The sequence below is a fragment of the Populus alba genome, chromosome 7 (genome assembly GCF_005239225.2).
Source record: "Populus alba chromosome 7, ASM523922v2, whole genome shotgun sequence".
Classification (NCBI taxonomy): Eukaryota; Viridiplantae; Streptophyta; class Magnoliopsida; order Malpighiales; family Salicaceae; genus Populus; species Populus alba.
The window spans coordinates 14,422,076-14,493,195 of record NC_133290.1 but is presented as its reverse complement, the minus strand read 5'-3'; the positions used below and the strand labels follow the sequence as shown (position 1 = coordinate 14,493,195).

Here is a 71,120-nt window from a genome sequence, read left to right as displayed (position 1 = left end):
CACAACCTTGCATCCGTTTTCATCCAACTGGCCAAGGCTTATTATGTTGCTCTTCAACATTGGGATGTAGTAGACATTAGTAAGTATTCGATGTTCACCTGTGAAGTCTTCAAGCAAAACCGAACCTCTTCCTTGGATTTTTACAGTCGAGCCATCCCCAAATTTGACTGACCCTGTAATAGTCGTGTCAATTTCAGCAAATTTTTCAATACATCCGGTCATGTGGTTACTTGCGCCGGTATCTAAATACCACGCCTTCTCTCGGGTGCCTTTAATCTTTGGCACCACCTTGTCTTCGTGCAGTAACACATGCTCGTTCTGTATTGAGTGGCTGATAACACAAGTTTCGGCCATCAGTAGTGCCGGTTCATCATCGGTTTGTGTTGTAACAAAATTAGCCCTCTCTCTTCGGTTTGGCTTGGAACAATCTTTTGCAAAGTGTCCAAATTCATTACAATTGAAACACTTAACCTTGGATTTGTTGAAGTTTCGTGGCTTTCGGTCTTCGTTAGTGCGTTCACCATTTCCTCGACCTCCACCATATCCACGCCCACTACCATGTCCTCTCCAGTGACGTCCTCCTCTTTTGTTGTTGCTGAAACTTTCATATTTCTTTGCCTTTGGGGTTCTTGCTTCCCTTTCGGTTTGGGTGAATAGCAGCTGCTCTCCTGTACTCTCTGTATGAGATCGCCCCTTCAATCCCTCTTCAAATGTTCTCAAACGCCCAATAGCTTCTGAAACCGACATTGTGTCTACATCTCCAAACTGCTCAATTGTCCCAATGATTTGAAGAAATCGATCTGGAACCGAACTGAACAGCTTTTCAACAACTTCGCTTTCTTCAAGTTTCGCGCCAAGCGATCGGATCTCACCAACCAAGGCAGTCAACTTCATCGAATACTCATTTATGGTTTCTGAATCTTGCATATGCACCTTGTACAATTGTCGTTTCAGTACTTGTACACGTGCCTTCTTGACACGATCTTCGCCAATTCGCATCTCCCTGAGTGCGTCCCAAGCCTCCTTTGCCGTCTTCTTCTCCGCGATTGCCATCATCACGTCATCTGGCACGGCTTGAGAGATGGCTACCATAGCGCCTTGATCTTTGTCGTCGTCTGTGTCTGCACCTTCGATCACTGACCATACTCCTAGCGAACGCAAGATTATCTTCATCTTGACAGCCCATATGCCGTAGTTCGTTTCGCTTAACATTGGATAATGGATCGGGATTGAGGCTCCTCTTCGCCAATTTGCATTGACGACTGCAAGCGTCTTAGATTGATCTCCTTCAACACCGGCCATTGCTTTGACAACCTTGGCTCTGATACCAAATGAAGGTTATTCTTTCTTACGGCCAGTCACACAATTTGGGAAACTCACACAAAATTCAGAGACAAAACAATCAAAGAACAGAGGCCTTTTTGTGATGCTTAACTTACTGCATCATTTTCTGATTTTCTTATTATATATAGAAGCAAATACGAAAGGTTACGTCCTCTAAGTAACCTTGAAATCATAACTGCTATATGAAAAGTTACGTCCACTAAATAACCTCTAAATCATAACTTCTATATGAACGGTTACGTCTACTCTTAAACTCTGCTGGAATTAAAACAAAACAAACTGAAATAAAACAACAAGATTAATTCTATCATCTTAGGCTTCTCTTTTGACTGATACAATAATACAGGTGAAATCCTTGTTCTTTCATAAGCTTGGACTTTCTTGAACAAAATCCAGCCCTCTCACCCTACATTAACCTCGTAATTTTCTTGTTGAAACCCTTCAGAAATTTCATATATGTGTCTGGTTTAAGTTCAATATTTTCATGTCAAACTATATGCATTTCTCATTCATTCTTTCCTCTGCAGCCTTCACAAAACTGACAATTATGCAATCGATGATGTTAGATGCTCGTTTCTTACTCTTGGTTTCATATATTCTTCATTTTTACTACCTTTCTAAAGGCCATGACGTTATATACTGTGATAATTCAATGAATTACACTTCTGGGAGTGCCTATCAGCAGAACCTAAATCTTACCCTCACTTCATTAGCTGCAAATGCTTCTTTAACTGGCCACTATATCTCTACTGTGGGGCAGAACCCCAATCTGGTTTATTGACTCATAAATTGTCCAGGTTTTATATCCAACGAAGTTAGCAAAACCTCTGCAAATTCTGTCACTACAAAGATCATCCAACTGTGTGCAAACCAGATGCCTGCTTCTGTATGCAACGAGAATTGTTCGCTACAGTACTCGGACTCGCAATTTTTTTCAACTGCTGACAGTGCTATAAGGCTTTATTTTTTCAGCTTGCGGAATGCAGATGACCCGTTTCTTTTCAGGAGTCAATTAGGAAGTTTGCTTGGGAACATCTCAAACAACGCTGCAGCTGACACTTCAAGATTAGCAGACGGAAGGACTAGTTACACAAGTTCTATTGATATATATGGTATGGCTCAGTGCACCAGAAACTTAACAGGAGATGAATGTTTACGCGGTCTTTGAAGTATTATCGGTTATATTGTGCAGCTTTCGAGTAAAAGTGTAGCTTCTTGGGTATATGCTCTCAGCTGCAGTATTCGCTACGAGATATGTTCATTCTTTTTCATTGTCAATGCTGTCACCTCCTCCTTCTCATCCCCAGCAGTTCAACTCAATTCAACTGCAACTGCAACTGCAAGAAAATACTCAACTAGTAATGATGGTAATATTTTGGCCTTGATCCTACATGAATTTCTGTATTGATGAATTCGTAAGAACTTCATATTAGATACCGGCCTTTCCACGACTGTGTTTTGGGCTATTTGGGGTGACTAATCTTAGTCACTAGTTGATGGGCTAACAAGATGGTTACTTGGTTAGACTTAGTCACCAGTTGATGAGCTGACAGGGTGAATAAACTTGATTGTTCCACTCTCTCTTGAGAAAAACAAGACTCCTGTCGGAATAGGAGACTCTTCAATATTTAAGTTTGTAAATGTAAAATAAGAAATGATGTACAAGAAATGAAAGGAGAATGAATAGTGTAAGGAGCTTATTTTATAGAGATTGATGTGTATGAGAATGAAGTAATAATAAGGAATAATTGTTTTTCCTTGTAGGCTTGTTGGTTGTTGTGCCTTTGCTATGCCATTAGATGTCTCCATGCAACCTAAAATCTCTGATTTTGGGCTGGCCAGGCTTTTCTCGGGAAGTCAAACTCAAGGCAATACCAAGCGAATTGCTGGGCTTAGTAAGTGTTGAGCTTCTGAGTTCTGTTACATTTGATACAGTTTCTATGTATAAAATGTGACTTAACAGTTATATACATTGGCACATAATGGAAGACTTGCATTCTATTTCTTGCTTTATTGACATGAAAGTGGTTACAGGGCACCGGAGTATGCTAAAAAGGGGCACTTTTCAACTAAATCCGATGTTTACAGCTTTGGTATTCTGGTTTTGGAGATTGTCACGGGTCAAAAGATCTCTAGTTTCCGTAATTCAATAAATCTTCAAAGCTGTGTAAGTATGCTGGTAAATAGTTTTGTCGTGTAAGAAAAATGTAGCTGCCATTATTGGGCAAAACTTGAGTGTTATAATTTGTTCCAGGCATGGCGACACTGGACTAATGGAAAAGCTTTGGAGTTGGCGGATCCTACATTAGGTGGGCAAAGGCCAGAAAATGAAATTTTGAAGTGCATCCACATAGGGTTGTTGTGTGTTCAAGAAGCAGGTTGCTGACAGACCTAAAATGTCACAGATTGTCATGATGCTCAATGGTAACACCATGACCTCTCCCACGCCATCACGACCAGGTTTTTACATGCCAAGGGAAAATTCTGGATCAGCTTCAGGAACAGAAGATTCTGGTTCAACTCAGTTGCCAGTGTCATCACAACAATCTATAAATTGGGTTTCGATCACTGAATTATATCGTCTGTAGTGATGTGAGATTTTTATATGGAGACATTGCTAGTTCAGGAAATGGGTTCGCATGACTGGCACAGAAGTTATGTTTGTTCTTAGTTAACAGCTGAAAATAGAGAATCCATGCTCTTGTGAGGTGAAATTTATATGGTAAATAGTTTTGTTTGGTTGTACAGATGACTGAAAGTTTAAGCAAGTTGTAGAGAATTTTCAAGCTTCAGAACCGGGAGAAACATATGAAACAATCAAGAAAATGCTGCAGATACAACAAGTCTGTAGACATTAAATCTTCAGATTTTCATAAGCAGGGATGCTTGGTGAAAAGTCTGTAGACATTAAATCTTTCAAGTCTGTTGATTTTGGATTCCTTGTATGTTTTCCTCTTTTTTCAATTGCCTTCGATTTGAAAAATCACTCTCTGGAATTGACCAGACAGATGGACTTGGCCGCATTGAAACTGCCGCATCTGAAACATTTTACCGAGATGGATTTCGATATTGCGAGCTGATAAATTCTTTTGTCACAAATAACTCCACACTTAGCCAACTATATGATGGGCTGTGTTTCCAAAAAGTCCCTTAGAAGAACTGTCCACCTGCTTCACATTTATATGGTCAACATATTATCACCAGTTGTAAGTGTGAGAGCGGTCAATCCTCAACTCATCATGATCTAGATCAAACTAGTCCACTCGGATTCAATAAACGTGTGTGTGTGTGTGTGTGTGTGTATTAACAGCTAAGTTACCTTAGTAAATCAATCAAACAGTCATTGCATAATATTAGATTTAATAAATTCTTGATTTTAGAGATTATTTTTTATTTAATTATATTATAATAAAGTGAATGAGAGCTTTTTTGCATTAAATAAATTTTTTTAAACAAAGAACATGAAAGACATGTTGAACTGAGATAACAAGAGTAAACCTTGGACAATAGAAGGTGAAATTGTATTTATTTTTTAAAATTTTAAGTGAAATAAAAAAAATTATTAATAACAAATGATGGAATTGTATATTTTAAAATTGAGGGATAAAAAATGCATTCAAAAGATAATAACCTAGATGATATGGTTTAATCTGTCAAACTCCTTATTCATATTCTAAACTCAACTAGGTTTAAAAAATTTATTGTCATAAATCTCTATTTAGGTATAGTTATATATAAAGGAAAAGGTTAAAAAATTAAATGCAAGGCATGCCGATCTATGACCTAGAAGCACTCATAAATCTTTAAAAGAAAGAGTCTAGGCATGTAGGCCTTCCAACCCAAACTCGCATACGTAAGTCTATTTTCACTTTAAAAGGTTGTCCGCTCTTTTTTAAAAAAAAATAATAAGTAGAAGAAGTTTTGTTTTCCAACTCATATTCCAACCACCACTATATATGATGGCTGGAAATCAGGGAAGTTATTCTAAAAATACCTATTTTCAATCTATTTTAATTAAAAAAGACTCCATATAAACACTTTTAGAACATTTAGATATCAATTTACCAACTTAATAAACCATCCTTTATTTTAAAGGCTTAGTGTCTTTATAATAATGGAACATATGGCAAGCTTCCTCATTTCACCCTGTCTGCAGGGGCAGGCAAAATATTGTTTGCCATTTAAAGATGAAAGTACGTAGACTTGAGGAAAACACCTAACAAAGAAACTAAGTTTATTCCTGATATAAAAGAAAAAAGGAGCGCCACTTCGATGAAGCTGATTTCAGACATCAAATTAAGCACTCAAAGATGAACCTGATGGGATTTCATTTTTAAAAGAATTTTTGGAATTTCTAAGTCATTATTCCTTGTTGTGGTTTCAAAGTGGCTCTTTACTATGTTAATAATGAATGTATCTGATAATTCCGATGATTTATGGCTTCCTTCTATGTCTTCCTTGAGTCGTTGAATCCTTGTACGCTGACAGCTTCCTCTCTTTTCAAAGACTCTGTTAATTTTAATGAGAATACCAAGTCATTGGTCTGTCTGACTATCAAACTGCAATCAACTATTTTGTAAGAATTCTGGGAATATGCATAAACTGTTAGAGAATTATGCATATTTCTTATTATTCTGTGAGCAGGTCGGGTAAAGAATTCTTGCTCTTATGCTGTGAGATTTATATGGTAAACAATCTGTGCCTATACCTTGTTAACAATTGCGGTAATTATCTCCAAGTTGGATTTGCAGCATTCAAGTCCTACATTGTCTCTGATATTAGCTGGAAAGATATATTCCAGCATCCCGGTAAATACGTGATTGTATCCTAGTAGAAATAGATTTCCATGTAATTAGCAAATCAGTCCTAAACTATAGGATCTGAAACGTAGGGATTCTTATGGAGAGTAGGTATATATATTCTGCTTGTAACAGAGGAAGTTTTAAGAGAAAATAAACAATTGAATCCCTTTGAAAACTCTGCGTAAGTTTTTGACTTGGTATCAGAGCACATGGTAACCAACTGATTGATACTTTGGATAGCTTGGAGACTAATGAAGAATGTCCAGTTAATGAGAACACAGAGGAACACCAGGACAAGGAAGAGTATACCAGTGAAAATGGTCCAGAAATCGTTGATGGTAACCAGAATACCTTGGAGGGGCCGCCAGCTTCCCACAATGTACCAGTTAACCAATTGTCTTCCCCGGTTGATTCCAGACTTGAGTCTCATGATATTCATCCAGTTGAGTCCCTAAAAGAACTACCTAATCGAGTCACAAGAGGTAAACCCAAGGTGAACTATGAACCAACCCTTCACTCAAAACTCAAATACCCTATGAATAACTATGTATCCTATCATAGATTGTCAAACGAAAAAATGGCATTTGTACATCAATTATCTGTTGTATCTATTCCTGACAATGTGCAGGAAGCCTTGGCTGATCCTAGATGGAGGGAGCCCTTCAAAAAAACTCAACATGGGACGTTGTTGACTCGCCGAAAGGAAAGAAACCTGTTGGGTGTAGGTGGGTCTTCACCATTAAATACAAAGCTGATGGAACTATTGAACGGTGCAAAGCAAGGCTGGTAGCCAAGGGATATACTCAAACATATGGAATTGATTATATGGAGACTTTTTCACCAGTGGCCAAACTTAATACTGTTCATATTATACTATCTCTAGCAGTTAATCTTGACTGGCCGCTACATCAATTTGATGTAAAGAATGCATTTCTACATGGAACTCTCTAAGAAGAAGTGTATATGGAATTACCTCCTAGCTGTAAACAGCAAACGGAAGGTAATAAACAGGTCTGCAGGTTGAGAAAATCCCTATATGGTTTAAAGCAGTCTCCCAGAGCGTGGTTCGGAAGGTTCACAAATTTTATGAAGACAGTTGGTTACACACAAAGTAACTCGGATCACACTTTATTCTTGAAGCATAATGAAAAACACATTACAATTCTCATTGTGTATGTTGATGATATAATAGTAACCGGAGATGATCCAGGAGAGAGGAAGAGATTACACGAGCACCTTGCCCGTGAGTTTGAGATGAAAGACCTTGGAGAGTTGAAGTATTTCTTGGGCATTAAAGTGTCACAGTCAGATAAAGGTATTTTTCTTTCACAAAGAAAATATGTCTTAGACTTACTAAGTGAAACAGGTATGACAGCATGCAGTCCAGCTAGCACTCCTATGGAAGAGAACTTGAAACTACATGGTGATTCCAATCAAGTTCCGACTAACAAAGAACGCTATCAGAGGTTGGTTGGAAGGTTAATGTATCTTGCACATACTCGACCTGATTTAGCTTATTCATTGAGTGTGGTCAGTCAATTTATGCACTCTTCAAGCGAAGAACACATGAATGCTGTCACCCGTATCTTACGCTACTTGAAGTCGTCTCCAGGAAAAGGAATTTTGTTCACAAAAGAACACAATTTGGATGTTAATGGTTATACATATGCTAATTGGGCTGGTTCTATTCAAGATCGACGTTCTACTTTTGGTTATTTCATGTTTGTAGGAGGAAACTTGGTTACATGGCGAAGTAAAAAACAGGAGGTAGTTGCTAGATCAAGTGCCGAGGTTGAATATAGAGGGATGGCTAAAGCTATATGCGAATTGTTGTGGATTAGAAATCTGATGATAGATTTACATATTAAGCCAGTCAATCCTATGAAGTTGTATTGTGACAACAAGGCAGCATGTGATATTGCTCATAATCCTGTTCAACATGATCGTACTAAACATGTTGAAGTTGATGGCATTTTATCAAGGAAAAGCTAGAAGAAAAGCTAATTGAAGTTCCTCATGTTCAATCTCAAGACCAGCTCGCTGATATACTAACCAAGGCACTGTCAAACCACGCATTTAGTGCAATTCTCAACGAAATTGGATTGAGTGACATCTACGCACCAACTTGAGGGGGAGTGTTAACAATTGCGGTAATTATCTCCAAGTTGGATTTGCAACATTCAAGTCCTACATTGTCTCTGATATTAGCTGGAAAGATATATTCCAGCATCCCGGCAAATACGTGATTGTATCCTAGTAGAAATAGATTTCCATGTAATTAGCAAATCAATCCTAAACTATAGGATCTGAAACGTAGGGATTCTTATGGAGAGTAGCTATATATATTCTGCTTGTAACAGAGGAAGTTTTAAGAGAAAATAAACAATTGAATCCCTTTGAAAACTCTGCGTACGTTTTTGAATTACCTTGTTTTTTTATCAATCAAAATTAAAAAAAAAAAAAAAAAAAAAAAACTAGAGTACACACAATTTCGTTGTTTTTCTGGAAGATGGTATCATATCAAGGAAGCAAGTAGATATTACAGGTCTCAGCAAGTATTTATTGTTATTCAGTACCACTCTAAAAAAAACAGAAAAGAAAAGAAATTATTGAAAAACATGGCCTAACACTAAACATAGTCTAGTTTGAAAATGTCAATGTTACTAGAACTCTAAGTAAATTAATTAGCAAGGAGATTAGGTGAAGTATGAGATTAGGAATGCTCAATTATATGGGTTTGTTTTTGTAGTTTAACTTGTTTTTTAAAATGTGTTTTACTTAAAAAAAACATTAAATTAATATTGTTTATGTACTTTTATATTGTTTTAATTTGTAGATATTAAAAGAAAAATTTTATAATTTTAAATTATTTTGATATGTTAATGTTAAAAATAAATTTAAAAAAATAAAAAAATATATTATTTTAATATATATTTTAAAAAAATATTTTAAAAATAATAATCTTAAACAATACGAAGTTCACTAGCTTGAACTAATGATTGGACGTCAGAAGAACAGTAATCTTGTGAAGCCTCGTTAAGTGCTTTCATTTGGAAAATATGCTAAAAGCCATGAGTTAGTATTTCTGATATTAATACATTCATGAAAAGAAGCACTTGCTAGTAGGTGTTTAAAATCATTTAATTAGGATCGTGGTCAAACACCTTGAATGGCCTTCATTTTTTTTATTAAAAAAAATTAAAAACAGGTAAGGTGTTGTTGGACCGCAACTTATATGGACTAAAACTATTTTTTTAATTAATAATTAGAGGTTGAATTACATGTAGACCACCCATTTATATATGAACTTGTGCATTTATGATTATTTTTTCTCGTGACCTGCTTGTTTTAAATTATACATCAAAAGAATAATTGAGAGAGTAAACTCACTTGTCAGTAAATGAGCCTACATTTTTATTTGTTTAAAATAATTATTTATCTTCACATATTTTCTTCCAATTGCTCTCAAGACATGTGGTTGGTTTGGGTGGTAGGAATAAGATTATTTCAACTTGAGATGACTAAATTAGAGTTTTATTATTGGGTTTTTAATTAGTGAGGAAATATTTTTGTCTAATTAATTTTATTAACAAAAATTGATACGCGAAGATAAAAATTAGGATTCTTAATTTTTAAAATTACAACCCTAACACTATTAAGAAATTATAGAAAAGTCTTCGATGTTTTATAAAAGTCCGACTAATAATAGCATGAATCTAAAAAAAAATACTCTAACTATATAATTTATATAGAATTCCTCTCATCAAAAATCTAAATCTAAACAGGAAAAACTAATTAAAATTCAAAATTAATAAAAAAAAATAACTAAATTAAATAGACAAAACAACAATTTTTGAATTTATTTTTGGAAAATTCAATGATATGGTGACTGGCAAAGTTGTTTTCTAAAAAAAAAATAAAAACTGCATGTAAATTCTTTTTAAAAAAATTAAATTCAATCCAATAATTAAATTTTATTGTTATCGTTATTTTCATCAAGCTTTATAATCTGAAATCTAACACGTACAGGTTTTTTTGTGGACTTTATTTCATTTGTGAACCTATCTATTTTGTCCATAAATGTGTCGGCAGCAAAAAGTTACAAGTTCAAAAAAATTTTAAATTTTAACTCTAAAATAAATATGGCAGAGTTCCCTTGGAAATATAAAATATTTGACAGTAAGGATATTGCTCAATCAATCTGTGCATATATTTTTATAATAAGCATTTACTTTCTGTTACTTCTCCACTCTTCTCTCAGAGTTGTTCATCGTCAAATTATGAATCTCTTCCTTCTTTTTTATTATCATTTTTTATGTTTTACAAGCAGTCGGCTCATTAGTTGAACTGTTCGCATCAGATCATCCCGGTGTTTAGATCACGAGAATCCATCTTGTTTCCTGGAAAAGTTGCACCATTTTAGAATTGGGCTTGAATCGAATACCTTCTTCCTTACATCTTACTCTAGTTCTTAACCACTTGTGGTAGCTAGCTTTTACATTCATCAACTGTTCAAATCACCTAAACTCAAAGTTGAGATTTCTTGCCTTCAGCATAGCAAATTCAAAGAGAAAGTTCTATCCCTAATAAAACAAATGAAAGGGTCAACCCCTTAACCCCATCCAAGTCAATGCTGTTTTTGCTTTATATATCCCAGTATTATCCCAAGTTTAAGATCATCAATCAGCTCTAGCAGCCATGTCTTCCTCCAACTTCGCCTCCTTTCTATGTCTATTAGCCTTTTCTCTCCTTGTCCACACTGGTTTTGGAGCTGACCCACTTTTCCATTTCTGTTCAACTCCTGAGAACTTCACTGCCAATGGCCCTTATGAATCCAACCTAAACAAGCTTGCTGGTTACCTCTACTATCAAGCCCCTAGTACAGGATTTGGTCAGGGTTCAATAGGCCAGAACCCGGACCAAGCATACGGGCTTGCTCTTTGTAGAGGTGACGCCTCAACCTCAGATTGCAAGACCTGTGTTGTTGAGGCAGGCGGTGAGATTCGAAAGCGCTGTCCATACAATAAAGCGGCCATCATTTGGTATGATAACTGTCTTTTCAAGTACTCAAACAAAGAATTCTTTGGCCAAATTGATAATGGAAACAAGTTCTATATGTGGAACGTGAAAGTTGTAAGTGAGCCAGTTACATTCAACGGAAAGACCAAAGAGCTTTTGACCCAGCTCGCCAATAAAGTTCAGGCAACCCCCAAGTTGTACGAAACAGGAGAGATGGAGCTAGGAGAATCAACCAAGCTATATGGATTGGTCCAGTGCACTCGGGATCTTTCTAGTGCTGTCTGTAAGAAATGCCTCGATGGTATAATCGGTGAACTTCCAAGCTGCTGTGACGGGAAAGAAGGTGGCAGAGTTGTCAGTGGGAGCTGCAATTTCAGATATGAAATATACCCTTTTGTCAATGCTTAACTACTTGGAGAATGTTCATGAACACTATATCAAGGGAATGAAACCCTTATTTCATGTGTTCGCACTTCATGTTTTAGTCACTTTCATGTATTAATATTGAATAAAAAGTTTTCTGTGTGGTTACTTTGAAGATCCCATGAGTTTCTCCCATTAGTTAATGTTACGATTGACACATGAGAAATCCATTATTTTGACTAGCGCATGATCACAGGATATACAGCTGCGAGAAGGTATCAACTGATGTTTATCGAATTGAAGTGGAACTGGGCTGATTTTTTTGAAGCAGTTTAAACTAATGATTACAGAGGTTGGTTTTTTTTTCAAATTTAAAAATAAGAGATTGTAATGAGTTTGAAGTTCAAGAATACTTTTATAAAATAAGAGCAACGACATCTCGTTTTCAAACTTCAACTCTATCCTTTTATCATTAATTAGTCTTAGAAGAATCTTAGTGTGTGTGCGCGCTAGCTCAAAATCTCATGTGCTTTTTACGATTCCAGTACGACGCTATGTATAACGAAAAAAAAAAAACAGAGTTTTTTTTTTGAAAAATTTCAAATTAGAGCTATACTGCATTGAGAACTTTTTAATTTATCTTAATTACTCTAAGAAATAATATACAAAATTATTTAAATAGCAAGTTAAACCTACCTGACGAGGATCTAATTAATGAAAACTCAAATAAAATAAAATTTTCAAAACCTAACTTTGAAAGGAATCTAGAAGTAATAAAGAAATTTCTTAAACAACAACTTTTGAATTATTTTAACCTAAATTGGACATACGATATCAATCTCAGCTAGCACACCTAATTCAATGATCGGATAAGAACTTATATTTGTTTTCATATGAAAAAAAAAAAAAAAAAAACTCATTTGACTTGTTGGATTTTTTTATTAAACAACAAATTATAAATGTAAATCTAAATCAAGCACATTATCTTAATCTTGTTAGAGAATAATATAAATTATATTTTGAAATCTCACTTAACAGTTTAAATTTTTAAATTGAATTGGTTCTTTAACATGATGTCTGAGTATTAATAATAAAAAAATCATGAGTTTAAATTTTATCATTCTTATTTATTTGATAAAAATTAAGTTTATGATAGTATAGCTTACACAAGTTTCATGCTAAAAAAAACTTTTTGAGAAAGGTGTATTAGAGAATAATATAAATTATTTATTGAAATTTCACCTAACAACTTAAGTTTTTTTTATTGAATTGGTTCTTAGACAAATCTTAAATTAACACTATCAAAATCTCAACCTAATTTGTTTTTGTTAGAAAGAAAACTCATGTGGCTTGTTTGGATTTTTTTTTTATTGAATTTTAAGATGTCGATGTAGTTTGTTTATAAATATATCTAATAGATTTAGATAATATTACGTCCAAATTCTCGAAAATAATGTTATTAATTACATAAATGTTCACAACAAATGCTAAAATTATGTAATTGATTGATGCAGTAAAGTCCACTAATATCATTCATTGCTGTAGTGAGTGAGTCCTTCGTAATTAGCATTCCAAATTCCAATATATCGGTCTATTTTACAGAAGTCCCACCGCGCCGCATGTTTGCAGTTGACTTTCGAGAGCACTCCCACCACAGCACTAATTATCAAAAAGTAGAAATTTCTCAACAATCTTAGGAGCTTGATCTCTCCCAAACTCCAAACACTGCCCTCACATCGACACCGTTTACCAAGTCCCATCTTTGACCAAACAAATTACTTGGGTTTGCATATATTTCTTTTTACTTTAAACTAATTTAGATATCAATAAACTCAAGTGATATAATGTATTAATATGTAACTTAAATAATCTGATCAAACAACAAATAAATTTACAAATTTAGTAAAATAATGTTGTTTTGAATAAAAATAATAAACATATATTAGTTTGGCAACTCATAAATTGACCTGATAATCCAATAATAAAAATTATTTTTTAAAATAATTAAATCTAATCAAAACAAGCGAATTTAAATAATCTTAATATTCAAGTTGTTTTCCAGGATTTACCCCGAATTAGGTATACCAGCTATACTTGAGAAAATTCTGAATGCCAAATTTGACCCTACTCATCACTTAAAAAGATCACAAAGTGATTAGATGCATGATTCTCAACCTTCATCTAGAAGACTGACTAAGTGGTTCCTCCTGCAGCTCCTTGTATTGTAAAATCTAGCTAAAACCCACTTATCACGCGATCACGATAATGGGGGCATTTGCCATCTTATCATGGCTCGGTCAATAAACAAGCTGGCCGCACTTTCTGACAGATCAGGTCCAATCTTATCGCATTTTTTTTTTTTTTTTTTTTTAATTTTAAAAAAAAATGTATTTTATGGTCTAGATAAATAAATAAAACATTGGTTGTTCAGTCTCTTATAAAAGATGTACATCCTAATTTAAATTCGAAACCGTGCTATATAAATCTTAAACCCTTCGTTATCACGGTATACTTCTTTAGGACAATCTTATCACTCTTACATGCATGAATTATCACTAATCATGTGGATCATTGCTTAATTGTTGGCACTTGATCATTTTAAAATTGCCCACTCTCTCGTATAAGCACAATCTCAAGTGCTCAACCATACTGCTTGGATCGATCGGATAGACACCTGCACAATCAAATATCATGAAAGTATGATCGAGTTTTAAATTTATTTTTTAATAATTATGAGTTTAAAATTTTTTAAAATCATTAAAGATTTATATAATTATTAATTTTAAAATCCGTGAAAATTAATTAAAGTACGCGTAAATTAATCCAAGTATCTATGTTAATAAAAAAAATATCGGGAAGATAGCTTAATTAACAATAACTTGATTAATGCTGGTAATTAAGCCTAAAGATTAAGAAATACTATCACATTGATCCTTCACTTCGAATTTATAAGGATTTTGATTTCACGTGGATGTGTACATCTATTTCTTTGACAGTTTAACTTGAATTAATGATGTTGTTTTCATAAAAATTAACATCATCAATTACGATTGTTTATTGTACGATGTTATTTGGATTGATAATTTGATTAAGAAATAGGAATGGTGCAAGGGTGGCATGGAGAATAATCAAAGTATAAAGTGTTAGATCCAACTTTACTCCTTTGTCGAGAATTGGTAAAACGATCATAGTAAGGTAATAAAACATTGTTATGCACTGTATCAACCATGAAGTAATAAATGTTGTAGTGCTAGGAGTAGTTTAGTGCTTTTTAATACTAGTTTTGAGAGTTGACTTGTTAAGTAGATATTTTTTAATTTATGTTCTATTTTTGATATCAACACATTAAAATAATATAAAAATATCAAAAAAATATTAATTTGAAGCAAATAAAAAAATTAAATTTTTTTTAAAATATTTTTAAAATACAAAAAATTAAAAATTAAAAATCAAGTTAAGTATATTATATTATTATATATATATATAATTGACCAAATAAAAATTATTGGATACTGCAGAGCTCAAAATATTTTGTCTCCTGAAAAGTAGTTAATAAATGTGGAGAATTATTTGTTTGATTTTTTGCTTTAATTTTTTTTATTTTAAATTAATATTTTTTGTTATTTTTAAATTATTTTAATATACTGATATTAAAATATTTTTTAAAAATTATTATTTTAATATATTTTTTTAAAAAAATATTTTAAAAAATAACTATTATTACACTGATTAACACATCTCCATAAGAAATCCATGTGCATTCCCGTTTCATATTTGTCTGCTGCATCAGGCAAATTAAATTAAAATACAGTGAATATTATATAATAGGTCCTGTGATTAGAAGCATGTGATGCTTGGCACAGACCAAAAATTCTTATGATTTTTTCTTATATACCTAGATCAACTTAGATTGGGTTTAGGCTTACTTAGGCTTGGGCTTGGGTCAAAGGTTTGAACCTTACATTTACTATGTTAATAATGAATGTATTGATAATTCTATGATTTATTGCTTAATTCCTTGTATGTTTTCAGATTAATCACTCAAAAATATATTTTTAGTTTAGCTTGATTTTCAAAATATTTTTTGCTTAAAAAATGATCAAATTAATGTTTTTTTTATGTATTTTTTAATGATTTTAATAAGCTAATATTATATATATATATATAAAAAAAAAACTTTGCAAAAGCACAATGCATTGCATTACAAAATACATTGTCGCACATGTATGACCTCACAGTGAGTGTCCTCTTGATATATGGAAATCAAGAAATGGATAGGACAATGATTTCTTGTTTTATTAGTGAAAAAAAATAATAAGAGTCACCACCTAGTATTTTGTTCATTAAGAACCCTAACTGATCTCAAAGATAGAACATGAGAATTGATTGCGTAATTAGTACACATATCAAAAGAAGAGTGTCTATTACCATGTTATATTAAGGTAGTTGGTGCCTAACCTTGCAGGACTCGTTTTGGGGCCTGTGAGCTGCCAAGAACAAAACCGTGAGGCGTGGAAGCTGGATTTGGCTGAGCCATAGCGGACAATATTCTGCAAGAGAGAGTGGGTCGGGCCTTACACACTCTATCTTAGATAAGCTGCATTGTTTGATTGTTTTATATAACTAGAGTATTATTGTATTTTTTAATTGTTGATCTATCTAAAGTTTAAGAAAATTTCTTCTCAATATGAAGATCCTTATTTTATCAATTACAACCTAATCATTCTAATGTGTGTGTGTGTCTATACACACACACACACACACACACATCTTCTTTATAAATTTGTAGATACTAAAACAAAATAAAATATTTTTTTGCATTTTTAAAATATGAACCTAATTTTCATAACTTTAATAAACTGATTATTAAAATATAAAATGCATGCTAACATATATTATTATTATTTTTGTATGAAAATAAGATATGAGATTTTTTTTATATCTTGAGAAACTTAACCATATGCATTAAAATAAGGTGTGGGTGGTGTCAAGATTTTTGGACAAATAGGAGGGAGAGATAGACGTTACAAAAGACGGGAAGAAAAACCTTTTTTCCCTGCCTTTGGGTTTCAGGAGCAGAAGAAGATACACAGTGTCATTCAAAATGGCAATGTTTTGTGTTTTTTTTAATGAACAGTGAAAATAAAACAACATTATTTTGTATAAAACATGTTGTTTCATTATACTCATTAATTTTACTTTAATTTTTCCAAGTGACCTAGGAAAATTTCCCTACCTAAGAGGTATTTGCCAGTAAGCTTTCTCATGACAAGCCTCCTTAAGTGCTTTCTTTTGAAAAATATGCTAAAAGCCATGATTTAAAAGAGAAATTTCTATGTGATAAACAAGGTGAGTAGTTAGTATTTCTGATTTTAATACATTCATAAAAATAAGCACTTGCTAGCTGGTGTTTAAAATAATTTAGGATCGTGGTCAAACACCTTGAATGGCCTTCATTGTTTTATTAAAAAAATAAAAACAGGTAAGGTGTTCTTGGACCACCGTATATGGACTAAGACTATTTTTTAATTAGAGGTTGAATTGCAGGTAGACCACCAATATATGAAGTTTTGTATTTATGATTTTTTTTTCTCAACTATAATAATCGAAATAATAGTTGTGTATCTATTGTTTGGGGTGGTAGGAATAAGATTATTTCAACTTGAGATGACCAAATTAGAGTTTTAATTATTATTGGATTTTTAGTGAGGAAATATTATGTCTAATTTATTTCAACTCAAAAATAAAAATGGCAGAGTTCCTTTCAAAATATGAAATATTTCACAGGAAGGATGCTCAATCAATCTGTGCATATATTCTTATAATAAACAGTTACTTTATGTTACTTCTCCACTCTTCTCTCAAAGTTGATCATCATCAAATTATGAATCTCTTCCTTCTTTTTTATTTTCATTCTTTTATATTTTATCCAAAATTAATATCCAAAAATAGAAAAAATAACTAATTAAAATAGATAAAACGACAACATTTGAATCTAATTTTGGGAGATTCAGCGGTGTGATGACTTGCAAGGTCGTTTTCTAAATGAAAATTGCATGTAAATTCAAATAGAAAATTATATCCCTAATAAAACTAATGAATCAACCCATTAATATTTTGTTAGTAACTTTTTATCTGTTAATAAGTCCATTGGTAATAAAAACAATTATTACCGATAAATTTACTGACAAAAACCATAAAAAAAATTATCCATTTCATTTCATTGATATTTCCCTAGAAAAAATACCAAATGTAATTTCATTGGTAATTATTTAAAAATATTAAAAAAATCATTTTTTTATAAAATAATTAAATTAATATAAATCAACACTCTATAATACTCAAAATGCTTGGAAAAAAGAAGAAGAAAAAATCAACTTAAAAAAATTTGCAACAAATAAATAATATGAAAAAATAAATTCAACTAAAAAAATTCATATGAAAAAAATGAAGTTGCAATTGCTAAAAATTTAAAAATTCTATAAATAAATAAACTAAAAATTGATCTGTATGAAAAAAAAATCCTACAACAACATCATACAATTATTAAGAACAAAACCAATTAAAAAAAAAAAAATATAGTGGGAAAAAAACATGAAAAAAATATCTTACTTTAATATAGTTGCAAGTGAAGCTAAGAAGAGAAAAAATAATTGTAAAGCATATTAATTAAAAAAAAAAAAAAAGAAAAAAGAAGAAAGGAGAAGAAGACATACCCGAGTATGGAGGAGAAGAGAAGGAGTTGACGAGAAAAGAGAAGAGAAAGAAATAGATATTGATGTTTGTTACATATAGGAAAGAAGAAGAAGAAGAAGAAGAAGAAATAAGTCTTGTCTGTTGTGAAATTAGGGATTCTAAGCTTTTTATTGAGGCATTTTACTTACAGTTTTACCAATGAATAATTAAATATTAATATTTTTAATCATTTCATCGGTGATTTCATCTATAATACTTATTTTTAATTTTCAATTTAATCAAAAAATTTCCGAAACCACCTAATATCACTGACGACTTTTCAATCCGTCGATGATTTTGTCTGTAATATTTAATTTAATTGAAATTTAAAAACATAATCGTCAAATAACACTGACGACTTTTCAATCCGTTGGTGATTTTGTCTGTAAAGAACAAGAATTAACAGTATAATTGAAAAAGTGAACAGTTCGAGAGTTATCTGAAAAATACCAATGGAATTTTCCATCGGTTATTCCCTTTTAATTGACATAATAAACAGTATTTACAGTTTACCAATGATTTTACCAACGGACTAAATTCTGTTGGTAATTACATTGGTAAAATTGACACCCCATCATTTTTTTGTTTTAATTATTTTTTTTCACTGTAATTCTCTCGATATATACCAAGAAAATATTTTTGTCAGAAAAATCCATAAAAAATTTACCGATGAAAATATTCCCTCAGTATTTTTATTTATATTTATTGATTTTTTGGTAATTTATATCATCGAATTAATTAGGTGCTCTTATCTCCAATATTTTAGGTTAAAATAATTCAAAAGTTGTTGTGTACGAAATTTCTTTATTATTTTTAGATTCCTTTCATAGCTAGGTTTTGAAAATTTTATTTTATTTGAGTTTTCATTAATTACATCGTCATTAGGTCAATTTAACTTGCTATTTAAATAATTTTGTATATTATTTCTTAGAGTAATTAAGAATCATTGATATTCAAGATTTATTAAATCAAAGTTCTCTATGCAGTTTAGCTCTAATTTTAAATTTCAAAAAACTCTATTTTTTATTCATTATACATTGTGTCGTACTGGAATTGTAAAAAACACATGAGATTTTTATCTAGCATATATTAAGATTCTTCTAAGCCCTTTTTGTTTGCTAGAAAGTAATTTTTTTTTGGAAAGTGAATTCTGGGAAAAGTGAATTCCGAGAAAGTATTTTTCGATGTTTGGTAGTGTAATGGAAAATAAGTTGGAAAACACTTTCCAGTGTTTGGTTATGAAATTGAAAATGAGCTGGAAAATAACTTATTAATATTTTATTTTTCTCAAGTTTATTAAAATAATGAGGAACAAATCTTACAAATTAAAAGTTTGAATGAGAATGAAATTGAAAAAAATATATAATTTCATAAATTATCTGAAATAAAATAAATAATAATCAAAATAATAAAGATCAAATCTAAAAAATTAAAAAAAATAAAAAATGAAGAAACTAAAATAATAATAATAATTAAAATTTCATAAATTATTTCAAATAAAATAAGTAACAATCAAAAGAATGAGGATCAAATTTGATAGATAAAAAATTTTCATAAAAAAATGATAAGGAAAAAACAAATAGCAATTATAAAAATAAGGATTAAAGTTAATATAAAAATAAAATTTTAAGAGATGAAATTGAAAAATAAATATTCAAAACAAAATATATATAACAATCAAAAGTTTGAGAATCAAATTTGATATAATTAACAAATAATGACATTTCTAAAATTTTCACAACTTCCGGAAAGTGTTTTCCCTCGAAATTTTTTAGGAAAACACTTTCCTGAAAACCAAGCCAAATTTTTCTTTTAATGGAAATTATTTTCCATTGACGAACTTTCCTAATGGCAAACAAATACAAGAAAGTTTGGAAAATGATTTCCCGTAAACCACTTTCTGGAAATCAAACACAACTAAAGGGAAAACACTTTCATGAAAACCAAGCCAAATTTTTTTTTTTTACTAAAATTGATTGAAAAGTGTTTTTCGTTGACCGAAAAGTGTTTTCCATTGACTAGAAAGTGTTTTTCTTTGACCAACTTTTCTAATGACAAACAAACACAGGAAAGTTTGAAAAATGATTTCCCGAAAACTACTTTTCAGGAAACAAACATGGCCTAAGACTAATTAATGTTGAATAGATAGAGTTGAGGTTTGAGAACGAGATGATGTTGCTCTTATTTTATAAAAGCATTTTTGAACTTCAAACTCATTACGATCTGTATTTTTAATTGTCTAATTATATCATATTTTTTATCTCAATTTTTTTATAAAAAAAAAATTGTCAATACTATTAAAAAATAATATAAATTATATTTTAAAATTTCGTCTAACAGCTTAAAATTCTAGATTAAAATGGTTTTTCGACATGGTATCAGAATCTTGATAATAAAGCAGTTACGAGTTTAAATTTTATTATCTTTATTTATTTAATAAAAATTAAACATAATATAATATAAATCTGTGCAAGTATCAAGATTAAAGAGCTTTTACTTAAGAAAATATCTTATAGAATAATATAACTTGTATTTTAAGATCTTATCTAATAACTTATATTTTGAGATATTATCGAATAACTTAAATTTTTTTTTATTGAAATAGTTCTTTTGCAATAACTTTCATTAGAAACTGCTTTAAAAAATTTGCCTAATTCCTCTTTAATTTGATAAACATCAGTTGATACCATCTGGTAGCTGTATATCCTGTACGTGATCATGCTAGTCAAAAGAATGGATTCCTCATGTGTCAATCGTAACATTAACTAATGGGAGAAACTCTTGGGATCTTAAAAGTAACCACACAGAAAACTTTTTATTTAATAATAAAACTTTTTATTCAATAATACATGAAAGTGCGAACACATAAAATAAGGGTTTCATTCCCTTACAGTGTCCATCAACATTCTCCAAGTTTTTAAGCATTGACAAAAGGGTATATTTCATATCTGAAATTGCAACTCCCACTGACAACTCTGCCACCTTCTTTCCCGTCACAGCAGCTTGGAAGTTCACCGATTATACCATCGAGGCATTTCTTACAGACAGCACTAGAAAGATCCCGAGTGCACTGGACCAATCCATATAGCTTGGTTGATTCTCCTAGCTCCATCCCTCCTGTTGCGTACAACTTGGGGGTTGCTTGAGCTTTATTGGCAAGCTGGGTCAAAAGCTCTTTGGTCTTTGCATTGAATGGAACTGGCTCACTTACAGCATTCACGTTCCACATATAGAACTTGTTTCCATTATCAATTTGGCCAAAGAATCCTTTGTTTGAGTACTTGAAAAGACAGTTATCATACCAAATGATGGCCGCTTTATTGTATGGACAGCGCTTTCGAATCTCACCGCCTGCCTCAACAACACAAGTCTTGCAATCTGAGGTTGAGGCGTCACCTCTACAGAGAGCGAGCCCATATGCTTGGACCGGTTTCTGGCCTTTTGAACCCATAACAAAACCTGTACGAGAGGCTTGATAGTAGAGGTAACCAGTAAGCTTGTTTAGGTTGGATTCATAAGGGCCATTGGCGGTGAAGTTCTCAGGAGTTGAACAGAAATGGAAAAGTGGGTCAGCTCCAAAACCAGTGTGGACAAGGAGAGAAAAGGCTAACAGACATAGAAAGGAGGCGAAGTTGGAGAAAGACATGGTTGCTAGAACTGATTGATGAGCTTAAACTTGGGATAATTCTGGGATATATAAAGCAAAAGCAGCATTGACTTGGATAAGGTTAAGGGGTTGATTCATTTGTTTTATTAGGGGTAGAACTTTCTGTTTGAATGTGCTATATATGCTGCAGGAAAGAGGTTTCAACTGTGAGCTTAGGTGATTTGAACAGTTGATGAATGTAAAGCTAGATCAGTTTCATTTGATAAATCTAGCTAACACAAGTGGCTAAGAGTTGGAATAGGATACAAGGAAGAAGGTATTCGGTTCAAGCCCTGTTCTAAAATGGTGTAACTTTTCAAGGAAACAAGATGGATTCATTTGATGATGATCAACTCTGAGAGGAAGAGTGGAGAAGTAACAGAAGTAATGAGCCGACTGCTTGTAAAATATATAAAAAAATGAAAATAAAAAAGAAGGAAGAGATTCATTTGATGATGATAAACTCTGAGAGGAAGAGTGGAGAAGTAACAGAAAGTAAATGCTTATTATAAAAATATATGCACAGATTGATTGAGCAATATCTTTGTCATAATTCAATTTTGACCTTTTAATTTTTACAGGATTTAAAATGTAAAATTAAAAGATCAGAGACTTATTTCGATAAAAAATATGATTTGTCAACTTGTGTGAAAATTAATGACTATAATGTGTTTTTGTCATTCTATCCTTATCTTTGAGATAGTTCTTACTTTCGAAATAATCTTTATCTTCAAGATAATCCTTACCTTCAAGATAATGATAGTTGTCTGATTTCGAATTCGATTCTAATTCGAACTTCAAAAAAGATAATGAGTTTGATTGAAACTTTACTTCTTACAAGCGATGTGACTCTTGTACTATAAATACTGATCCCAGTTTATGCAAAAAAAAAGGAGGAGGATGGAAGGGGAGGAAAAACCCTAAAAGAACAGACCCCAGAGAAGGCCATTACTATAAACCCTAAAAGAAAGAAACATAAAAAAGGAAGGGGGCGGTGAACCTTATACTAGCCGCCACCCCCTTTAACTTTTTATTTAGCCTAGTCTCACTCGACTTTGCCTCCAGCAGCCGCACGCCTAGGTAAGTTTCCTTCCTTCCTTCCTTCCTTGCTAAAATAATTAATTGGTTACTGTTGCATATATTTTTCAATAGCAGAAAATTCCAAAAATATTTGCGGCCTTCATTGATTTATTTGTGAGCCCCATGCACTTTGTTTTATGTTTTTGTTCTTTGTGTTTGTATTTTATAGAAAAAATATATATAATAAAAATTGTGTAGGTAAAAAATGTGCGTGCAAAAAAAAAAAACTTAAGATAAAAATAAAATAAATTTATTTGGTATATTCACTAACGTCAGAGTCAGGAATAAAAAAATACTAATGTAAATTTATTTTCTTTTCTTTTTTTTTATTTAGGTACATTAAAAAAAATTAAAAATAATGCGTATGCGTAAAAAAATAAATTGGTTTTTTATTTGTTTATTCACTGACGCCAGAGTCAAGAATATAAAAAATGATGATTTAAATTTATTTATTTTGATACCTACGTAATATTTACCAACACCAAAGTTGGAAATATCTGTAGTTGAATATTCACAAAAAATAACTTAAGATAAAAATAAAATAAATTTATTTGGTATATTCACTGATGCCAGAGTCAGGAATAAAAAAAATACTAATGTAAATTTATTTTATTTTGTTTTGTTTTTATTTAGCTACATTAAAAAAAATAAAAAATATGTGCATGTGTAAAAATAAATTTATTTTTATTTATTTATTCACTGGTGCTAGAGTCGGGAATAAAAAATATTGATCTAATTTATTTTATAGCTACGTGATATTTACCAACGCCAGAGTTGGAAGTATCCGTAGTTGAATATTCACTGCCGCCAGAGTCAGGAATATTATAAGCAAATTATCATAGCGTAAACTAATAAACATTTAACAATTGAAGACGAAACTAGCAATGTAGCCTGCCTTAGGCAGGACGTTTAAGGGGTGATAATATCTTTCCTTTTACGTAACTAGTCCTGAAGCATAGGATTTCTGTTGACCAGTTAGGGTTCCTAGTGACCATAATACTAGGTGGCGACTCCTTAAATAAGACCTTTTCCCCTAAAAGAACAAGATGTCATATATTTGTTATTTTTCCATAATTCAAGAATTAATTTTTAAGACCGCCGCGATGTCGGGTGCGACAATCCTTGCTGTCACATATTTTATATTTCCAAGGGAACACTGCCATATTTATTTTTGAGTTAAAATTTAAAATATTTCTGACTTGTCATGTGCTACTGCTTCCAATATATTTATGGACCAAATAAATAGGTTTATATATGGAATAAAGTTCATGAAGAAGCTTGGATGTATTAGATTTCAGATTATAAAGCTTCACGAAAACAACAATAACATAAGATTTGATCATTGAATTGGATTTAAACTTTATTGTGGAGAATCTACATGCTGTTTTGATTTAGGAAAAGACTATACTTTGCAAGTCATCAGACCATTGAACCTCCCAAAATTAGGTTCAAAAGTTGGGTTTTTTTTTTTTTTTTTTGTCTGCTGTAGTTAATTTGTTTGAGTTAATTTTGGATTTTAATTAGTTTTTTCTACTTAGATTTAGACTCTTTGATTAGGTTGGTTTTTGGACTTTTATATAAATAGTTAGAGTTTTTTTCTACAATTCATACTATTATTTAGAATTTTATTAAATATCAAAGATTCTTTTATAATTACTCTATAAGTGTTAAAGAAAGTTTGTTAAACTTAGTTTTTATCTTTGCTATATATTGCATCAATTTTTGCTACTAGAAAATTAATAAATAGAAATAGAAATACTAAAAGAATGTTTTTAGTTGAAATAATTCTTTGATTTGATATCAAAATCTTGATAACCATGTGGTTAAGAGTTTAAATCTCATCATCCCTATATATTTGTAAAAATTAAGCATAAAGTAGTAAGGGTTTGTGCAAGTTTCATATCCAAAAAGCTTTTATTTGAAAGAATATGTTAGAGAATAATATAAATAATATCTTGAAACCTCATCTAATAATTTAAACTTTTTAATTGAATTATTTCTTAGACAAATCTCAACTAGAGTTGTTCAAAATTTCAATCTAATTTGTTTTTTGTAAAAAAAAAAAAAAGTACTCTTATAACTTGTTTGGATCTTATTTTTTATTTTGTTTTTGTTTTTAATTTGAATATGTCGATATAGTTTGTTTATGAATATATCTAATAGATATTGCACATCTCAATATCTATACAACAAGGAATGATGTAGATAATAGTACGTCCAAATTCGTGAAAACAATGTTATTATAATTACATAAATGTTCACAACAAATACTAAAATTATAAAATTGAATGATGCAGTAAAGTCCAATAATATCATTGATTGATTCTTGTAGGTGAGCGAGTCCCTTGCAATTAGCATCTATTTTATCGGTCTATTTTATAAAAGTTCCACCGCGCCACATATTTGCAGGTAATCCCCACCACTGCACTAAATATTAAAAAGTAAAAATTTCTTAATCATCAACCAACTAGTTAAATTTTAAATTTATTTTTTATAAATCATCAATTCAAGTTTTATAAACTTCAAAATTATTAGAAACTTACATGGTTATTAACTTTAAAACTTATAGGATTAATCAAAATACATACAAGTTAATCCAAACACCCATATTAATTTTAAAAAAATAAAAAATTTTCAATAATATTAGGAGATTAAGCTCTCCAAACACTGCCCTCACATATACACCATTTAGGCATTTACCAAGCCCCATCTTTGACCAAACAAATGCATTTATTTCTTTTCAAGCTAAACTCTCTAACAAGAGATACAAGTTTTTAGACATGGTATGATAAGATAATTCTGCAAATCAGTAATTCAAACTCTGATCCAGGCTACATTTTATTTTAAATTAATTTAAATATTGATTTGAGTAATTAACCTAATAGATTAATTAATATGTAACTTGGTTAATACGACCACATGCATCAAACCAAATGAATTTACTAAAAATATATTGTTTTAAGTAAAAATGATAAACGCCTGTTAGTTTGGTAAATTAACACGATAATATAGTACAAACAAGTTGTTTTTGACCCCAAATTAGGCATGCCAGCAATACTTGAGAATATTCAGAATATGCATCACTTAAAAAGATCACAAAGTAATTGGATGCATGAATATAAAATAAATTTTTAAATATTTTTAAAAATGCTTTTTAAACATAAAACTTGGATAGTGGAAATCAACTGGTTACCTATCAGCTCCTTGTATTAATGTAAATACTAGCTAAAACCCACTTGCCACATGATAATGGCGGCAGCTGCCAACTTATCATGGCTGGTCAATAACTATGCTGGCCGCAGTTTCTGACAGAGCATGAATTATCACTAATTATGTGGATCATCGCTTAATAGTTGGTTCTTAGTTATTTTAAAATTGCCCACAGTCTCATATAAGCACAATTCAAGAGTCCAACTTGGACCGATAGGATAGATGCCGGCGCAATCCATTAGTAAGATGATAATAATGAGAAGTGTATCCTGATTCTAAGTTTATTTTTTAAAAAATTATTATTTTAATTCTTATAAATTTTACATGATTATTAATTTTAGATTTTTATAAAATTAATCGAGATGCACATAAATTAATCCAGACATCTATATTAATAAAAAAAACAAAAAATAATTAGTGTGAAGGTAGCTCAATAACTTAATATGTGCTGTTAGGCCTAAAGATTAAGGAATAAGACTGCATTAACTCTTCACTTTGAATTTAAGGATGTTGATCTTGATTTCACAAATCTTTATGCATTTATTTATTTATACAATTTAACTTGAATCAATGATGTTTTCATCAAAATTATCATCATCAATTATTATTGTTTTTTTATGTACAATGTTATTTAGATTGATAATTTGATTAAGAAATAAGAATAGTACTAGGGTGACATGGAGAATAATCAAAGTATAAAGTGTTAGATAAGAGTTTTATTTTTTATTATTATTAATGTGAATATCTAAATCAATTTGTGTACAGTTTAATTAATTTTATTGATCTTTAAATTTAAAATATATAAATTTTTAGTAATTTTAAAATTTATAAAAATCAAACTAATAATCTCTTAAAAAAATTTAAAATTTAACTAATTAAATTATACCTTTGAGAATTAGATGCGCGCTTTACTCTGGTCATAGTGAGGTATTAAATCAGTGTTCTGCACTGTATCAACCATGAAGTGCAAAGTGCCATATAAATGTACAAGTCTACAAGGGTTGAAGTGTAAGTGGAAGTGCAGTACTCTGAATCCTAGCTTTGAGGGTTGACTCGCTAACTGGATACCTGAACCAGGCTAGGTTTCTTTCCAAAATTAAGCATAGTAAAAACTGGTTGATACAGTGAGTTAACGTGTGATTAAGGTGAGACTCGGTTAATTCCTTTTGTTTTCTAAATGACATCTAACTGTTTTTTTTTTTTTTAAATATTCAAAACAACATCATTAAAAAAAAAAATGATCCCTATTGACTCACTAACGGACTCGAGCCTCGGAATATTTGATAGACTTAGTTGGTTTCATAGCTAACACTGGCTAAGAGAGAATTGCTCTCTTCTCTTATGAGATTAAGGCCCAGTTGGCTTTTGCATAGGTAGTATAGTTTATGGATGAAATAATGTATATAGGCCTGCCTCAAATAATACCCTTTTTGTGTTTCACTTTTACGTACTAGAGTCAATTATAACTTAATATCTAGGATTTTAGGATTTTGTGAGTTACCGCTAGAAAATTAGAAAACAAATGATGGAATATTCTATGGTAAAAAAACAAATTATGTCAGTAATTATTATATTGATAGAATCACCTATGAAAACATGCCATTAACAATATACTTGTAGGTGGTTTGCATTCCAATATTGATTTTGTTAGCAATTTCTTTTTCTGACGAGATTATTTATGAAACTATAGTTTTAAAACTCGGTCCAGCCCGGCAGGTTGACTTGGAATCCGGCCAACTCGGGGCTGGAACTTGGACGAGTTGAAGAAAAAACAGGGAAAGAAAAAACCTGGTATGACCTGGTAAGTTGACCCGGTCAAAAACTCGATTGCAACCTATTGATTTTTTTTTTCTTTACTAAAATAACGTCATTTTGATTTAAAAAAAAAAACAATTGACTTGGGCAACTCAATGACCCGGTCAAAACCAGTAATCCGAGCCATGGACCGAACTAGATCTAAAAACTATGTATGAAACATTCACTCAAATAATTTAGATTTTGTCATGTATTTTTCATCGATATCTCTATCGGTAACTTCATTTGTCAACAAAATATATTCTATTACATATTCCATTGGAAATGCTCCTTAATCGTTAATAGAATATTTTGTCAAAAACTTTTTATTGCCTATATTGTCGAAATGTGAGCAATCATTTCCGATAAAAACATCAACAAAATATTCTGATGGAAGATTTCATTTGTGTTTTTATCAGAAATTTCAAAACTTTTTATAATTTTCTAATAAAATAGACCTAATATTTTTTAAGAAAAAACCAACAAAATTAACTATTCTATCAGCTATTCCATCAAAATATTGCATTTTTTTTGTGCTGTTTGGTTGCTATAATCCCATAATGCATTTTTTTGTTTTTTATCTTTTTTTTTTCAATTACATAAGTAAATATTAAGTTTTTAAAAAAATTATATCCTACTTGATTAATGATAATTTAATTTTGTATTTTTAGTTATAGAGAAAAATTAAAAGACTAATTCTATCTAGTGGAGTTCATAACTTTGTTCACGGGTTTTATGGATTAATTAGGATGAACTTAACTTGTTATTTTTTCCTTTGAATATGTTCAATTAACAAGAATATGTCACGACATGATATAATTTTAAACTTGAATTGAATAATAAATCAAGATGAGATCATATATTTGAAAGTTAATCCTTAAGTTAGATTTAATAATAATATAAATTAGCAAATGTGATCTTACAATTTTAAAATAAAAAATGTTCAAACCCATGAGTATATCTTAAAGTTTACGGGTTTTATGGATTAACTTAACTTATTATTATTTTTCTTTTGAATAGGCTCAATTAACAAGAATATATGATATAATTTTAAAAAAAAAATTAAAAATTGTTCAAACCCGTGAGGATATTTCAAAGGTACGAAGTGAATTAATCAAACAATACAAGAGAACTTTATTAAGACTTAAAATCAAACAAACACTTGAATTATTCAAGATTAAATTCCATGTGTTCTTAGCTAGCTAGAACACTTATTTCTAGTGTTTCATATTGATCATTAAACCCTTAGAACAGCACAGGAGCTTAAGCTCTAACAAATGGATAAATCTCATATCTAACCGTACAACTCCCACCAGTAACCCTACCCCCTTCTTTTCCACCAGAAAAACCTTGAAGCTCAATTATAGCACCATCAAGACACTTCTTACAATCAGCGCTAGAGAGATCCCTTGTGCATTGAGCCATTCCGTAAAGTTTCTTCGATCCCCCAAGGCCCAACTCTCCAGCGGCATACATTTTCCTTGCGATATAAGCCTTGTTCGCCAGTTGGCTCAACAAGTCCTTTGTCTTCTGATTAAATATCACTGGATTGCTCACATTTCGCACGTTATACAAGTAGATCTTGTTTTGGCTGTCAATCTGGCCAAAGAAGTCCTTGTTTAGATACTTCAGTAGACAGTTATCGTAAGCTATGAATCCACTTTTACCGTATGGGCAGCGCTTGCGGATCTCCCTGGTTGCATCAGCAACACAGACACTGCAGTCTGAGGATGAGACATCTCCTCTGCAAAGAACGAGCCCATATGGTCGGTCTAGGTTTTTCTGACCTAAAGAACCAAGGGCAAAGCCTTCCTTAGCTGGTGCAAGTCGGTAGAAAGAACTCATTAGAACGTCCAAGCTTGTTTTATAAGAGCCATAGTTAGCAGTTGATTTCTCGTTGCCTGAACAGCTACTATATAGAGGGTCAACTCCAAGAACATTTTGGAGAAGTAGAGAGAGAGTTAGAAGGTAGAGAGAGGAGGTGAATCTGGAGGAAGACATTGCCTGAACTACTTAATCTATGTATCAGAGAGCTGGAATAGTTGGGTTTGATGACTTTGGGAGGATATGATGGCATGTATTTATAGCGGTAATCTCCATGTTAATTAACGATTAATTAAAGGCTGATGATCAACTTGTCTAATTTTGAATTTGCCAGCTGCTCAAGTTGACAAGAATTGTTCGAGGATATTATGGGAGGATCGCGGAACTTGTATAGTTAATCAAGAAAGAATCTTCGGAAGGTAATTAATTAAGAAAATGTCAATAACTAGAAGATTGTTTTTATTTTATTTTAATTTTTTGTATGCAACACGCAAAGTTGACATGTGGAAGTTTAATATATAGTTGAGGTGAGTAAATTAAGCACGAACATTTGCACCTAGCCAATACACACACACACACACACACACACTGGCTTTATGTTTATCGCTTCGATCTTAGCATATATAATTGTTTCTTGAATATTAAACAGATTTTTAGCCCTGCAAGCTTCCAAGAAACAATAAATTAATTTCTTTTAGAGATTGTAATTGGATAAAACAAGTAATTTGATTGACCAAGACAAGTAATTAAAAATCAAGATCCTAGAGCTGGAGTTGGCCTTGCAAAATGTTTCTAGATATTCATTTAATCAGGAAGCAAGACAATGCAAAGAGTTTCCTAAAAAAACTATAAGAATGTGTTTATCAAAAATCAATAACACAAATATATCTTCCTCTTTATAATAATAGAGTATATTAATAAAAAAAAATAGCCGTTGAGAAAATAACCTTTAAAAAGTTAATGATCATTTACAAGAAAAAATAAAATGATTGCGTTACAAATAAGATAAGAGAAAACAAGAAGAAATATAATAGGAAAGAGCAAAAAAATAAGTGATATGTATTTGTTCACATGCGAATACCATTTAAACTACGAATGAGATCATTACCAGTGCAACTAAAATTAGATTAATTTTATTTTAACCAAATTAAAAGTCTATATGAGTTTGAGGAGAAACTAGAATTTCAATATAGTTACACCTCATTAAAAACTATATCATTTCTTATAAGTTAAACACTCAATGTTATGCCAAAAGAAAAGATTTGGACCTGTTTAAAAGAGTGATTGCAGTTGTTTTTTAAAGTGCTTTTCATTTAGAAATGTATCAAAATAATATTTTTTTTATTTTTAAAATTAATGCATCAAAATGATCTAAAAATATCAAAAATATTAATTTAAAAATTAAAAAAAAATAAAAAAAATTAAATATTTTTAAAAGTGCTTTTAAAATGTGAAGATAAACATGGTCAAACTGAATCTAAAATCTATATTTCACTAAAAAACATCATTAACAAATCAATAATTTCAGAGTCTATGAGATGCACCCATTACTCCCCATCATTGTAAGAATTTTGTCCATAATTACCAATATACTAGAACAATAGAATAACAAGTCACTTAGGAGGTGTTGGGAAATATAATAACGATTGTTAATTTTCAAAGTATTTTTTATTTGAAAATATATTAAGAAAATATTTTTTTTTTTAAAAAATTATTTTTTATATCAAAAAGATATAAAAATAAAAAAAAATTAATTTTTTAAAAAAATAAAACATAAAAATAAAAGGGTTGAAGGCTTCCGCTCACATAATGGACAAATTAATTGCTCTTCCTTAAATGATACGACCAGGAAGATAACTAATGTTATTAAATTCATGGGGTTTGTAACCAAATCTCGTTTTAAGTGTCAGTCAAATTACGTTTTAGATTTGATTGTATGCGAAGAACCACAGGAAAGCATTGTTTATTTTGAATAGAATATCCAAAAAAATTGTGCTCTCATGCAAAAGTATTTAACAAATGTGGGAGAAACAGTCCATTGGCATGATATGATCACGTCAACTAATTTTATATATTGTGGCCGGATATATATATATATATATATATATATATATATATATATATATATATATATATATATATATATTCCTAAAGATTTGCCTCCTCTTTCACCTATTTAGAATTTCGTTTGGGATGATTTTTTAATTTAAATCGTTGCCTAAAAATTATTTTTCACAAATAATTTATGACAGTATAAACTGAAACAATTTCAAGTTAGAAGCATGTTTAGTGAAAATAACTCAGATCATTTTTAAAAAAAAAATCATAAAATAAATTTAAACTCTCTACTTTTATTTAAATTAAGACTTCAACTCAATTTTGTCAAAAAAAATAATTTAAATAAAAAAATAATTCTTACTAAACATATTTATAACAGGTTTTGTTAAATCAATAACACAAAAACACAATTTAAATCAATTTGCTTTGCTTGTTTTGGTCATTATATCTTCTTCTTTTCTTTTCTTTTTGTCATTATCCCTTACTTATTTTGTGAGATTTTCCTTATAGTTTTGATTGAATACATTAAATGTTTTATTGTTACTATATTTTAATTAAGTTTTGATTTTAACATTATAATAAATATTATAAATTATTATTTTGTTTTAATTACTAATAAAAAGTTTAAAGTTATTATTTAGTTTTATAAGTTTTGAATAATATAATATTTTTAAAAAATTATAAAATGCTACGTATTTTTAAATAATTTATTCTTTTGATATATTCATTTTTAAAACTTAGCTTAAAGGGATGTTTTTTTGACATAACTTCTACGTTGTCAATCATGAACATAAAATTCAAGTCAGAACAAGCATTTCATTAACAAAACTTTAAAATAGTCAAATATAACATCTCTAATACCTAGTCTTTTTTGTATAATCAATTCCATGCTCAATAATAATAATAATAATAATAATAATAATAATAATAAAGGGAACTTGATTGAAGATTGACTGATCCAATTCCATGGACAATTCGATACGTGGGGTGGTGCCATGGTAGAAAAAACACAAATCATGGAAGGTTTAAAATATTCCCAGAGCACTACTACTATTCATGTATTTCCTTGTCTTGTAGGATCATGCTTGGATTAGGTGCACCTCAAAGTAAAGCCATCCCTTCTTTCACATGGATGCCACTAACCACTCCCTGGATTATTTAATTAACTTCTTGGCCTCACTTGGAATCTGTCTCCTGCTTCCATCTATGTCTTTTTTACGAGTGCATAAATAATTTGCCAAGCATGATAATTTCGTAAGAATTACATTAGCCGATTCCCCTCAATTTCCATATGGTTGAAACATGTTCGACTTATTCAACAAGCTAGGTTTTGGCTCGCGAGGCTTTCCTTTACCTGCAGGCTGAAAGTTCTAAGATCAGTAGCAGAAGTTTTAGTTTGTCTGTAGAATTATCTCAAATTCCCTCTGATTTATAACACATGATGCATATAACAAGCTGTTGATTTCCCAGTTGGTTCAAGCAATTAGCATGTTTTGATATGATTAAAGTACACCAAGTCAAATGAGAGGAAAGTTGCACCTAAACTTCTAGCAGATCATGGTGAGCACAACAATCCACCTCTTGCAGGGTGAGAAACAATATCATAAGATACTGAACAACCTGTCATTACATTGCCATAACAGTTGAACCAAATCCAACTAATTGGAAACCATTAATTGATAGTATAATCTCCATTCCAACAAGTATCCTCTTTTGTCACTTGTGTCTCTATAAAAGGAATCCCTGTTGAAGCCAAACACTCAGAGACTTTCTCAGTGATAAACACTCTACATTGTATCTGTATCTTCTGCAATTTCCTGTTTCATAGCCACATTATTATTGCGATGGTGAGAACAATCACCAGCTTGGCCCTTATGGCCATGATGCTAAGATTGGCCATGGCTGCTAATTATACTGTTGGTGGTCCAAATGGTGGATGGGATGCAACCACAAACCTGCAAGCTTGGGCATCATCAAACAATTTCTTAGTTGGAGATAACCTCAGTGAGTTTCTAATTTATTCTGCTGGTATTTTTGCGTTAAAAAAGACTTAAAAGTTTTGAACACCCCAATCTCTGCATTGTTTGAAAATGTATCGGGACTGACTCGTTACCTATTTCAGTCTTCCAGTATGGACTCACGCATGATGTGATTGAAGTTTCAAAGGCAGGCTATGACTCCTGCCAGACAACGAGCCCACTACAGTCATATAGTGGTGGCACAACAGCCATCCCTCTTTCTTCTCCTGGCAAGAGATACTTCACCTGTGCAACACCAGGACATTGTGCCGGAGGTATGAAGCTTGAAATAGACACTCTTGCAACTTCTACCCCACCACCGGCCTCTCCCTTGACCCCGCCACCAGCTTCACCAAGCCTTCCATCACCTCCAACTACTTCGACTCTACCACCTGCTTCCACCGTCATTCCTCCCGCTTCCTCTCCACCTCCAGAAATTTATAGTCTCTCACCATCACAATCACCAGAAATGACTCCAACAATGTCTCCTTCAGCCCCGCGTACCTCACCATTGACCAGTACTACACCATCTCCTGCAACTGCTCCTTCTATAGATGGTTTTATGAAAACACCTCTCGCATCATCAGCTAGCAAAGAAAGTTTGCAAAGCAGTCTCACAATGGGAATCAGCCTAGTTATCATGATGATACTTCTAGCTATCTAAGCGTTGAAAGAAGATTCTCCAGACACTCCCTTTTCTGAGTTAATACTTTAAGCTTTAGCATGAGCATATTTTCCTTGTATTTCTTTCAATGTATCTGATGTTTTCTGAATTCGAATGAAACATTCTTGAAAAACAGTTAATTATTGTTATTTTGCATTAATATCTACCAATGGGACTGAGATCATCATCAATCTGCAAATGAATCAATGCAACATGCAAACAACATCTTAGTGTCCAGAAATCTGATTGCTGTGCAACTATCAGAAAAGGTAACTGACCTGATTAACTACTCTTCTGCTACCATCTGAAATTCTACCTAACCCAGACCCGTAGTTAGCTCGATTACATTTCTATAAAGCACTCAAACTTTCCCCGTGATCTTCTATATAAAACAATTGATCTTCTAAATGCAGAAAGTGTACCTTGATACCATTTCTGTCAAGGATGCAAGCATCCGCACTTAGTTCATGCTGAGGGAAGGTTTAACCAAAGAAACAAAGAGTTGAGGCAGACCTGAACATTAAATTCTAAGAGAATTCAAGATAACTTTGATTACAGGTGACCTTTAGGATCCTTTACTCGTACAGAGAAGATGAAGGAAAGAATTTGGCTTTGGTTACCTTGATTCAACAGGATCAAAATATTGGTTTTTGCTTGTCACATTAGTTCCCCCATTAGTTCATTGCAAGACTAACTAAGGTCAATTTTTCATAACTTAGATACAAGTACATGCATGCTTGGAAATGATAACAAAAAACGAATCAACCATCCTCATAAAGTATACATAACACCATGAATGTTTTCCAAATTAAGCTACTGGGAGGCGAGACATATGAGACTCTGGTTTGTCAACTGCAACAAGTGTCATGAGCCACATTGCAACACCAAGGTAGCTGATGGAAGGCATAATCTTGTTACCAGAAGCTTGTTCTTAGGAAGCAAATGCAACTGGAATTGCAAGGTACGAGGCAGAAATCTTGGTGATGAAGAGATAGCTCTGGCTTGAGTCTTGACACTCTAACCTCTCTTTGTCTGCCTTTAGCCTCTGCTTCTCATTCAAAACCTTGAATTTATCCCCAAATCGAACGTGAAAAGTGAAATCTAAGGGACGGAATACTTAACGAGAGAAGATCAAGATCAATAAGCAAGCCTCTCTTTCAGCTACCTTTTCAGCAATTTCTCCTGACAGACTTTGGAGCCAAATGAATTGAATGATTCAATTCTCAACATAAACAGATATTTGATTAGTATATCCCTTGACACAAGACTGATAATTGCATTTATTGCAATAAACAAGGGCAATTCAAGATCACTAGTTCCTTAACAAGGCGTAAACCATAACTCCATAAGAGCCAAATTACTCTCTTGTTCTGACAGGGACCATGAGATCTCTGGTACAATTCAGTTCAGGCACACAGGTTAGTTTAAAATTTTAGAATGAAATCCATTAACAAACTATGCTAAAGATTCCAGCACTTTGTTTGCATTATAATCATTGCCTCAAGCAATTGGTCTAGCTCTACAGCCAGTCTAAGGAACAGCTGTCATGAACAGTAAAAAGCAGGGCCACATGAAATGGCCATCATTTCTGGAAATTACTCTCCTTTTCACATGTCCTCCAAAAAATCAAGCACACCACCAAAGGAAATGGCCCTCGTGTACGTCTATGTGCTGTGATTGTCTCTGTTGGGAGACATGCGAAGCCGTTTGCTCCTCGATAAAGCTTGCGCACCATAATGGCATTGCTAGTTGTATTTTTTTTTTAACCATGTATTATTTCACATTTACCCAATTTCTTCAAATCTTGAACAAAGTTGATCTTGTGAGAAAAAGGGCTTGTCCAGTTGATTTAGGAGCCATTTGGAATTAAGGCGTTTCCCTAAAGTTTTTTAAAAAAACATTACTTAAAATTATTTTTTGTATATTATTAAATTATTTTAATATGCCGATGTCAAAAATTATTATTTTTAATATATTTTTAAATAAAAATATTTTTAAAAACAATTATTACTACACTTTCAAATATCTTTTTATTAAGTTAATCCATAAACATCATTCTTATTAGAACATCTTGTTTCATTCTTTCTTTAAAAACTTTTTTAAAATTAATTTTATCTAGTTTGAACTTGATGAACCAAATAAAAAATTTTTGGTTTGGTCAAACGTATTTTACCATAATAATACATTTTTTTAACTTGAAATGGTTTTTCAAGCCAACTTGCTAAGTTAAGCCAGCAACTAATTTATAGTAGCTTAGGCTCTATTTGATATATATTATGATGTGGTATGATTGAATATGACTTTAGTATGATTATAATTTCAAAAGTTGTTCAGTTGTCATTGATTAAACTTGCTTTTCACCTCAAATTATAATAAAAACTTGGGTTTAAAAAAAGTTATATAAATTTATTTTTTTTTTTTTTCAAATCATAACCATAAAAACTATATCAATTTAGCAATGAAATGTATTTAAAAAAACAATTACTCAAAAATATATCAATTTAGCAACCCATCAAAACCAATAAAAAAATATTAATCCACTTTTAAATCGCTTTCAAAGACATCACATGACACTGTTACAACTACGATGATACTGAAACCTCCATGACCTAAGAGCTTGTGAGCTACAAGTGACTCCAACTCACCATGTCAATGAAACACATGTCTGGTCTCACATGGGTAGGCGAAACCTGTGCCAAAAAGAACCCATGAAAGAACATTAAAAAAAGGAGAAGAAGAATATCTGCAGACTGCAGAGCGTAACCATCAATGACTTTTTAATGGCAACCTTTTCCATTGCAGGTTCCTTGACATCACTCTAAACACCAGACATCAATAATAACCTGAGCAAAAAACCATAGGAGACACCACCTGTCATGGCAGTGCCTTTTTCTCCTCTTTGACTAGTGAAGACAACTTGCCTCGGATTCTAAACCTTTCACGACTTTTAAGGCTCCATTTTGACTCCATTTACCACAAGTGCAAAACATTTCTTCTCAGTTTTCATAACGCGATAATAATTATCAAATAAATTACAATATTTAACTAAATTGTTAGCATTGAGCCCTTTTAGTATACTAGATATTAAAAGAAAAACAACATTCTCAAGGGGAAAAAAGCCAGAACATGATTATTGTTTTTTTTCCCTAAAAATTCAGGGACAGCTCTGTGAATTCACTAATGCTCAAGAAATGATAATAATCACAATCCTTCGTTACAATCCACAACCCGAACAACCATCCCTGTACAATCCCCAAAAAAAAATTATCCTAAAAAAATGACACTAAAAATTAAATACAAAATACAAGGAAAAGAAAAGGCCATGATAGTAAAGAACAGCTAAGCATGCAGAGGACCTGGAGTGACCAACACAGTGCTGCTCGGCGGATTATTAGTCGGTGGTGGAGCCCCATTTATAACTGGAGAAGCAGGAGGAGGAAGAGGTGGGGGTGGGAGCGGAAGAGGAGGTGGTGGGGGTGGGAGCGGAAGAGGAGGTGGTGGGGGTGAGAGCAGAAGAGGAGTTGTGCCAGTGTCCGGTGGGCTTGGTGGTGGGGTGGACCCAGAATCTGGTGGGCTGGGCGGGGAGAAGCCCATTGGACTAGGTGGGGTCAGCCCAGTAGGAACAGTAAGAGGAGGAGTGGGGAAGGGTAAGTGAGGAGATTGACAGGAATCATCGGCGCAGTTTTGTGATTTATGAAGGTGGTGGCGTAAGAGACCAAAAACCAAGACAAAACCAAGAATTACAAGTACAGTCACAATGAAAATGAAGATCTTTGTTGCTTTCCCTACATAACACATTTTGTTGTTGGATTTGGTAGTACAAAAGAAGACGAAGAAGAAGAAGGGAAGTTGGAGGCAAAAACTGAGTAGTTACAGAAGGAGAGGGGAGTGGGGCTTGATTCTTTTTCGTCTTTTTTTCATGGTGATGGTGTCTTGAGGGAAGAAGAAGAGGGATAGTGGGAGAGAGAGAAGTGAGTGTGGAGCATTTGGGATGGGGAAGGGGAAGGGTCCAAGTTGGAGGCACGTGAAGGGCAATTAAAGAAAAGGTTTAGTTCACAGCCGCAGTGCCGATCCTCATAACTGTTGCTTGTACAGTATGTTTTAAAAATATATATATTTTTAATTTTTAAAAATTCATTTTTAATATTAAAATAATTTTAAAATAAAGCATTAATTTTAAATAAAAAAAATCAACATTTTTAAAAACAGCATTTTCACCTTAAAAACAAATACAACTTAAAAGGCTATGTTTGGGGACACGATTAAAATAGCGTTTTTTTAAATTTTAATTTTTTTATTTAAAATTATTTTTTATATTTTAATATATTTTTGATATACTAATCTTAAAAATAATTTTTTAAAAAATTAAAAAATATTATTTTAATATATTTTTAAGTAAAAACCATTTTAAATCATAATTGTTACTACAATTTTAAATATACCTGAAGTCATGTAAAGGGCATTACAATGGGTCTAGAAAAGAATTAATCTTTTATTTTTTTTCAATGATAAGAAATTTATTTAAACTGAAAATGAGATCTGAAAAGAATTATAAGTAAATGGATAAATAAAAAAAATTTATATATAATCCTTCATTAGAATATTTCTTTTTAGAAATAATAAATTTGAATATTTTTTATATATAATCCTTCATTAGAATATTTCTTTTTAGAAATAATAAATTTGAATATTGATTTATTAATAATACATGTAAAACCTTTATTATAGTATAAAAACTCAAAAGATTTTCAAAATCTTAGAATTAGAAAATTTCAAGAAGAAATTTAACTGGCACATTTTTTTAATCAGAAATATATTTTTTTATGTTTTGGAAAGAATTAGCAGCTTTACAAAGTTCATTAGAAATTTTGCCCTTGTTCGTCCAAGATGGATTCACTTCATAATTATTAGGCTACGCAAATTTTCAAAGTGTCCTTTTTCAACTTAAAATCATTATGAGGTTGTTTGGTTTCAATAAACAGTTTCTTGTTTTTGGTTTCAATGTTTTCTTAAAATTATTTTGTTTGATTTTTAAGAAATTGACAATTAATTGTCGGTTTTTTATGTTTTTAAAAAATAAAATCTCTTGCGTTTGATCTATGAATCATCTCTTGCGTTTGATCTATGAATTTATTTTTGTCTATAATGGATAATGTTTGAGTAGTTTGAAGTTTATTTTTTAAGATTAAATTGCGTGCAAGAAATTTTATTCTTTTGGTTCATTGTGGAAAAAAATTTATACTAATATTTTATTCTTGTATTTTTATGATAATTACTTTTTAAAATATTTTTTTATATAGAAATATATTAAAATAATATTTTTTTATTTTAAAAATTTTATTTTTATCACTAACATCAAAACAATAAAAAAAAAAAATTTAATTTTTGAAAAAAATAATTGTTTTCAAAAAATATTTTTAAAATTAAAAAAAAAAAAAAAACAAATAGCCTCAATCTTGTAATAAAACCTTTTTAAGGTTCGTAAAAGAGGCTAAGAGAATGAAAATGTATGGCTATTGGCATGTTTGGTATTATCATTACTTTTATTTTTAAAAATATTTTTTATCTAAAAATATTAAATTAATATTATTTTATGTGTTTTTTTTTATAAGCTTGATATGTTGAAATCAAAGTACTAAACACGTACGAAATCATGAAAGAAAACTTTAATGTCAATTTAAGTAAAAAAAAAAAAAAAAACTTAAAACATTGAATTAAGGATTTTGAATTGCTATTGGCACAACTTTTTCCTTTTTTGAAGGTTAAAAGATGAAACAAGCCTCCCCCTTTTCTTTTAAATTTCCAGAACATAAATACATCTTCAGCTTCGAGTTCATATGGGCTTTGAGTTCAAAGATTTATTTCTCTTCTTTTGTCTGGGAACATGCGGTATGAAATTGGGATTTTAAATTAATTAGTTTTGAAATACAAAGAGATTTAACATTTTGAATTCTTTTGCTTATATGATCAAATTAGATCAAGGGCGTTATAAAGAGATTAATAAACTTTTATAATTTTTGTTCATGTTTTTTTTTATTAATATGGATATTTGGACTAATTTACATGCATTTCAATTAATTTTACAGATTTTAAAATTAACAATTAAATAAATCTTTAATAATCATCGTATTAATAACTATAAACCTCATATATGAAATTACAGAAAACAAACCCTTCTTGTTCATGTATTTGAATTGTCTTGAAAAGGAAATGATGGAGGGGAGATAATACCATTGATTGCAGCCTTGATTCAACGCATTTCTTCTCAGAAAAAATAAAATCATAAAGGAAAGAAATCAGGACGACATAATGAATTTATTATATAATAACATAAAAAAAAAAAAAAAAAGTCAGATTTGATATTTATTGTTTTTCTTAAAGAGAGACCATGCCAGTAGCCAGATAGATTGTTCCAATAGCACTTTCCATAAAGATTAAAATATTGACTGCATAATGTTTTTAATTAATTAATCCATATATTGACTAGTAAATTAATATTCGAAATCTCTTTTAAGCTCATTTATTGATAAGTTTAATAAAAATAATTGTGTTTGAATTGTTGTAAAAATTATTTTTCAAAGTATTTTTTATTTAAAAATATATTAAAATAATATTTTTTTATTTTTAATTAAAACAACTTAAAAATATAAAAAAATATTAATTTATAACTAAGAAAATAAAAAAAAAAAAAAAAAAAAACCTTTCAGAAGATGACAAACACTACCTAACTAACTAGGCTAGAAATAGCTTTTGTTCATGACATTAGTGATGAGGGACACTATTGGTAGGTGAGATATTAAAAAAGTAAAGTTGGTTAACACCTAATTCTGTTTTAAGAAAAAGTTCATAAGTAATTAAGGAGGAGTTAATCAAGACAGAGATGTTAATTGCGCCGTTGAAATGAAGGCAAGAGAGGATATATTGGGAATCGAGCCTGACAAGGAAGTCTGCCATGTCATTCCCTTCGGGGCATAGCTGGCAGCCGGTCCTTTGCAGGGCCATCAACACCTTATTTTATTTCCCTCCATATTCCTTTTATTTACATACTTGCCACTCTTTTCTTTCACCCTTGTTTTTATTCCAGATTTTTCAATAAGAAAAGTAAAATACAGCATAGTACTGTAGGTTTGCGGGTTCAACTCTTTTTTAAAAAAAAATTATTGAAACTGTGTTTAATAATTATAATTGTCGAATTAAATTATTTTTTAAATTTAATCTAGATTAGGAGTTATATCTTGGATTTACTTGCATGATTAGATTAGATTTAATAACTATAATATTATGATTTACAACTCATATAGTTAACGTTCAAAATCTAACTTATTATAGAAAAAAAAAGAAAATAGCAGAGATTATTATAGAAAAGAGAAAAAAAATCAAACGTATTCTTGACTTTTTTTTTTTAAGGAATAATAAGTTTTTCTTATTTAACCAAAATTTTCAGACTCGATCCAATTCAAGATTTCAGTTTCAAATTTAAATTGGGTTATCGGATTATCCGGAATAATTTTTTTTTAATTCAGAATGATATTGTTTTAGTGAAAAAAATTAACAAATTACAACCGAGTTTTTGATCAAGTTTTGTCGGGTCATACCGCATTTTTTTTTCTCTATTTTTTTCTTCAACTAGGTCTAATTTCAGTTTCGGGTTGGCCAGATCTCGGATCAACCCGCCATGCTGGATCAGGTTTCAAAACTATAAATATAATTATTTAGAAATATGTGATTTCTAAAATACAAACTTCCTCAATAAATATTTTTTATTATATATCTTCGAATTTGAGATTCTTTAACAGACCAAAGATGGTACTATTTAGGATCTTACACTTTTTATATTGAAAATCTTACATTATTTGCACCAAACATTATGCGAGAAAATTTGCAATGCATTTTTTCCCCTAAGATGATTGTAAGTCGAATCTACAGTTTTTATTTATATGGAAAATTCCCCCTTATTTATCACCTTAAGTATATAGAAAACATATCAAGATACAAAAAGTTCATCCGATGAAAAAACAAGTAATAAATTACATTTTTAAAGTAAGAAAAATACTTCTAGATAAAATTGAACTAGCATATTGCACAACAATTCCACTAGGGATGACAATAGATCCTATCTTATTTATTTTTTATTGAATAAAAACTTTAGATATCATATATGTATTTATTATTCAAAATAAGTTAAAATAAAATAACATATACTCACGCACGCACAAAACACTAAAAAACATAGAAAAAATATTGTTCCTCATGTCACTATTCACACAAAAACAAATCACAGTTGATTGGTATAATTATTATTTTTCATCTCAATTCTTTTTTTTTTTTTTCAATCACACCTTTATGTAGCCAAGTTAATGGTCAATTAAAATACATTTATTGATGAAGGGCAAGATTCAAACAAAGAGGACCAAAATGAAAAGGACTACAAAAGGGGGGTTGTTTTAAACTTGGGGCAAAACTTTTATTTTGGTCCTAAAACTTTTCAAATTATAAAATCTAAGTTCCTTGAAATTTATGCAATTCAATTTTAATTTAAAACTTTGATTTTTTTTATTTTTTGATCCTTGGTTGAAGAGATAAAAGAGAAAGCAACTAAATCCCGATGGAAGAGAGAATGTTTAATTAAGTTGACACCAATTCCAATCACGAAAAATAATGATTTTGGTGTTAATGAGTTCCTTTCAACAATGAAAGTTTAACCTATGTATTATTTTCCCTTTAACCTTACTTGAAATAGTAGATTTGAGCTGGGGAAGAATTTTGATTTCAAGGTTGATATTGAGCTTCCGAGGCAAATTTTAGGTTGTTTGAGGTCATTAATATGTTTTTCAAGGTGTTTAAAGTGTGTGTTTTTATGGTTAAAATTTGGTTGATAATGGTTTTTTTTCTTGGAAACATTATAATTTTGACTTTCTAGTGACTAAAGGTCATCAGATTTCAGGTAGAGCAAGTGACGCGTTGCCTACTATTTAAAAAACATTCAGGAAGGACGATGAGCCATCTGCCCTTTAAAAAATAAATTAAAAAGGCCCAAACACGTAAGCTGCTTTAGTCTAGTGCACTTAAGCCTTTTTTCCCTTCTTTTTTATTTTTTTTATTGGGTTTTTTTTTTTCAATTTGATCCATCACATTTGAATCTTTATTGATCTTTATTGTTTTATGTTTTTCCGATGAAAGTTTAATATTGACAATGTAATTTATTTTGGTTTGATATTTATTTTATTTATTATGATCTCAAACAAGCAATCTAATATTTAATTGGATTTTAATTTTACAGGTGTCTATTTTAAATTAAAAAAATTATTGAATCTAATTGAGTTCATGATCTGTGAATTATAAATTTAACTAACATCATAGGTTAGGAACCAATCTTTACATTCTTTTAGGTTGTATAAATAATTATTGGTTTATTTAATTAAATACATACATAAACTTTTTAATTTGTAATTTATTTTTTTATATAAAAAAAACATATAAAAATATCATCGTATTGAGAAAAAAAACAAATACACACACATTAAACTAAGAAATTATAAATATTATACATATATCAATATTAAGATATGTATGTTATACTATACTAAAAAAATATAAATAGTTTACACATCTGTAAAATACAAATATATACATCTCAAATTAAATTGATTTCGTATTCCATATATATATATATAGACACACCCCATTCAAGTAGAAATGCCATTCATGGATGAAAAGAATTTAAATGCTTGAAGAAACGAGAGGTTACTGTAGCTAGAGAGGAGTGAGTGTAAAAAGGGAAAAATGGAGATGCGGGGTATCGATCCCCGTACCTCTCGCATGCTAAGCGAGCGCTCTACCATCTGAGCTACATCCCCAGCGTTGAAAGAACATTCTTTCCAATTAATTAACAATATAATATTAAAAATTTACATGGTCAATCAGCATTCAATATTTAGTAGTTTGACGACCTCCAATATCTTGCTTAATGCAAATTTGGTACATGAAAATTAATTTGTTCAATTTTTGCCATTACAATTCTAGTCGAGAAAGATTGATGCAATATTCAAATTTTGTCTGGAGAACTAGGCTGTGATGAGTGCGTGAGAAAGAAATTTATTTGTGCATCATGGGGATTTATTCTTTCAAAATAAATTATTGCTTCAATGAAGATGAAAGATACAATGGAAGAATTTAATAAAAAGAACATAAACAAAAAGATTGAAAAAAATTATTCAGATTAAAAATAAATGATATTAAAATATAATTTCTTTAGTTCTATCCATCGTTGTTTTGTTTTAAAATTAGATCAGATAACGGGTTAATTCAAGACTTAACTAATACAAGATTTAAATCTAGGTTCAAGAAAAAATATATATATAAAAAAAACTTAGCTGACCTGTTAAAATCTAATCATAAATTTATTAGTGTTTTTTTATTAAATTTATCGTTCATCCAAGCTACGACTTGAGCCTTGTCGAAGCTAGTTCTTGAAACTATGCTGTCTATATCCCTTGATAGTGGGGTATACATCATTTTCTTCGAATGGATTAAAGCGACTATGCATTAGATCGGGTTAAATGGCTAGCCGTATCAGATGTATGTGGCAGGAAGGACACCTTGATTGCTTAATTGTTTCCTACTTTTTTCAGGGAGGAAGCTGCATTATAAATCAAAATACAAGAGCAAGATTGAATGTTTCACTTAAAAAGGCCACTCTTTTCTCCTAATCGTTGAAGTGGGAGGGTGGTTTCCATTCCGTTCTTTGGGACATCGGAGCCTGAGCTCTTTAGGACTCGAAGCTTAAAAAATGGCGACGCTAGTTGTTTCTGATGATATATTAAGCGTTTTTGAATCTGGGTCTCCCTTGGTTTCCACAATGGGTTAAGCTTCTCCACTTTTTACAGGTAAAGAAAAGTTGCTCTATTGGCTTTCTTTCTATTTTTTTGTCAAAGATATCTTGTTGCCTGAAATTAATTACTTTTACATAATCTTCTGCTATAGTTAATGGTTCTCAAATGTGTTTTTGATAAATTGTCCCATTAAAAATCACTTTCTTTTCTTGCTTTGCTTTGCTTTGATCACTAAGTTGATAACTAACAGGCAATGTCTTGTTTTTTTAACCGGTTCTTGACATTAATGGTTAGTAGCTAAAATGTATTTTTGATAGAAGGTAGAAAGGTGGGGATTTTTTGGGCCAGTGAAATTTTATATGATATGATCAGTGGACTATGCTATCATGATGAATGTTAATTGTTTGTGGAGCAAATTGCCAATCAATTCGACTTGTGCCCTAATGAAACTATAGAAGTTTCCTAAAGTTCTTTGGCAATAAGCTACTTTTTATAAGGGGATCGAAATTCAGGGTTTAGGTTAAAGAATGTCTGACTTTAAACATTATTTGTAAGTGTTGATAGTGCTTTTCTAGAGGTGTTTTGTTAAGTGGTATTTGATTTGGATTGTGAGGGTTGGCTTACAATTTTCTTAGCCTGTGTTTGAGTCCTAGTTTTATGTTTCCACTTTCCGGTATTATTCTTCTTTTTGCTTCAAGAGCTTATAATATGGAGAAATTAATCGACGTAAAATTTCTCTCGTCTATGCATGTAGTGAAACTTTAGAGCTTTTTCATTTTATAATTCAAAAAAATATTGATTGAAGAATACAGAGGAGACTCAGGAGCTGAATTTGCATATCCTCCTAGCATATACCTCAGGTTTCATTAGTTCGATAAAGTACTCAAAGTTGATGGTCTAGAAAAAGAAAAAGGAAAGAAAAAGAAAGAAAGAAAGAAAAAGAGATTCGTTAGACCTTAACAGTTTATGCATATATATACTCATTTTCCTTTTATGATGTGAGAATATCTTGAGGAAGCGTAAGATTCAAGTGGTCTAATTAGTTTACTGAACTCGTTTACCAGGTCTTGATAACTGTGGGATTTCAAGTGCATACAATCTATATGTTGTAAATGAAATATGCTCAAGTATTTTCACCAAGATATTCTTGAGAGTAATGCATCTTTCAGGAATTTTATAATTTGCTTCTATCCATTGCAAGTTATTCCAAATTTAGATACTTGGCTGGACATTGGTTAGCACTTCTGAGCATTTCTGTATATGATTTCGCCACCGAGTTTTTATTTTTTCTAAAATTTTAGTAATTATATCTGCCGGTTCTTTTATGAAATGCACATTGTTTCTAGCGCTCTAGTTAGTCTTTTATTTTTTACTTTAAATTGCGTTACACACAAAAAAATATCCTTTCAAGTGGCCCTACTTCTACCTAGTCTCTGCACCCAATCTATTGAAGCTTGTTCTGTTGTGTAGATTCTAAATTTAGAACAGCTGCGTTAATTTTGGGGTTGGTGTAATTAATTCGTGCATATATGCGTTTTCTTACACCCGAAGAAAAATGCTTGCGATAAAGACGGTAATTTGAACATTTGTCACATTTCCATTACTCATATCCTCCTTTTGTAATCCCAGAGAGATTTAGTTCATTCAACCTTCTCCTTTTATATATCTCAGAGTAGTTTGGGATAAATTATTTTCCCTCTTCAGTTTCTTCTCTAATTATCCCATCCATGGGTCGGAACAAGCTTGCGTTGAAGAAAATTGATAATCCCTCTCGTCGTAAAATAACATACTCGAAACGTAGAGATGGGATTATCAAGAAAGCCACTGAATTGTCTGTGCTATGTGATATAGATGTTGGTCTTTTGATATTTTCTCCTAATGGTAGATTGACTACCTTTTCTAGCAATGGAAGGTTGATATAGAACTATTTAGTTAAGAACAATATAGATTCATGTTTTGTGTTTATTCTACTGTGATTTTCCTATGTAAATAATTTTGACAGTCTTTAAATGATTTTGTAGGATTGAAGACATCTTTCTTCGCTATTTTGACCAGTCCAATGTACTAGAAGCAGGGTGGGTCTATTATTCTCTTCATCTTGATTCTTTGATTTATAGCCTATTTGTTTTTTATGTTTTAAAAGCTCTTTTGAAAAAAAATGATTTTTTTTCTTTGCTTCAAATTAATATTTTGTTATTGTTTTCATATCGTTTTGATGTACCGATGTCAAAAATGAAAAACTATTATTTTGATGTATTTTCAAATGAAAAGTACTTTGAAAAGAAATTGCTATCATAATACCAAACAGGCTTTTAGATTCACACATGCCTAGTTGTTTTTGGATAATGTGGATATCTTTGTTAGATTTTTACTGGAAAATTTTCAATGTCTTTTTATTAATCGTTTGTTTTATTCACAATATTTATTTTGATGTGCAGACCAATTGAACAGGAGGGGGTAAGATCTCTCTCTCTCTTTCTCAGTATACTTTCTTATGTGTGTGCCTCTGTCCGTGTATACATATGAATTGTGCTTGTGTTTGGGATCCTTTTTTTTTTTATTTTTTTGTGAAGAAGATGTGTTTGAGATCTTGATTTGCCATTATTTGTTCTTTCAGTATTTGTACCAAAATCTCAAGCGCATGAAATATGAAAGAGAAATGCTGGAAAACATTGCGAAGTTTGATTCTCTCTCTCTCTCTCCCAACAAACACACACACATACACACTCATAGACCATATACACAGAAACCTAAGAGTTAATTTTGTGAGAACTTTCTCTGATTAGAATTCTTTCTTTTGTCATATGGATGTTCCACTACCTTGTGTATGGAAAACAAACTCAGGATAGAGGTAACTTTTTGAAACACATTTTTATAGAGTGCTTTCTTACAAACTCTACTCGAAACATGATGAAATTATTTTATTCTATGAACTATTTATTTATGGCTTAATAGGCGCTTCAGGAGAAACTCCATGAAATCACCCAGAAACTACAAGAGAGACAAGAAAAGATGAGGCCAGTATCTTTTTTTTTTTAATTGTTTTTGCATGGTTAACCAAGACTGTAATTTAAATCCTCTATTCATCCCATTTTTTTATTTTTATATATGAACATGTAAATGATAACTCAATAATATAAATCTTTTTTTCATTGATAATAAACATTGCTGTATTCTTCTTTATTATAAAAAAACAGGTCTTACAATCCAGATGTGGTGAATATCAACTCAGTTCACGATGCCATTGCGCACCAACAATTTCTTAATGATGCAATTCAAAATATAGAAAAGCTAACTGTGGGTACACGTTTCCCCTGTCAATTATGTAATCCCATTTCAACTTTATTAAAACTAACAATTTCCTTACCCTTCTTCTTAGATGGAGATTTTTCATGAACCTATAGACCTTCAGAAGTCTGGGTGTTTTCAGGTAATTTGAGAGGGAGAACGGCAGGGGCAGTAGAAATGGGGAACACAAACTGGAAAATGCTCTCAAAAGCTTCTGCATTGTTCATCTTGCATTACTTTTTGATGTTTATCTAATCTATGCTGTTTCATTCTGTATTTTTGTTCATAGGTGCCTCCCGCTGCTACCAGGGATGCTCATTTGACCGCTGAAGAGCTTGTGGATGGCAATGGAAACTGGTAATTCGTGGTCGTAATTTCTCAACTTAATCAAAATCTGTTAGCTTTGGGCCTCTGACAAGCACATTTGAGCATTGGGTCATGCATGATAACTCCTCTTTCGTAAACCATATCAAGAACGAGTTAAAAGAAAATAGTACACACAGATTATCATTTGTAAATTAATTTCTTGCAATTTTGTTTCATGTAGGAATCCACCGCAAGATGACCATCAACCCAAAGAGGCACACTTGCCTGTTAGTCCACACCTAAGCCTCGAGTACCTCAGAACTCAAAAGCACTGGAACCTTCAAGGTCGTGGGCAGGGCAGTGCCTGAGATTAAACACCAAGTGAGGAGAGTTTTATTGTTAGGGTCCTTCGTCCAAGTTTTATTATGGCTTATATCAATAAGATCATCAACTTCTGTAGTTTACCATGATATGGGTTTTAGCAGAAGCTGTAGTATGCGTGTTTTCCTTATGAACTTCGGATTCTACTCTTGTTTGAAGTTTGGAACTTGAATAATGTTGGATGTTGGTATTTACATGGATTTATTGTTTCTTTATGCATGAGTTTCAGCTTTGTGATAAGTTTGTCATTTTCATAGGAGATGTCAGCAGGTTACATGGAACATGTTGTCAAGATTTATGGCAATCTTACTGAAAGATTCTTCCCAAAAAACTCAACCATTAGATTAAAGAGATTCATTAGTGGGAAGAATTACCTGTAAAATTAGCATTACTTTGTTAATTCCTTAACATTAGCATCTATTAAGAAAGATAGGCTACAAGGTTTGGTAAGTTCTTACAGGTTAACACAATTGTTAATTTTATTGTTATCGGTTATAGACTTGAGGTTAAGGGAATTACATAGAGAACATTGCAGAGGTTTTGCCTTTCCTAAAACCCTATATCTTTCAAACAGCCCTAGCTCCTGAGATTGACCTCTATCATCATGCTTTAAGTCACATTTTGCTGCAAGATTTTATAATTAGTTGGAGTAGCAGAGAATAGGTCTGCACATCAGGATATTTCCCATAGCAAGCGCATGTCATCTGTGTTCTTTTCCTTTTCCTTTTTCTAGTTAATTTCAATTTACCCCTTAAGGTTTAGGGTAAATTTGGTTTCACTTCCTGATGTTTCAATTGCATCAATTTCCCCTGACATCCCCGAATCGAATCAACTAACAATTTTTTTTTTTGTGAAATTATAAAAAATAATAGAATATATATCAAACTGCAATTATAAAAAAAAAACAGAGGGTTCAATTTTGTATCTTTTATATATATATATATATAGGTAGCATGGAAAGAAACATTGGCACATGATTGAAACTGAAAGAAAGTATTTACATAATTGAAACATGAGGGGGGAAATTGGATTTACTTCAAACTTTAAGGGGGCAATTGACCATTTTGTTCTTTCTTTTCTTTTTTCCGGGAGAATCTGTGCTGTAGTTGAATCTATCTATTGCTATAGTTTCTATTTTTTATTTATCACAATTCCTCTGTTTTTGCTATTAATTCCCATGATTTACTAAACTTTCCAAAACCCAAATCATATTATGCCTAATACTTAATTATTTTCTATTGATAGCACAATCTAAATCTAAAAAATGTCTTGAATGTTTTGTCATGGCCCCCGGTCATATCAATTATTTTTAACGTCAACAAATGTTTTAAGCATTCTTATTTTTTATTTTTTTTAGTAAATGGGAGTTTGACTTCATTTAATTACATCTACATGATAACTTTAAAGATAACTTAAAACAATTAAAAAAATATAATTTGATTAAAAATTTTTTTTCAAGATAATATATATATTTTTAAAAAATTAAGACAACAATATATTGGATTGACTCGGTTAACATGAGTTAACTTACTAAATTCATAAATTAGGTTATGAGATTATAATAATCTTATATAAAATAAATCAAAACAAATTATGAAACTTGATTCTCAATTAACTTAATGTTAAAAGAAGAAATTGAGAAAAAAAATAATTAAAAAAATAAAAAAAATAGTTCGAGTCAATCCGAGTTAACCTATCAAATCCATGACCTGAGTCATAAAACCAAAATAACTACTCTATAAAAAACAAATTGAAATAAATTATGGAGATCAATTCTCGATCAACTCAATATTAAATAATAAAATTAAAAAACAAAATCAATTAAAAAAGACATAAAAAAATAAACTAAGTTAACCTGAGTTAATTTATCAAACCCATAATCCGAATAATGAAACTAAGACAACCTCATAAAAATCAAATAAAAAACACCATTTCTTTTAATTTTTTTTTTTTTTTTTATCAATAACAACACAACTTACCGAGTTCATGCAGCTAATGAAAATCTTTTGTTCTTAATGAGGAAATAAACAACTTTTTGACTATTTGTGTTCGTGTGCTGCTTTTTTAAACGAGGAAATAAATAAGCAATCGTTTTTTTTTGGGGTAGAGGGTGCTCTTGAGACAACTTATTTTTCTGTGTTAATCTTAAGGACTGAAAAGAGATAAAGTTTTTAAAATAATGTTTTATATTTTTAAAATTAAAAATACACGAAACTTTCCCTCAATTCCAACTATTTTTTTTTCTGTCACAAAACTATAATCATATCATATTTTTTATTTATTAATGTAAATATATGTATACTTTAATTAATCTTATAAGTTATAAAATTAATAATTATATAAATCTTTAATAATTCTAAAATTTAGAAGACTTAAACTAGTAATTTTTAAAAATCATACATATTTTATATCTTTAAAGATTTGATTACTCGTTGAGCCTGCTAATTACCAAATCCTCTGCTTCAGAGAGGGGATCCCAAAATGCAAATCCTTTCCTCCTTGAATCGTGGAATTTATCAAATCAAATGAGCTTAGAATATGAGATTCAGAATCAAATTAAAACTAAAACTAAAATCTCTGCTATAAAAGGGATGAAATTATAGAATTTTGCCAATAAAGAGTAATCCCAAATCTTATTCTTAAAAAATATAGTGATCTCCTTAAAACTAAATAATAAATTATGGATAATCGTCAATCTTCCAAAAAAAAAACCCCAAAAAAAGGTGTCCCACATTGTTCTCCTCACGTCCCTTTACGCGTCAACTCTTCCTTCCCTCCCCCGAAAAACATGAAACATTCGAATGAAGTAAATACTTAAGAAAATAATCAACAAAAACCTATTCTATAATCTTTCATGTTTTTTTTTTTTGCTTTCTTTTACAATTTCGTAGGATCCAAAACCATTAATTCCATCTTCCACATCCATTTTTGTTACCTTCATGTTATTGTGGCTCTTCAGTTGCTTTTAACACAACATTTGCCTACCTTCGACATCAAGTTTTGACACAAACGTTGCTGCTGCTGCTGCTCTAATCTGATTTGAGAAATTAAGATTGATAAACACCATATAGTTACGGGGATATTTTCGAAGTTGATGCAGGAAAGACTTTTTGGGAGATAAAAAGGATACAGCAATCTGCTTTCCGCAGGGTGGCATATATGCTATATATAGAAGAACAACATCTCATGTTTTCTGCCTTTGGGTTGCATTAGTATCCGATGTAATGAAAAGGGTAATATGTGAAAGGAGTGTTGATTTGAGAGGAAATGGAATTGAGAAGACTGAGAGCAGGTTATGCAATTGTTTATGTCATTCTTCTTTGTACATTGGCAATGGGGAGTATAGAGGGCAAAAGGAGAGCAGATATGCTTTTTGGCAATTGTGATCCTGAGCTAAAGGAAAAAACGGTATGTTGGCCTTTTTTTATTTTTATTTTTTGTGTCTGAAAAATGCTTGTTTTTCTTCCTTTTCTGAGTCGTTCAATGATTAATGATGGTAGACGGAAAATTATATGGCTTCAAAATTCAGACTCTTCTGTAGCATGTTGATTTTAGGTGGTATGGCTTGCAAATTTATTTTTTGGTTCCATGGTTCAGAAGCAGATTGTTGCAAATGTGCTTGTGGTAGCAGGAGAAAAAGTGTGATTAGGAAGAGGTGAAACTGTGGATTGAATATAGAATGTTTGGTTTTATTGTTTTGACATAGGATTGAGTTCTTCTCTCTGGTTTTTGATGAAATATTATATTTTCAGGAAGAACAAACATGGATTCATTGCTGGAAGGAATTGGTAGATAGGAATGGCTCTTTCGAAGATTTCGATTTAGATATGCTGCAGGAAGCTAATTTTGAGTTGAAATCAAGATTGCTCACAAAAGAAAACATTGATAAATCCTTAAGTGTTCTATCACCGAAAATGAAACAAGAAATTCTGGATTATTGTTTAAGAGAGAAAAATCTTCACTTTTCTTACCATGGAGATAGTTCTAGACATTCTTTCATCAAGTGTGTTAAGTTTCTTTTAGATTTGTGTAATAGTCACAGAGGATATCTAGCTAGCAATACTCATCGACAGACAAAACCAAGCCTTACTCCATCAGCGCCTGCAGCAGCATCCCCAGGTTATGGTTCAGCACCATTCAATCTAGCAGTTGTCAGCTCTTCATCTCCGAGGAGACTGACCCTTTCGTTCTTTGAAAAGAAATTGTATCGCCTACAAGATATGAGTGACTCACCTCCTCCTCCATCACCAGGAAAACATTCTCCACCCAGTTCACATTTTCATAAACAAGTTCCTCCACCACCAGTGCATAAGGGCGTTGATCAGAATCTTATTGTTGCTGTTGCTGCAACTGCAGCAGGAACATTTTGTTTTGTTGCGACGCTCTTCATTTGCTGGTGCTGTTGTAGGGGTAGTAGCAACAAAATTGGCCCTGGAGGTGGAAAAAGAGATGAGAGGCCTCTTCTGCACTTCAATCTGTCTAATAGTAATGCATTTTCAGGACCCCGGCTTGTCATTTATTCATTGTAATAGTTATTTTCTGAAGAATGTACTAATTATGATTTAACTTTATCTTCTCTTTTCAGCTACCTCTCAAAGTTCTTTGAGCTTAGGAAATTCCAGTTCCAAAGAGCACAGTTCTAATAGTGGAAACACTACGCTCCAAAGCAATCTGTCAACGAAATATGGAAATCATGATTCCTCTCTGGCAGACGCACCATCAGTAGAAGCTCATGCAGGAGAAGCACTTCCTCCTCTAAAACCTCCTCCTGGAAGAACTCCTGCTCCTCCACCTCCTAGACCGCCACCACCACCACCACCTCCGGTTGCTGCTCCTCGTCCCCCGGTGCCTCCAAAAGCTGGTCGCGCTCCACCAGTTCCTCCTTCTAAAGGCAAGTTGAAGCCTTCCCCCCTTGGACCACATCGTGAGAATCCCGGCGAGGGAGATGATCTTGATAGTGAAGAAGCTCCAAAAGCCAAGTTAAAGCCATTCTTTTGGGATAAGGTTGTGGCCAACCCTGATCACTCAATGGTCTGGAATGAGATCAGTTCCGGTTCATTCCAGTAAGCTACAAATCTCACTTGAACTCAATTTTAGCTCTGCAAGCTATTTTCTTTTGTTGAATCATCCATTAAACATTCCGACCTTACAGGTTCAGTGAGGAGATGATAGAGTCATTATTTGGTTATAATTCTGTGGATAACAGTAAAAATGATAGCAAGAGAGATCCATCTGAACCTTCAATCCAGTATATTCAGATCATCAATCCAAGGAAAGCACAAAATCTATCCATTCTTCTACGAGCACTGAATGTGACTACCGAAGAAGTCCTTAATGCTTTGCAAGAAGGTGATCTCCATTTCCTTATGGTCTCTAACAATGAGTTTCATCAGACAATTTCTTCTTTATGGTTACAATTTTTGTCACTTGTAAATGAGTTATATATATAACTTTGAAAACCACCCAGCATTGGTATATCATTAAGCAAAATATGATAAGATTTATTTGGTTAATTCAAATAAAGAATGTAAAGATAATAAATTAAGATAATAGGAAAATAAATGAGGGTTTAAATGGTCAGCTGTTAATACACTTGTGTTTCAGCACAAGGGACCTTAAGCTTAATTGTTTACCAAATGATCAGGTAATGAGCTACCAGTGGAGCTCCTTCAGACATTGCTGAAGATGGCACCGACATCAGAAGAGGAGTTGAAGCTTAGGTTATATGCTGATGACATCTCTCAGCTAGGTCCTGCAGAGCGTTTCCTCAAAGTCTTGGTAGAAATACCGTTTGCTTTCAGACGAATAGAGGCATTAATATTCATGAGTGCTCTACGGGAAGAAGTTTCAGGCCTTAAAGAGTCCTTTGCAACTCTTGAGGTGAGACATCAGATGTACAGATTTCCATAATGCAGATAACATGTTTCATAGAGTTCTGATAGATTATCCACCTGTTTGTAAAGACATGCATGGTCGGTTGAGACAAGGTTCACTTGTTCTTCTGTTGTCCTAATTAATCCGAGAGTATATTAGTTTTTTTTCTGGGATCCTGTGTAAGTCTAATTAAGATTATTCCTATACAAATGACAGGTGGCTTGCAACAAACTCAGAAACAGCAGGCTATTTCTGAAACTCCTAGAGGCAGTTCTTAAAACTGGTAACCGAATGAATGATGGTACATACCGCGGTGGAGCACAGGCATTCAAACTTGACACGCTCTTGAAACTTTCTGATGTCAAGGGAATAGATGGAAAAACCACACTCTTGCACTTTGTCGTTCAGGAGACCATTCGTTCTGAAGGCATTCGTGCTGTCCGCACAGCAAGACCTAGCCTGAGCTTCTCCAGTGTGAAGTCAGATGAATATATTGACAATGCTAACCCAGCATCAGCAGCGCACTACCGAAACCTTGGTCTTCAAGTGGTATCAGGTTTAAGCACTGAACTTGAAGATGTAAGAAAGGCAGCGATCATAGACGCTAATGTTCTAACATCTACAGTGTCGAAACTTAACCAATCATTAACAAAAACCAAGGCTTTCCTAGACTCTGACTTGAAGAGTTTGGGAGAAGACGGTGAATTCTATCATGCACTGGCTAGCTTTTTGGAGCGTGCAGAGTCTGAAATGTCAAGCATGTCAGAAGAAGAAAGGAGGATAACGGCTCTGGTGAAGAGCACAGCAGACTATTTTCATGGGAATGCAGGAATGGATGAAGGTTTGCGTTTGTTTACAATTGTACGAGATTTCTTGATAATGATAGATAAGACATGTAAAGAGGTAAGAGATGACAGAGCAAAGAGGCCAATTACGACAACCAAAAAAGAGGTTCGGGAAGTGAAAGCAACCAACAGTCAGAAACCTGAAAATGCAATTCAGAAACTGTTCCCAGCAATTGTCGGAAGGCGAACTGATGATTCCAGTTCAGATGATGAGAGCCCATCTCCTTAGCCTCATAAGCTTCTATTGTCTCTAGAACTTATTCAGGTGGCTTGGAATCTTCGAAGGCACGACAGACTGGATTATGCATAGTTCGCAGAAATCTTCCCTCCCTCTGTCTAGTCTGCAGCAGCACACGACCTTGATTTTCCTCTTCAAATGTTCTCTGAAAGACTGTTATAACCTGATGAAAGTTTTTGATCATAGAGATAGAAAGAGGATCGATTCCGAATCTGTCTCGGAAGGCACAGCATTTCTTTTGTACAGCTGATGCAGTATTACTGTAGTTAATGACTTGTTTCTGTGAATTCTATGCATTCAATCCATAGCTTTTCATGATTGTGTCTCCCACCAGGCTGAAGTTCTTGATTAATCGGGAATTTTTCTCTTATAGCACACAGAGTTGTGCATCTTCCAATGGGGTAAGATTCTTCACCACATTATCCACTTCTTCCATTGAAATTCAAAGAAAGTGAAAAAGTTGCAGAATCTCTTATGCAATCGACAGATATGAAGTTCACTATTTTACGCAGAACTTGGAGAAGGTTATTGGCATACCGTTAGAAACAGAACAGACAAAGGCAATAGCATACCATCAGTCCATTACAGGTTATTTGGCAATAAATAGCGTTAAAATGCTTTTAACCAGTCAAGGAAATCGAACGGGGCGTGGAGTAGAATTTGCTTTAAACCAGGCAAAAAATAAATGTAGTAGACTTCGGCTTTCGGATGTCCACAATAATTCGGCCGGTCCATCTTTTGGAAGCCCATCCTTCACTTTCACAGCATAATTACAGGGCAGTGTTTGAAATTTGAGTAGAAATTAAAAGTTTTTTTTTAATTTATTTTTAATGTTAATATATTAAAATAATTAAAAATTATATAAAAAATTAATTTTAAAGATTTTTTTTAAAAAATATATTAATCCATGTTACAAACTGATCCAAAAAAATTTAAGATTTTTAAATTTAAATATATAAAAAATATATATTTTTATATTCAGATCGATGTAATAAGTTGATCTAAAAAATTTTTAAGTTCGAAGTTTATCTATTTTAAGTTAAATCTTATAATATATTAACCCATTCTAAAGTTTAATAAATTAAATTATTTGTTAAAACTAAATCTAAAACCAACAACATTAAAATAAAAACCCATTTAATTTTAATAAAAAATTTTTTGGTATTTTGTAAGTTATTTATTGATTGTTCTGTTTGGAAGCATAGTTATTTTTATTTTTCAAAATATTTTTTATATTGAAATACATTAAAATAATTTTTTTTTTTAAAAATTATTTTTAAAATTATCATATAAAATAATTAAAAATATATATAAAAAATAAATTTAATTTTTTAAAAATAATATGATCTGTATTTCCAAATTCTACGTGCATGAGAACCATGTTTCACTATCATTTTCAATGAAAATTTTGAGATTAAATCTTTATCTTGTATTTTATTTCAAATAAAAAGTTATCATTTAATTTAATTATCATTCAATCATTTAAATATCAAAAACATTTTTAAGTTGAACAAAACATATTATTCTCTAACATTTAATTCTATAATCATTAAAATAAAAAACAATTTAACTTTTTGTAAAAAAAAAAAATAAAAAAAAGAGAAATAATTTTAAGAAAGGATAACCTAAATCCCCCAAAAACCCTAAAAACCAACCCTACTCATAGTCTATATAAATTAGATACAACCTCTCTCCCATGGCAGTCACTGTCAATATTACTTAAAATAAAAACCCTCATGGCTCGAAGACGCCCCTTTGAAGTCGCCCCGCCCGCCGTTTCGTCTTCTGAGGAAGAAGAAGAAACCGATGACGAAGAAGAAACTCCAAAAGGCACCGTCCAAGCCCAGCAAAACGGTACTTGTGAGAAACAAAACGATAACGAACATGGCAGTGAAGACGAAGAAGAAGACGACGACGACGACGGTGATGAAGAGGAGAAAGAGAAACCCAATCTGCCGCCCTCCAAACCTTCGAAACCCGACTCGGAGTCCGACTCAGAAACTGACTCGGAAGACACCGAGTCAACTCAGCCACCGTCACCTTCTCTTTCTGGCTTTACAATCAAGCCCATTTCGCCAAAGCGCAAACCCGGCCCAAAACTCGAGCAGCCCAAGAAGGAGAATGATGAAGAGGACAAGAAAGCTAAGAGGGGAGCTGGAGCGGGGGGTGGGGGGCCTCAACGTTTATGGAGTGATGCAGATGAGATTGTGATGTTAAATGGCATGGTTGAGTACCAGATTGAGAAAGGGAAAAACCCTTTTGCGGATAATGGTGATTTCCATGGATTTCTGAAGAAATCGCTCCATGTTGATGCTACTAATAATCAGTTTTTGGATAAAATCAGGAGGTTGAAGAAGAAGTATTTTACTGATGTGGAGAAGAATGAGAAAGAGATAGATGAGATTTTTAGTAAACCGCATGATTTGGAGTGTGTGGAGCTTGCAAAGAAAATATGGGGTAATGGTGGTATTGAGATGGGAAAAAAGGGCAACTTTAATAAAAAAAATGTTAGCACTGGTGTTGGAGGAGAAGGAGAAGGAGGAGGTGGTGTTGGAGGAAGAGGGATTACTTTGGCCTTGGCGAAAAAGGGGAACGAGGAAGCGAATGAGGAGAAAGGGAAGCTGAGTGTGAAGAAGGGGAAGAGGGGTTCGAACGAGGAAGTGAAAGTAGAAGGAAAGGAAGGGGATTTGAAGAAGAAAAGGCAGGGTTTGGATGGGGAGGCTGTCGAGGGAGAGGCGGGGAATGTGAAGAAGGGGAAGAGGGGTTTGAGTGAGGAAGTAAATGGAGAAGGGAAGGGAAAGGGTGTAAAAAGGGAGAAGCTGGCCGCTGATGAGGAGATGGGTGGAGAACGAGAAGAGGTGAATGTGATTGTGAAGAAGCAAAGGAGGTTGGTGAATGATGAAATTAATGGAGGAGGGATGGAGTTGAGTGTGAAGAAGCGAAATGCAGTGGCAAATGAGGAACTGAATAGAGAAGAGGCGGGGAGTGAGGATTTTTGGGATAAGTATCCGTATTTACGCTTAGCATTGGACGGTGAAATTTTGCCTGAGTATTTGAAGGAGAGAACAATGTTGGTGCTGGGGATGGTTGGAGAGGAGAAGTTGGTGGAGTTGGAAAGAGGATGGAGGAGTTTGATGAAAGCAAAGTTGGAGTTTATCGTGATGCAAAAGGACTTGATTGCAAAACAAATCAAGTTGAGTTTGGATGCTATGAACTCTCAGGACTCCTAGGGTGATTTTTGTAAAGAAAGGAGAACAATTTTGGGTGGTACCAAGTTTTGGTTGGGGATTTTGAAAAGTTTTTTGTTTTTTTGGGCTATATGTGACGGGTTAGCTGGAGATACAGATTGGTCCTTAGCAGGCATCATGTTTTTCTGGTTCAGTTGCACGGAACTATGGTTTTTAAAATCGAATCAGGTTTTGCTCTATTTTCTGGTGGATATCAATATATCTATTGTCTTTCAGCTTGTGTTGATTTAAATCTAATCAGTTTTTGCTCTATATTTGGTGATATGAATATACCTATTGTCTTTCAGCTTGTGTTGAATTCCTTGCAATCTATTATTTTTCTCAGAACGTGTTCAGTCATCATTCTCATAAAAAAGAAGAAGTAAGGGAAGGAACTGGTATGCCTCTGCCAAAAGATGAAACTTTTAGGCAAGAACCATGATATTCTAGACCCCAGATAACAGTTCAACTGAATTGTAATCCCACTTGCATTTTAAGCCTGATTTATGGCTGCTCTGTACATGTATCTTTGAAACTGTGTTTGGGAAGAAAGAAACAGGTGAGACTGCAATTTCTCTGTGACTCTGAGACTTGAGAGTAATAGTTTTTGCTTTCTCCCTGTGCTTTTCAGAGAATTCATGTGCTTTTTGAGTTTTCAGAGAATTCAGTGATGGGTTAGATATGTTTTTTTTAAAGTGTTTTTTTTTTTTTTTTAAATAATATTTATTTTTTATTTTTTTAAAATTTTATTTTAATATAACATATTAAAAAATTTAAAATAATTTGAAAATATAAAAAAATTAAAATTAAAATAAAAAAATTAAAATTTTATATAACTAGTATTTGGAACACATTTCCAAACAGAATTGGAAAGTCCCAGCGGTTGAAACGTCTTCCTCTGTATGATTCTAGGGTGTTTTCGAAATAAAAATGGAGTAAAGTTGGGTTTGGTGGCCAAAAAAAAAAAGGTTTGGGTGGCCGAAACCGACAATCCTCCATTCTTTAAAAAGACAAGGCATGTTCAGCTTTAAATAAGTACACAAGCATGGTTGTCTTAGAATCTGGTCGTAAAAATGTACTTAAAAAATATTAATTAATTTTTTTAATGTTTTTTTTTAATGATTTTAATTTGTTAATATTAAAAAAAAAAAAAAAAAACGTTGTATACACGCACTTAGAACAATAAGCATGGGCTTGCGCGGTTCTCGATCCATCTCCCTTTCATTTATTTTTTTAACCTTACCCTGCGGCAACATGTATGCATTATTCTAGCAAGAACTGTGCGATGTCATTAGTGATTTTATCTGAACAGGTTCAGGGGAAGTAAATTTGGGCCTGAGGCCTAGTCTGTTTATGCTGCAGGATTTTCCATGGGGCTAAGGCTTGAGGAATTCATATCTGTAGTCACAATATAGAGGCATGAGCACCAATGAAGATAACAAGGGTGAGGGTGAGGGTGAGGGTGGTTGGAGAGGAAAAGTTAGTGGAGTTGAAAAAGAGTGGAAAAAGCTGAGATCATCCATGAAAAAAAAAAGAAATTGATCTCAATTCATAATTGAATACGTTGGTTTCGGATGTTTCCAATTCCTGGGATTCTTGGGGCTGTTCTTGGAGAACAAATTTTGGGACTTCGAAAATGTGTTTTGGTTTGTTTCTTGAACAGCCATGGTTTTCCTTGCTCAGTTTCTGGGATGGAACTCGTACAGAAAGATTTCCCATTGGTGAAGGTTAAGCAGAGTACAGTCTCATGGCTTTCAGCGACAAAATAGACATTTGCCGAGGATCACACACACACACACAGAATTCAGCTATACCTATGTCCACAAGCAAAAAGAAGAATATTTACTACAGAACTTCCAAACCTAAATCTCCAGTATACCCACAGAAAAACAGATCTAGGCACATATTTATAGAGAAAATATATCTTATGAGGTTTTCATTGCTAGACCAAACCAATCCATGAGGATTTGATTATACATCCTTAATTAGGATTAAAGTTCATGTCACATCACAACAATATCAATTGCTAACACTGATCTCTTTGCTTAGCATTTGAGAACTCGTATTTCTATCCCTCTGCTTCCAGCAAAATAGACCCAAGCCCAAGCCAATCTGTTAAGAGAGTTGTAGAAGTTTGGTCGCAATCATGGATTTTCGCTTGAGCTCCCAAAATAGTCTGTTTCCCGGTGTCCATGCTAAGAATTTTATTCTCAGGATTTTCACGTCCAAGCATCCTATGTACATGTAGCAAATCTATTCTGTAGCAAACATATGCATCTTTGATAAGCTCTGAATGACAAAATGTAGTTCTTTGACTTGAACAAGAGATTTTTCTCCATTTACAAATTCATGAATATCGCAGTCTACCTCGATTATACTTCTTCCAGCTTCCTTCTTTAATTCTGTGTCCTCCATCAGTCTGTGTGCTTTCAGTGCATCCTCCCACATTCCTGCATCTACAGATTTGTTTGACAAAAGAACATAGACCCCTGAGTCATCAGCCTTCAGTTCCACAAATCTCTCTACAGCGGTTTCAGCAAGAGACACATTTTGATGGATTTGATATGCCAGAAGAAGTGATCCCCAGAGTGCTGAACGGCTTTGATGGGCATAGCATCTGAAGTTCCTAAAGGCTTTAACTAGTTGCCCTGCCTGGCTAAATTTTGAAGTCAAAATTTGAGTATGTGATAAATTCACATATCAACCTTTCTACATGATATGTGTGAATTCACACATTCTAAAATTACATCCCAATGATTCAAAGTTTCTAATATTAAAATTTAATTAAAGGACCAGCTATCCTTTCCATATCCCATTGGACTAGCAGTCCAACTGCACAACATTCTCAATTAATTTCTCAAGAGATTCATATATTTAGAAGATTTTTTTTTTAATTAGAAACACTTGATTAACCCGATTATAATAAGCTAATTTCGATTAATCAAACAAGCTAGCAACGTTTGCATTCTGTGAGCAACGTTGCCAGCTCTTCCTATACCCTGTGTTTGTTCAAATCCTGTGTCTGTTCAACTAAATTCGCAGACAGATATAGAGTGTTATTCCTTGTTCTTTGGTGCTCTAGAAAGATGGTAACGTGGAAGACAAGAACTTGCAATGGCTCTTTTAAGAATCTATGGTTTCTCACCTACTCTGCATTTCGTTTCTTAGCTGGTGGCAACTTGCAAGTTGTAAGCATTCATCTCAGTGGAGAAACTGTGCGCATCAAAGTTATGATTTGCTTTAACATTCTCTTACAATTTATTTGATATCTATAAGCATCTTCATAGTATCCATGCATATCTCGTCATAATTATTAAATCTCGTCCTCCGTCAGCTAATCTGGTAAACTTATGATCTATAGCCTGAGTTTTAATTTTGACATCTACATGATCAACTCAGTTAACCTAGTGGATTGACCCGATAAACTGATCACAACTCGTAACTTGAATAAGGTTGGGTTTTAATTTAAGTTTATTTTCACATTTGTCTCATTAATTTCCACAGTATCAAACTTGACAGTTGACAGAATGAAAATCAAGGTTTTTCTGAAAGATTTTGAAACCATATTATTTTAGATATAAATGACAGGCTTGAGTGGACCCAATTACCTATAAATTAATCCAATGTATCAATAACAAGACACTTTTTCCAGCAAAATCCTGAACCAAGTCTGAAAATAAGGATTTTCACGTTCATTCTCACCGGAAACTGCACCATTATTGATCTTCAAAGATCCTGCTCATCTTTTGAAGATTTGCCCACAAACGACACACGATGATGTGGAACATGAAAGAGACACCGTACTCCCTCAGCTGCCCATATCTTCACCGCTCGCCAACTAATCCACTGTGACTAATCTTCCATGTATATTTTCAAACCTTTCGATGACTCATCAGCTAGACTTTAGATATACTCTAACCCCTCCTTTAACACCGTGATTGTCTCTTGTATCTTTCTCTAAGGAGTCTGTTTCCCTCTGAGAATTATTGGTCTATCAAATAATTAGGCAGACATGTTTTTATTTATCAATGCGATCAAATTTGTATATCGTAGCACATCGTACGTCCACCACTTTATGCAATTAAACCTCACACCACTCAAGATTTCTCTCGTCTTTTCTATCTCACAAAACACACTCGCATTAATTTCAGTGTTTAAAGTATACATGATGGCTTAGGTATCATATATTACTTGGATTATTGGCATGTGATATGCATTGCATTATATTAATTTTTTTTATATTTTTTTTTTATAAATTATATAAAGATTAATTTGATATGACTTGATTAATATTTTTTTTTTTGTTAATCTCTATAAGCATCGTCAACATATAACGTAACTTTACAAATTTTGCTACCTTCTGTTGAATCACATGCCATAAACAAGTAAGGATAGCATTTAAGGGAATTACTTTGGTGGTAAAAAAATGTGTTCCTTTTCATGATGCTAGTGTATGAAAAATGAATTCTTTAAATTGTTAAGAAACACAATGTAGTTTTGGTCGACGTGTAAATTAATCTAAGAATATAATTTAACATTAAATAAAACAAAATAAAAATAATGATACAAATGTATTGCACCTAATATCATGAAAACTTTTAAAATTGTATAGGAAAAAAATAAATGTTTGATATCTTATTTTTAAAGGAGAAAAATATATGATTTAACGATATATTATAGTAACTAAAAATATTAACTGATCAACAAAGATTATATAATACATGATTATTTATCAAAAAAAAAAGATCAAAACACTTTTTAAGTATCATGTTTAAGACAAATTGTATTACTAGTTTTGTTTTAAATTATTAAAATTTATTTTATTTAATTTTAATAATTTATTTATAATAATTTTTATTTTAATACCAATAAATATTCAACTACAAATACTTTCACCTTTCTCTTACCATCGGTATGTATTGTGAAATTACAAGCGGGTAAAGAAGAAAAACTTACCTAGTGTAGCTATTGCTGAGGGCGATGGTTGGGTGGCGCTGGAGACTGGTTAAACAACGCTTCTTTATTTCCTTCTGTTTCTGTTTCTGTGTGTTTTTCTCCTTTTAGGTCGTTCTTCTCAGGCGTTTTTGCTCTTTGTGTTTGTCTCCCTGACTCCCTCTATGATTTTGTTCTCTCTTTTTTTTTGTTTTTATGTTTTGGTTGGTTCATTAATCCGTTTTTTGGGGGATAACAAATATTCCTTAACTAGAGTTCTCAAAGAATTAAAGCCCACAAGTCTCTCTGTTTATTTTTATTTTTTTGTTTCGTGTTCTCCTGAGTTCTTTATTTTTTCTTTGATTTTATAGGCCGTAGTCTTCTCCATGAAATTAGTCCCTTAGCTCTTAGGATGACGATCTCGTGGATGAAGATGACCGTGGGTCATGCTTGAGCTGTGTTTGGATAGGATGAGGACTCCAACAGTCCTGCAATTATTGGATTATGGGGGCCGAATTGTCTTCTGGTAAGAGGAGAGTTGTGGGGCATTGAAACAGGTCTCTTTTAGTGTGAATTTGGTGGGCAATTAGGGTTTGGCCGAAGCCATTTTTATGACATCTCGAGTGAATTTCCTTTGCTTTCCTGGAGAAGTGAATGAATAGTGGATCGAACGTCGTTGTTTTGGACTGAGATGTCATTCTTCAATTCAGCCACTGGATTTCTGACATCTTGCAACCAAGTCTTCATCTTTGAAAATTTCTCCTTTTAAAAAAAAAAATTTCACACCTGGATCAATTACAATTCAATTACAATTGGACTAATAATCCTTGATTTAAGTTTTTAATTGAATTTTCAACTTTTGATTAACCTTCTATAGGATCACATCATATTCACTTTGATTTTTGACTTTAATCTCTTATAATTTTGATTTAAATTGATATTTTTTTAATTGAGCCTTTAATTTCAGTAACCAAACTAATTTAAAATTTTATTAAGTTCCTAAACTTATTAATTCTCTTAATTTTTGGTCAAATTAACTTTTGACTTTTTAATTTTCTCTTTATTATTTTTAAAAAATTTTAATTTGTATTGTCTTGATCCAATTCTTAAATTACTTATTATTTTTAAAAACTCAAAATTATATTACGACAATTACCTTTTTTTTATATATAATATTTACAATGCAAAAATGTTATAAAACCTGTTTCCTTCCAGAATAGTAGAAGATTTTTTGAAAGGAAAGTAATATGCAATCATCACAATCATGTTAGCAATAACGCGCGCAATAATGATTATTTTAACTCAAGCTCTTAACCCAATTTTCTACTTATAAATAATGCATGATTTATATCGTGTTTCTCATACCAATTACTTTCTCTACTTTCTTGATCTTGAGATAATATCGGCCTCTCCAATGGAATTTGCAGTGTTTGCCCTTTCTCCCTCGAGTCTGGTACTTTCTCCCTCACATTTTCCTAAAACGACCATACTTTCACGGAGCCATGTTTCAAACAAGCTATTCCAATCATCAAGACTACCCTCTCTCAAGAATGCTTCCATATTTAAGATATTGAGCATGAACAAGGAGGAACGAAGATCAGCTAATTATCATCCTAGCGTCTGGGAACTCCAACTCATCGAGTCCTTAAGCACTCCCTATTCAGTGAGTGATATTAACTCGCTAACAAGTACTTCTTTTGCTTTCACATGTCCCCACTAACTTCTGGCTTGTGGGGTTTTCAGTATGAGCTTCACGCCAATCGATTGGAGGAGCTGAAGCAAGAAGCTAGAAGAGCCTTCGTGTCCACCAATGAGCCTCGTGCCAAATTAAAGCTGATTGATTCAATTCAACGGCTGGGAGTTGCTTATCATTTCGAAAGAGAGATTGAAGAAGCTATAAAGCTTACTGAACTAGACGTTAATGGGGATCTTCATACAACTTCATTGCACTTTCGGCTTCTAAGGCAGCATGCCTTTTCAGTTAGCACAGGTGATATTATTCTCACAAGTCTAGATGCAATTCATTTTATTTATTCTAATTACTAGTTGTTGTGCCCCGCTTATTCGAACTTAAAATAGCAATTTCAATATTATCAAAACCTCGGTGTCCAAATTAGAAAGATTGTTTGATGTTACACTTGAGGGTCTAGTCCATTGGTCAACAGCAAAGCTTGTCTTTGCGAAGGTCCTGGGTTCGATCCTCAAGAGTACCAGCCTGTCACTCCCGCGGTGCCTTACCTGCCTACTGGGCTTGCAGGATGTTCAGTAGGCCCGGGGAATAGTCGTGGTGCGCGTAAGCTGGCCCGGACACCCCGGGTTACCAAAAAAAAAAAAAAAAAGAGATTATTTGATGTTTACAAAGTTTCAGGTTTATAGTGTAGAATGTTTTACTAATTTATTTTTCAAGTTATCCGTCGAATATGTCGTCTTAATTTAAACTTCGATAACAATGACTTTGTAAGATCAACTTCTACACATATGCGTACAGAGAACTGTCCTCGTGTGCCAACAGCAGTGGTTCTGTCAATCTTAAACGTTCTCCCGATGTAGTTTCCTATCATCCATGGCACCCCATTATCATAATATTCCATTGCGAGATCAGGCTATCTCACCCAAACTGCTACTCTGTCAATCGTGGCTTCAAATGGATCAAAATCTGGATGCCACGGTCTCATCGTGAGATAATGATCTGTAATCATCCACGGTCCTTTAAAAAGGACAAAATATCTATCATCTGAATTTGAAGATTTTATCAGAAAAAAGTCATTACCCAAATCCACAAGTCCTAAATCCCCCTGAATCTTCCAAAATGATTGTAGTCGTTCCAAGAGATAAGTATAACCTGCTAGCTAGTTTTATGACCGGGCAATCTTCCTCCGTACTTTCATCTTCCTCGGACACAGTGTTCCAGTTGGCTATCTTGCATTGACTGCTGTTCCAAAAAAGCAGAACCCAATAATGAGTCCTTGTAGCCGAAGCATCCCTTGTTTGTTTTGCCTTCCAACACCTCGATCACCGGCTCCTCTTCCATAGGGCGTTTTCCTCTATCCCTCTTGATTTTCTTGCTTGATCTAGCTAATAAATCAGTTTCCTCCGTCGTGATTTCTCCTTGTTCCATCTCTCTTTTTCTTTTTCAGTTAAGTTGGCACTTTTAGTGAGAAAAAAAATTAAATATGGTCTCTCAATTCGCCATTAATTTTTGACAGCTTGTCAGCAAAAATAATAGTAAATTGGATGATAATTGCAAGTACATGCCTCATTAATTTTCTTGAATAGAAAGATCAAATAAATAAATAAAAGGGATGATTAAGTTTTTTTTTTTTTTTAAATAGTTGTTTTTGTGTTTTAAAAATATTTAAATATTTTTAAATTTTTATTAATTTTAAATTAATATATTTTTAATATTTTTAAATTATTTTATTATACTGATGTAAAAAATAATTTTTAAAAAATAAAAAAAATATTATTAATATATATTTTAACATAAAAATATATTTAAAAAATAATTATAACCACGTAAACAAGCTCTGGAAGGTAGAGAAGAGTGTAAACGTCGTTTTCTATCCTTTCGTTATTAGCTATTGAAATTTATGCTGTTCTTTTTTTTCTCAAGTACATGGAACTGATAAGTAATTTGTGGTATTTTGGATCCGAAGTTAACGGATTTTTTTCCTTTTTTTTTTTTCTGTGGGATGGTGAAAATTTACAGATGTGTTTGAAAAATTCAGAAGTAATAGAGATGGGAAATTCAAGGACAGCATAAGGATGGACGTTGCAGGACTTTTGAGTTTGTATGAAGCTTCATACCTTGGAATGCCTGGAGAAGATCATGTTTTAGAAGAAGCCAAAAATTTCAGTAGTAAACATCTCAAGTCATTGTTAGAGACAATAAAGGATGCAGTTCTAGCTAAGCATGTGAAACAATCATTAGAAGTTACTCTGCATTGGAAGTTGCCAAGGATCGAGGCTCGGGATTTCATTGATATTTATTCAAGTGATAATACGAGGAACTTAGACTTGCTTGAGTTAGCTAAGTTGGACTATAACCTTGTGCAATCACAACACCAAAGGGAGCTCAAAGAACTGGCAAGGTAAAATATTTATGGCCATGATCTATTTATAATATAAATTATATTTTAGGCTTTTATTTAAAAATTTAAAATTTTGAGTTGAAATTATTCTTTAATATAATATTAGAGTTTTTTTAATAAATAGTTACAATTTCAAATCTTATTATCTCTTTTTTATTCTAATTAAATTAATTAAAAACATTAAGTAATATGAATCCATGTAAATTTTAAGATAAAAGAACTTTCACTTGAAAATATAAGTTAGTATATATTATTAATTATATTTTTGATATTTATCTAAAATTTTAAATTTTAAATTGAGATGATTTGTGATATAATAATTGTTAATTTAATTTGATATAGTTTGATAGATTTTTCTGATATGCACTTCAACAAACAACCATGAAAAATCTTGCAACTTGATAAATAGGTGGTGGGGTGCCCTAGGCTTCAAGAAGAAGCTGAGTTTTTCGCGAGATCGATTGATGGAAAATTATTTATGGGCAATGGGAATGGTGTTTGAACCTCAGTTCTCGAAATGCAGGATAGGCCTCACCAAATTTGTATGCATTTTAACAGCAATTGATGACATCTATGATGTCTATGGATTACCGGAGGAGCTTGAGCTCTTTACCAAACTAGTAAATCGGTACGTCTAGCCATATATAAATGGCTGTGCAATCCACCATGAGCATCTTATAGCTTTTTTTTTTGTCAAATATTTTTCCCCACTCGTCACAATATTTTTCTATTTTGTTCTCTCTATATGAATTAGATGGGATTCCATGGCCATTGACGACCTTCCTGATTACATGAAGATATGCTATTTGGCCATGTTTAACTTTGTTAATGAAATGGCATACGATGTAATGAGAGATCATGGCTTGTTTGTTTTACCCTACCTTGTGGAGGAGGTGAAGTGCTTCTAGCTTCCATATAACTAAGATCATATATTCTCATGTGCAATGCCCTAAATTCTATTAACCAAACTAACACAACTTTTGCATAATTCTTTCAGTGGGCAAATCTCTGCGGATCATATTTGGTCGAAGCTCGGTGGTTTAGCAACAAGTATTCACCAAGTTTGAGAGAGTACTTGGAGAATGCAAGGACATCGATTGGAAGTCCTGCAGCCCTAGCCCACGCTTCTATGTTGCTGGGGAGCCCCATAGCACAAAGTTCACTGATGAATTGCTTGAAGCATGGCAGTGATCAATTAATCTATTGGTCATCCTTGATTACTCGACTTAGTGATGATTTGGGCACATATACGGTATGTGGTGTATTTGCAGTTTTTGTTTTTGGTTAAACACATAAACAAAGAAAAAAAAATTCTGTTTAATTTGAAAAAATAAGATTAGAACAGCAACTGCTATGCTTTTGAAAAATTTATTTAACTGATTTTAACTTTTATTTTTTTGAAAATAGGAAAAATTATAATAATCAACAAAGTCATCTAAAAGTTTGAAAACTTGACACAAACCTCATTTTTTACCCAAAGTATTCTTCATTATTATTTATAGAAAAATAGTTAAATTAAAAAGATCTAAAAATAACGGAGATTAAATTCATCAAAACTAAATATATAGGGGAATTAATATTCTTCGTATACTAAAAAAAATAATCAATTATAATTTTTACATTATTTATCTAGTTTTTTTAGTTTTTAATTTAAGAATTCCTCTTAAAATAGTAAATAAGAGTATTTTGGGTACAGCAAATAGAGATCTCAATAATGTTTTCTAGAAAATTCAAGATATTATATCAAACATGGAGGGAGTTTTATAAAATCTTTATATTTTTTAATGGTCTCTGTAATTTCACAATACCTTAAGAAGGTTATTAAAGGATGCTTATTAAAATGTCTTGTTCTTGATCACAAATACTAATATTTTTATTTCCCTCTGTTGCCTTTTTTCCTGCTTCTAGGCTGAGAGTGAGAGAGGTGATGTGACAAAATCCATTCAGTGCTACATGATTGAAAAGGGTGCATCTGAAAAAGAATCAAAAGAGCACATTAAGGGTTTGATTAGCCAAGCATGGAAGGAACTAAACAAGCAGAATTCCAAATGTTCTCTTCCAAAACCTCTCGTAAACATGTCCTTGAACATGGCTCGAACTGCTCAATGCATCTTCCAATTTGGAGATGGCATTGGCACTTCTACTGGGATCACTAGAGATCGTTTAACGTCATTGATTGTCGAGCCTATCCCGGTCAAAGAAGCTTAGTTACAATCTATGGCATCATCTTTGTTGATGACCACCTTTTTTTAATGCATGATCTTGGAAGAAGAACAAATTTTTAAGAATAAATTGAGCTCTGTCCATATTTTTATGGTAAAAAATCGGATGTTGAGATTCCGGATTATGTATTACAAAATGTTCTTTCGGATCAAAGATGTGAAAAGTGTGGAGCTGAGGTAGAATTCGCGTTTCAAGATTCAGGGATTGCTAGGGAGGTATGGAAAGGGGCTGATATCAAAGATAGGCTCTGGTGTTCCATTTTGCATCATGAAGACGGCAGGGCTGATTCGAGGGTGCCTATGATTTCTTGGTCCCTGTGGTATGCC

At 32.1% G+C, this 71,120-nt stretch overlaps 8 protein-coding genes, 1 long non-coding RNA gene and 2 other non-coding genes across 12 annotated transcripts; 8 read left to right on the top strand and 3 right to left on the bottom strand.

Annotated features, from left to right (window-relative positions):
* Positions 1-3,091: 3,091 nt before the first annotated feature.
* Positions 3,092-4,058, top strand: LOC118036237 (uncharacterized). The gene is made up of 3 exons (XR_004685342.2): positions 3,092-3,239; positions 3,379-3,511; positions 3,599-4,058. It is a non-coding gene; the product is annotated as an uncharacterized lncRNA (long non-coding RNA).
* Positions 4,059-10,382: 6,324 nt separating this feature from the next.
* On the top strand, positions 10,383-11,703 carry LOC118036236 (antimicrobial ginkbilobin-2-like protein). The gene has a single exon (XM_035041924.2). The coding sequence runs from the start codon at positions 10,845-10,847 to the stop codon at positions 11,571-11,573; it is 729 nt and encodes a 242-aa protein (XP_034897815.1). The 5' UTR covers positions 10,383-10,844; the 3' UTR covers positions 11,574-11,703.
* A 9,349-nt stretch (positions 11,704-21,052) lies between these two features.
* On the bottom strand, positions 21,053-22,256 carry LOC118036246 (antimicrobial ginkbilobin-2-like protein). The gene has a single exon (XM_035041930.2). It carries the CDS (start codon positions 21,907-21,909, stop codon positions 21,181-21,183), a length of 729 nt encoding a protein of 242 aa, XP_034897821.1. The 5' UTR covers positions 21,910-22,256; the 3' UTR covers positions 21,053-21,180.
* A 565-nt stretch (positions 22,257-22,821) lies between these two features.
* Positions 22,822-30,384, top strand: LOC118036251 (uncharacterized). Its single transcript, XR_012170403.1, has 3 exons — positions 22,822-22,989; positions 25,322-25,398; positions 30,152-30,384. It is a non-coding gene; the product is annotated as an uncharacterized protein (transcript).
* LOC118036250 (antimicrobial ginkbilobin-2-like protein) lies at positions 29,104-30,064 on the bottom strand. The gene has a single exon (XM_035041935.2). It carries the CDS (start codon positions 29,992-29,994, stop codon positions 29,257-29,259), a length of 738 nt encoding a protein of 245 aa, XP_034897826.1. The 5' UTR covers positions 29,995-30,064; the 3' UTR covers positions 29,104-29,256.
* A 2,863-nt stretch (positions 30,385-33,247) lies between the features above and the next one.
* On the top strand, positions 33,248-34,748 carry LOC140954160 (uncharacterized). Its single transcript, XM_073410631.1, has 2 exons — positions 33,248-33,879; positions 33,998-34,748. Exons 1-2 carry the CDS (start codon positions 33,720-33,722, stop codon positions 34,555-34,557), a joined length of 720 nt encoding a protein of 239 aa, XP_073266732.1. The 5' UTR covers positions 33,248-33,719; the 3' UTR covers positions 34,558-34,748.
* Positions 34,749-44,341: 9,593 nt separating this feature from the next.
* TRNAA-AGC (transfer RNA alanine (anticodon AGC)) lies at positions 44,342-44,414 on the bottom strand. The gene has a single exon. It is a non-coding gene; the product is annotated as a tRNA-Ala (tRNA).
* Positions 44,415-44,994: 580 nt separating this feature from the next.
* LOC118036247 (uncharacterized) lies at positions 44,995-49,579 on the top strand. Its single transcript, XM_073410365.1, has 9 exons — positions 44,995-45,443; positions 47,411-47,464; positions 47,828-47,846; positions 48,007-48,240; positions 48,345-48,406; positions 48,587-48,686; positions 48,769-48,819; positions 48,967-49,034; positions 49,225-49,579. The coding sequence occupies exons 4-9, from the start codon at positions 48,217-48,219 to the stop codon at positions 49,349-49,351; spliced, it is 432 nt and encodes a 143-aa protein (XP_073266466.1). The 5' UTR covers positions 44,995-45,443; positions 47,411-47,464; positions 47,828-47,846; positions 48,007-48,216; the 3' UTR covers positions 49,352-49,579.
* A 3,052-nt stretch (positions 49,580-52,631) lies between these two features.
* LOC118036229 (formin-like protein 3) lies at positions 52,632-56,312 on the top strand. The gene is made up of 7 exons (XM_035041920.2): positions 52,632-52,772; positions 52,920-53,003; positions 53,117-53,849; positions 53,950-54,427; positions 54,517-54,713; positions 55,009-55,244; positions 55,455-56,312. Exons 1-7 carry the CDS (start codon positions 52,632-52,634, stop codon positions 56,310-56,312), a joined length of 2,727 nt encoding a protein of 908 aa, XP_034897811.1.
* Positions 56,313-57,997: 1,685 nt separating this feature from the next.
* Positions 57,998-60,172, top strand: LOC118036240 (uncharacterized). 2 transcript variants are annotated; one of them, XR_012170278.1, is made up of 2 exons: positions 57,998-59,737; positions 59,895-60,172. XR_012170278.1 is itself a non-coding variant. In XM_035041927.2 (1 exon), the coding sequence occupies exon 1, from the start codon at positions 58,058-58,060 to the stop codon at positions 59,549-59,551; it is 1,494 nt and encodes a 497-aa protein (XP_034897818.1). In that variant the 5' UTR covers positions 57,998-58,057; the 3' UTR covers positions 59,552-59,867. The 2 variants fall into 2 exon arrangements, 1 of the variants encoding a protein (XP_034897818.1); XM_035041927.2 differs by lacking the exon at positions 59,895-60,172 and having other exon boundaries at positions 57,998-59,867.
* A 5,674-nt stretch (positions 60,173-65,846) lies between these two features.
* Positions 65,847-70,918, top strand: LOC118036243 (probable terpene synthase 9). Its single transcript, XM_035041929.2, has 7 exons — positions 65,847-66,143; positions 66,224-66,470; positions 68,190-68,571; positions 68,981-69,199; positions 69,326-69,464; positions 69,569-69,823; positions 70,480-70,918. The coding sequence occupies exons 1-7, from the start codon at positions 65,895-65,897 to the stop codon at positions 70,777-70,779; spliced, it is 1,791 nt and encodes a 596-aa protein (XP_034897820.1). The 5' UTR covers positions 65,847-65,894; the 3' UTR covers positions 70,780-70,918.
* Positions 70,919-71,120: the final 202 nt, after the last annotated feature.

Bases quoted from the DNA above. Each gene is read 5' to 3' on its own strand.
- LOC118036240 (XM_035041927.2), top strand. From the start codon at position 58,058: ATGGCTCGAAGACGCCCCTTTGAAGTCGCCCCGCCCGCCGTTTCGTCT.
- LOC118036236 (XM_035041924.2), top strand. From the start codon at position 10,845: ATGTCTTCCTCCAACTTCGCCTCCTTTCTATGTCTATTAGCCTTTTCT.
- LOC118036246 (XM_035041930.2), bottom strand. From the start codon at position 21,909: ATGTCTTTCTCCAACTTCGCCTCCTTTCTATGTCTGTTAGCCTTTTCT.
- LOC118036243 (XM_035041929.2), top strand. From the start codon at position 65,895: ATGGAATTTGCAGTGTTTGCCCTTTCTCCCTCGAGTCTGGTACTTTCT. The intron at 66,471-68,189 runs GTGATATTATTC...GAAAATTTACAG, and splicing joins TGCCTTTTCAGTTAGCACAG to ATGTGTTTGAAAAATTCAGA. The intron at 68,572-68,980 runs GTAAAATATTTA...CTTGATAAATAG, and splicing joins GAGCTCAAAGAACTGGCAAG to GTGGTGGGGTGCCCTAGGCT.
- LOC118036247 (XM_073410365.1), top strand. From the start codon at position 48,217: ATGGAAAACAAACTCAGGATAGAG. The intron at 48,407-48,586 runs GCCAGTATCTTT...ATAAAAAAACAG, and splicing joins GAGAGACAAGAAAAGATGAG to GTCTTACAATCCAGATGTGG. The intron at 48,687-48,768 runs GTGGGTACACGT...CCTTCTTCTTAG, and splicing joins AAAATATAGAAAAGCTAACT to ATGGAGATTTTTCATGAACC.
- LOC118036229 (XM_035041920.2), top strand. From the start codon at position 52,632: ATGGAATTGAGAAGACTGAGAGCAGGTTATGCAATTGTTTATGTCATT. The intron at 52,773-52,919 runs GTATGTTGGCCT...TGTTGATTTTAG, and splicing joins CTGAGCTAAAGGAAAAAACG to GTGGTATGGCTTGCAAATTT. The intron at 55,245-55,454 runs GTGAGACATCAG...TACAAATGACAG, and splicing joins AGTCCTTTGCAACTCTTGAG to GTGGCTTGCAACAAACTCAG.
- LOC118036250 (XM_035041935.2), bottom strand. From the start codon at position 29,994: ATGTCTTCCTCCAGATTCACCTCCTCTCTCTACCTTCTAACTCTCTCT.
- LOC140954160 (XM_073410631.1), top strand. From the start codon at position 33,720: ATGGTGAGAACAATCACCAGCTTGGCCCTTATGGCCATGATGCTAAGA. The intron at 33,880-33,997 runs GTGAGTTTCTAA...TACCTATTTCAG, and splicing joins CTTAGTTGGAGATAACCTCA to TCTTCCAGTATGGACTCACG.